Here is a 72,089-nt window from a genome sequence, read left to right on the forward strand (position 1 = left end):
TTCTCAATCTGTAAAATGGAGCTAATGATAGTGACCTCCTTTGTAAAGGGCTTTGAGAAGTACCAATGAAAAGTGCTATATAAGTGCTAGGTCTTATTATTATCATTATTTCTACTACTTATGGAGTATAATGCTAGGTTATCAGCGTAGCAGACTTTTACCCTGCATGTGTTAAAACGCAAAACACTCTTCAAAATCTCTTCCCTTATCCCTGCCTACTCTCATGATTGTATTGCAAGGCTTGTGATACTTGATGTTTTTCTTTAAGCCCTTGCTGCTGGAGTCATGTGTATACACCACCAGAATCTCAGCTTCCCCTCCCCTGCCTCCAAAAGTAAGTTCCGATCACTCATAGTTATGGGCAATGTGACCCATAAAGGTGCAAAAGCCAGAAGGCAATAGGACACGCCAAACCTAGTGTTTGGTTGGGGTTTGTTTATAATTTGCATGATTTTTAAACCAGTCATGACTTCTAGGGGACTGACCATTGATTTTTGAATGCTAGGGGTTGGGAATAATGCATTCCTGCCCTGGTCTGTCGTTATTTTATTGCCCAATTGTATTTGCAAACTAGGTTCTTCAAAGAATGGACTTATTGACAAGTCTGGAGCATTATCTTTCAGTCATTTATGATGTATATATTTTGTTCATCCATGTCTGACAAACAAGAATGGTATTTTGTTCCTACCCTTGTAACACAGAGGGGCACACGAGTAGATCCAGATCCAGAATTCTCATTACAACGATTGCATTATGTTGAATATTTTTCACTCTTTGGAATACCTCCTGCAAGGGACTTTCTTATCTAATGATCAATGGATTTTTAAATAAACTGGGTTATATGAGCCTTTTAACTTCTGTCTGATGTATAATGAGTTGTTTGTTTTTTATCCCACTTGTTTGTTTTTGTTTTTTTGCCATTAGAAATGCGAGGAATGTGGTCTGGGCTTGCTGGAGCACCCCTTGGATATCTCAAAGCAGCACTAATGCTGATTCTCTTACCTTTGCTGGAGAGGTGAAGGAGCTGAATCTTTAGCAAAGACTTTATCTCCAAAACGTTAGGCATTGAAGTTCAGGCTGTCTTTTTTCAGCATTAAAAATAAAATAACATCAAAGGGGGTAGGAGGTTGCAAGCTATTTTTCCCTACCTTAATGGAATGGAGATATCTCTAGATTTATTCACCAGTGGAAGTGGATGTTTATTTTAATAGTGTCTTATTTTAGCATGAAAACAAGTAAATCCTTCTGAATAAAAGGCACCTCTGGGTTTATTGCCACAGCAGCTACAAAATTACAGTGCATCCACATAGACAACATGAATACCTCATTAAACAATTAAGCAATAAGGCACAACAAAGACTGTTGTTTCCATGGTTTAGTCTGTAATTGTAGGCTAGAGGATTAGGAAAGAGGAGGTGCAAGAACAGTGCTAGAGATTCCTAGGCTGAGATTATCCTCTAATAGTCTTGGCAGCTGGCAATAAGGTATTGCTGCCATGGAATTTTCTTCTGTTTTATTTGTTAATAAACAAAACAAAGACAAAAAACCCAGAAGTTGTGAGTGGGACATTTGAATGGATTCACACAAATAAAATGGAAAGTGATATCCTGCCTCCACTGGCGGGAAAGGCAAATCAACCATTGATTTCAGTAAGGCCAGGATTTCACCCTTGATTTCTTTAGGCTTATGAATTTAGGGCCTGATCCAACTTCTACTGAAATCAATAGGATTCTTCCAGCTGACTTTCAGTGGGAGTTGAAATGGACCCTGGGTGTCATTTTGAGAAGTCTGGGGACTGCAGCCCTCTATTTGTCCACTGAACTGCTATAGAGCTGCCGTGCAAGCTATCCTCAAACAGCACCTAAAAGGATTCCATCTACGTGCACATCAGCCTTCGCAGCCCATTCACGTCTTCCGAGATTGCCAGTGACAGTCAAAATCACTGCCTGTTGTGATTTTTGTGACAGAGATTCCTGTCCACTGGGATCAGGATTGAGTCTCCCAACCCAAATCTATTTCACACAGACCACCAAACAACCATCAGATGACAACGACTTTCAGTCCCTATTGGTCAGAGAAGGAGTTGAACCAGGAGCCTAGAAATAAAAAAAGACAAGCTTATTTATGTGTATTTATTTTACTTCATCTAATAGAAAACACCATAGGCCATTTATTGTTCTTTCATTCCTTCCCTTGTGAGATTAATACAAAGATTTATCTGTGAAATTCTTATTGGGAAGAAAGCCACATACATTTAAAAAGTGCCGAAATAAATCATTAGATTGTGAGCTTCTTGGGGTAGGGACGGGGGTGCTGGAACAATTTGTATAGTAGGGGTGCTGAGAGCCATTGAACCGAACTGTAAACTCTGTCTATAATGGAAACCACTTCAAGTAAGGGATGTGGCAGCACTCCCAGCACCCATAGTTCCAGCACCTATGGGCAGAGACTTTTTGTTCTGTGTTTGTACCGCACCTGGCACAAGGGGGTCCTGGTCCATGTCCTGGGAGCTATTGTAACACAAATAAATAATAAAAGACAGAGAGAGAAAATGATAATACAAACCTCAGAAAACATAGCTATTGAATGGTAAAAACCAGGGAACAGCTAACTCTGTATTTGAATGACATTTAGTGCCTTGAGGCACCAACTAAGATTGGGCCCCATTGTGCCAGATGGTGTACAGTTAGTAAGCACCATTCCCTTTACAAAGATATTACAATCTGACTAGGCAAACTATGGGGAAAAGAAAAGCATCATTCCCATTTTACAGCTGGAGAACTGATGCACAGAGAGGCTAAATCCAGATCCTCAAAAGCATTCAGGCTCCTAACTCCCATTGAAATCAGTTAAATTCATGCACCTAAATACCTTTAAGTATCTGTCCCTAAGTGACTTGCCCAAGGTTACCCAGGCAGTCTGTGGCAGAGTTGGACACTGAATCCAGATCTTCTGAGCATCAGTCCACTGTCTTAGACTCAAGACCATCCTTCCTCTCTAAATAATTAACAGATGGCTATTTCTTTGGCTTCTCCTCTCCACAAGTATCTCTTTGCGCTTCCATGGGCTACTGTAATCAGAAATTGTTTAATCAGTCACATGTGCAGTTACATTGTCATGAAATGTTGAACAGCTTCGTCATACTTCTTGTGTATTACACCTCATGATGATACGCAGCAGCAAGAGTGACTGTCTTAATACACTGTGTTGGTACAGTGTTAAGCACACGAGGGCCCCAGTTTTATCTGGGACTTCCAAGTGCTACTGTAATAGAAATGATAAATCACAGTAATAGTCACAGTAATCTTAACAATGAGTCAATAGTCATAGTAATAAAATGTAACTCAGGCTTTACTCCTGCTACATTTGTCCATGTTATAATTATCTCGTCCTCCCACAGCATCTGCCCTATCTGTCTGTTTTTCCCATCTGTTGCATCCTGTGTGACATGTAAATTGTGAGGTCTCTGGGGTAGGGACAGGCTTCGTTATTTGTCTGTACAGCGCCTACTACAATGGAGATCCAGTCTCTGATCAGGCTCCCTAGAGGCTACCACAATAAAAGGGAGTAATAATAAATAACTATCCTTCATTTTATTAGTTCTTTCCGATTGCTCGATACCACCCACTCAACCAGAGCAGACCAGCCCAAATATGGAGAAAAAAGTCCCCAAAAATGAAAGCTAGTAGTTCGGGAAGTTTAAAATAGCGTGGGATGGAATGTTGGAGCATTTGACCCTAAATTTCCCAATTCACTATTTGTAGACTCAGGCATTTGTAACAGTAAAAGCAGACTAAGAACACTGCATGGGATGGAGGTGGATTTTTGGTCTGTCAGATACATGACCTCTCTCACAATGTGGGCTCACAGATGCAAGCCCAACCCTGCAGTCCTGGTACAGGCAAAACTCATATAGGAGATGCAGGATTGGGATCCAAACAGATATGATTGTTCTGACGCTATCATCAGGTATGTTTTGTTGTTATGCTTCTTACTGGACAGAAATCAAGTGAGCATAAACACACATGAAATCCTGCAATGGCTTGTTGAGCAATGACCAGAAAAGTCAATACCACATGCTTATCAGTAAGCAGTGGCGCAGGAAGGAGGTGTATGCTTCACATTTTTTTTCAAACAGGTGTAACAAGTTAGTGGAGTGCTGCGTGAAGGAGCTCTCTACTGCATATAATGTACAGGTGGTAGGCTGGAACTATACACCATGAATTTCACCACCTTCAGTATTGAATGTAGGACACATCCCCTGGCAAGTGCTTTCCCAGAACACCGTCCGCCCCTTGGATATAACAATTAAGCTAACAGATTATGTGGCAAAATGAGGAAAGAAGAAAAAAGTGAAAGATTAAATACAAATAATTAAAAAACATCATTCAAGATGACCCATGGTGGGGAGAGAGAACACATAGATAGAACCAGTTTTTCTGTATGGCTTGCTAGGTTTTTTGTATAAGGCATCAACACCATCAAGTGCATGGTATAAATCATTCAATACAAAGACCCTGTATATACCTAGGGGACTGACAAAGGTCTGGAAAGCAGCTGGCTTCGCTCACAGTGATCACCCACTAAAAGGGAAAAGCTAGGAATAAAAGCACTGACTCTTAGTGGCTGCTGCATGGAGTGAGCAGTTAATATTTGCTTACTAGTAAGTAATGATACTTTACAGTTATCTAATGTCTTTCATCAATGGATCTCAAAACATTTTACAAATACTGTATTATGGCCCCGATTCAGGAAAACATTTAAGCACAGGCTAAATTATAAGTGCTTTCCTGCATCAGGACCTAAAAGCACCGTGTGAGGTGGGCATCATTCCCATTTTCTATAACAAGAGACAGAGGCACCTCTGTCCTGTAACAATGAATAATTCACTAGTAGTTAATCATTTTAAGTAATGGAATAATGATTTCACATTTAATCATAATTGTTTAATAATTGGCACGTGGGATTGCCTAGGACCCTGTACAGTAGTAAGTTGCTGGCAGCCAGAGCTAGAAATAGAGTATGGAAGTCCAGAATCCCAACGTCTTGCTTGCTCTTCCCACTAAAACTGCTCATGCTACTATATAAAATTCTAAACACGTGATGCGGTGGGGTGCTCGTTTTTATAGCCAGAAATGTGGGCGACTCTCCCCCTCACATGACTCTCCAAACACTGGTGATATAAATTGCATAGCACCCCCCCAATCATATGTTTTAGGTATCCCATTTATTTGATATGAGATTAGCCCATTTTTCCCAAGTCTCTTTCGGCTTCTTTGTGAAGCACTACAGAGAATAATTGTGTCATGGCTATGGGTGGAGAGTACTGATTTCCACAGGCACAGTTTAGATAATGGTTTGAAATCTCTACTGTGTGGTCTGGAAAATAAAGGCATTAATGTGATGACTGGCATGACCACAAATGTGGTTAGGGTGACCAGATGTCCTGATTTTATAGGGGCACTCCCGATATTTGGGGATTTTTCTTATATAGGTGCCTATTACCCTCCACACTTTGTCCTGATTTTTCATACTTGCTGTCTGGTCACCCTAAATGTGGTATAAATAAATACTTCCGAGATAGTTGGATTATCACAATACTTGTGTTAATTTTATATGGGTGGGGTTGCCAGTTTTGGTTGGACGTGTTCCTGGAGGTTTCATCACATGACATAATCTTTAATTAAAGATTCATCTTTAATTCCTGGAGACTACAGGACAATCCTAGAGGGATGGTAACCCCTATATATGGGGCTTTATAATAGATCCTGTTTCTGTTCTACCCAGTTTATGATCTTATATCACACCCATAACCATGATATTTGAACAAAAGTGCTATTGCTATTTTTGAAATGCTTGTTACACTGCTTGTACGCACGGTGACAGGAGGTGGAGCAGTAACATGCATGCACATGCGTGTGGACGCAGACACAAGCAGCTTGGATGAATCACAGTTGGTTTTGCAGCACCCCCACACCTCTAGCTCTAGCACCCGAGACCCACTGAAGTTTGTAAGAGTTCTACGATTATAAACTCTTACTGAGATTGCACGTACTTACTCTACATATGTGCCATGCCTAGCACAACAGAGTTTCGGTTAGAGCTGCGTGAATAACTCTTCACTGACCAAACTGAGGGAAAAAATGTTTTGGGTCGACCCAAGGAAAAAATTCTTTGCAATCTTAACAAGTTGAAAAAAATGAGTTTGAGTCAATCAGAAACATTTCATTTTGTCTGAGTCATTTTAACCTTTTTCAAAAAATAAAGCTGAGGTAAAATTCGAACGGAAAAGTTGTTTTGAATAAAAAAACAAAACTTTTTGTTCTGAAAATATATTTTTTAAACATTTAGATTTTTTTTGTTCTCCCCCCTCCCCAACCCCAATGGACTCAACTCTGCAAATTCCAACACAAATTCACATGTTTTGATTGACCCAATTCTGCATTTTTTGGCAGAAAAAAGTTTCAACCTAAAAATCTCATTGAGTTCTAGTCCTGATCTCTAAGGGCTAAAATCATATGTTGTAAATAATAATGACTCCACATTCTGTACTAGAAATCAGGGCTAAGTTAAGAACTGCAGCAAACCATTTCAAAAAGGCAAGATGGGGCAAACACCAGCATTTAACATTGGAAAAAAACTCTCAGCTGTGTTTCAGTAACATTATCTTCAACCAGATAATTGTATTTGTTGTTGAGATGGAGGCACTGTTTAATAAAACGCACAATGGAGATAATGCGTGAGAGACAGAACAGCTTTCTTTTCCTCATTCAGGCATGAGCCCTAGAAGAGAAAGATTTGGAAACAGAGTCAAGACTCCCAGCTCTGACAGTAGTTTTCCTAGCTCTGACATTGTGGTGGTGTTTTTTTCCTTAAAATTTTCCACCAGTACAGTTCTTCAAGAGGTAGAAGAACAGCACGATGTCTAGAGTAGGCTATGGCAGTGTTGCCACCTCATGTGATTTTGCAGCAAGTCTCTTGCTAGTTGGTGTCCTTAAGGCCCCAGCTGCTGGACTCATGTGATTATGTGAGACTCTCAGCTGTCTTTAAAAAAAAAGAAATTTCCTGATTGCAGACAAAAGCTTGAAGAGGTGATCTCTATGGGTTTAAAAACCAGGAGAATAAAAAGAACCTCAAATGTATTAATTGTTTTAACACTATCAAGAGTTTTAACCCAATTTCATGATTTTTTTGAGGTCTGACTCATGATTTTGATTGGCAATATTGCTAATGTGCTGGCTTTTTAACTAGCCTCTCATCTAGCCCTAGGGAGCCAGGCATCTAACTACCTTTGAGGATCTGGGCCTTAGCAGCTCTGGGCTCACATTTTCGCCATCTACATAATAAAGATACTTACCTCCCTTGGTCACAGCGTTGTTGTAAGGGTTCTTGCATTTTTTACACCAATGAGGGTGGGGCTGTCCCCCAGAGTAAATTTAGGCACATGCTTTAAGTGTTTGCTGGGTCGTGCCCTTGCTTTGTGAAGTGTATTGAGTCCCTGGGTTGGAAGGTGCCATGCAGTGTTTTTGATCTGCGCATGATCCTTGCTTTAAAAACTTAACCCAATAAGTCCAAGATGAGCCATGAGAGCTGGCAAACTCTCACTCTGCTGCATGACGAACTATTACACACATCCCTTCCTCCCCACCCCGGTTTATGTCTTTGTTTGGGATGTTTTAACAGGTTTACAAATATCTGCCAGCTCAGTATCAGAAACAAAACCAGCTGTGCAACAGAGAGCTTGTGTTTAAAGAGACATTACACCACAAGCCAGTCATGGGCGCTCTCTGCTTGCCAGGGTGTTGCTGTATTGCAGAGTGAGCATTGTTGCAATACCGATTCTATTCTTCACCTCAGTGGCTCTCAACCAAGGGTACGCATACCCCTGGGGGTACTCAGAGGTCTTCCAGGGAGCACATCAACTCATCTAGTGATTTGCCTAGTTTTACAACAGGCTACTAAAACACCACTAGGGAAGTCAGTACAAAGTAAAATTTCGTACAGACAAGGACTAGTTTATACTGCTCTACATACTATGCACTGAAATGTAAGTATGATCTTTCTATTCCAAATGATTTATATTATAATGATATGGTTAAAATGAGAAAGTCAACAACTGTTCAGTGCTGTGACACTTATATTTGTATGTCCGCTTGTGTAACAAGTCGTTTTTAAGTGAGGTGAAAGGTGGGGGTAGGCAAGACAGATCAGGTGCCTCAAAGGGGTAAACTAGTCTGGAAAGGCGGAAGGAAAAGCTTGGTCACTGCAATACCTGGGGAGCGAGGGGAAAGGGGGAGGACTCCACCCCAGCTGGCCAGCCCCGGGCAGAGAACTGCCCCTTTAAACACCAGCTGGGCGGAGGGGGGCGTGGGCCGGGCTAGTGCGCATGAGCTCAGTGGCTGGCTGCTGGGTTAGGCGTCCCTGTCCCTGTCCGAGGGGGAATCACTGCAGCCGGGAGAGCTCCCCAGCCAGCGCGGGGCGCCTGCACCTGCTCGGCTCCCGGCGCTGGCGGACGGAGCGGGCTAGACCGGGTCGGGCCGGCCAGGTGAGTCAGGGCGGGCGGCCGCTGGCCGGGGCAGGAGCGTGGCCGGGCTGCGGGGAGGGACAGGCTCTCTTGTGTCCGAGCGGGACTGGGGGGCTGGCAGGTCCCAGCTGGGTGCTCGGCGCTGTCTGTAGCTAGCAAGACGGGATGGTGAGCGGCTTTGCTCCGGAAATCCCGCAGGGCTGTGCGGATAAAGGTCCTCGTGTGCCCATCAGCCTCTCCGTGTCCCTGCCTCGTCACACCTCCGATCTCATCCCGAATCTCAGCAGAAAACCTCCCTGCCCTGAATCTGCTTCCTCTTCCCCCACCGCCTCCTTGCTTAGGCGTTAAGGTGTCGCTGACCCAGGTGCTTTGGGAGCCCGTGGAGGTAACAGGTGGTACCAAGTGGCTTCGTTGTACCCAACACTGACTAACGCCCCGGCCAGGGGGCTATGGGTCTCCTCCCGTGTGTAAAACTGCAGAGAATAGGCTATGTTAGATTGACCCACTACCCTGTATGGGGGAGCTCCTGTAGTTCTCCCCTGCTTTGGACTTTCAGCGCGGAGAGCTTTGCCTTTGCTCCACTCCAGGCAGGTTTCATAGGAAACCAGCCCAAGATTATTTAAGCACCACCTCTTAGGCTGTGGCTATCCAAAGCCAAGCGCCTGGCTACCCTTTGCAAACACGTTTTTTTTCCTTCTGTCTAGTAGGAGGCTCCGTTTATGATGCTGTTTGTTTGTTTATCCCTGATGGGCTGGGGTGGGGGGGATTAAGAAATGTAGCTACTGAGGTGCCGCTACCAGAGGCAGGAGGACCAGCTCATGTGCTCTGTATTCTGCTTGCGTAATGATGTTTATAGAGCCCTTTTGTATCCGAAAATCCTCGGAGTGCTTCCCTGTCTCTCAAAGGCTGGGTCTAACAGCTTGCATGCTTATTTGATTAATAATATTTTTTGGTATTGAAAAATTTCCCACCCAGGAGTGGCAGCATCACTGCAAGTGTTAGTATAGACAAGGCTGTAATAAGTGGCGGTTGGGGTTTTAAATACCCTGTCTTCTGAACTTGCTCAAAACAGGTCTATGTGATTCAGTGCAATAGCATTAGCCATAGAGGTGGAGGGATGAGTGAGCCTAATGCAACAAGGCGAAGATACAAATGAAGTGGGTGCTTGCGTGCATAAGGGAAATGATGCGGGAAAGTTAAGTGGCATTCATGTATTCATCCCATTGTTCTAAAGCTGTGTTAATATCAGGAAGATGAAAAGCCATTTATTTGTGGTTAGGTTTGTTGTAGAAACCACAACTGCTGGTTTATAACAAATATTTAAGAAGTCCATTGCAAACATGCAATTATCTTATATTATTTTTCATCTGTATCGCACCTAGAGGCCAGAACTGAGATCAGAGCCTCGCTGTGCTAGGTGCTGGACATGTATTTAGACTGTAAGCTGTTAGTATATGAGACAGCTGGAAAATGGAAACTGAGGCAGAGAAAGGTGAAGAGACTTGCTCAAGATCAAATTCTTTTTATTTTTGGGGGGTTGTTTCCCTCTCAGTTGCAAAGCAATAGCAGTTAGGTATCAAAAATGCATAGCAGCTTTTTTTGTACAAGGAATGGAAACTGAAGGGAAGACTTTTTTTTTCTTCTTTTTCTCTTCCTCAACCCCACTTAAGAAAGAATAAGTCTTGGTTTTAACAGCTTGTGTATTTTCTGGCTAGTCTATTAAAAGGCATTATTTTAAGGCTCTTGTACAGATCCCTGGCTAATGCAGCTCTGCAGATGGGTGCTACTTTATAGATGCAGCAATTTCTATATAGAATAGTCACTTCACAAATCTTCTTGTTATGTAAAATGGAACGTTAGTAGTCAAAACGCTTGTGAAAATGTCTTTATTGCACACAGATGACTCTGAAACCAATACTAGGTTTAGATCACTGTTCAGTAATAGAATAGAGATTTCTAGATAAAAGAAGAAAGTGTCTGATTTGTATTCTTCACAACTAAGCATACAGGGACAACAATTCTAAATTAGGGTTGAGGTGCTGTACTGACTAGCATTATAAGTAACATTTGAAATTTGAGTGGGAGAGGGGGATTCTTTGTATCTCTGAATAGTCGGTTTCACTGTTGTCCCTGTATGGTCAGTGTGTTTTTTTTTTCCCTTCTTGCTTGTGGGAGTGCTGTGGAGAAAATATTAACCAGGAACTGGGTGGGTGTAGTTATCTGAAACCTTTTTTTAAGTGGACTATTTCAAGCTGACAGTGTCCATCTGATGAGGAGGAGCATGTGAATAAATGTCAATTCAAGGGAGCCTTAAGAAGCCAGCTGCAGCACCACATTCTGCCAGAACTATTCTGTTAACAGAATGCATTTGACAATTTGGAATTCTTGTTTACCACTGGCTTCAGCCATCCCTTCACAGGTAGGTTGTATTTTGCTTAGAAAATCACTACAGTTAAGATTTTTGTCATGGAAATTTTTAGTAAAAGTCAGATGGGTCACGGACAATAAACAAAAATTCACTGAAGCCCATGAGCTATCTGACTTTTTAGTAAAAATAATGGTGGGGAAAGGACTGATAGGGGATAACTGAAGCCTGGGGGCAGGGGAGTGGGAGAGAGGGATGTTGAGAGCCCAAGCCCTGCTGCATGGAAGGAGGGGAGCCAGCACCGGCTGTCCTCAGGCAGTCGGGGCTCTGGGGTCTCCCTGCCTTCTCTGGGGGCTCAGGGCTCTGGAGACGGCAGCTGCGAGGGTCCCCTGCCACCTATAGTGGCAGAGAGCTCCTGCTCTACCACCCTGGGAATGAAGCAGAAAATGTCACTGAGGTCTCTGTAAGTCATGGAATCTGTAACTTCTGTGATATCTTCTCCTTAATAATCCCTGATCCTTACAGCAGAAAAGCTCATAAAACAGGAACAAATCCTTAACACAGCCTGTTGCCTCAGCCAGATCATCCTTTGCATGTCTCCTGCCATTTACTGTAGCTCTTTCTGAGGCAAAGCACTCTGACTTTGCACTGCACATCTCTTCCTACACCCTCCCTACTAAGTTGCAACATTCACAAGAGATCGTAAACTCCGTTGCTAGACTGTGATATAGTGATGCTGTAGTGGGCTGCATGGATGTTGGGGATAAAAATTCTCATGCCTTCCTAAGTATGGCAGAAAACTATTTGTCTGTGATCTGTACAGCAGTGGGATCAAACTTATGGAACCCTGTGTGATTTTTACACTTGTAACAAGAAAGAAGCCAGCTAATTTAAAGAAAAACTTGTACCTTGAATTGTCTGTATTCTGTGCAGTTCCAAAGCATAAATGACTCTCTACTAAGCACCAAGTTATCAAGAGGAGAAATGCAAACTAATTTACTTTTAAAGTCCTCTAAAATTCCCCTCCTGGAAGTTTGCATAAGAATGTTTAAAATCTTGGGAGACATCAGTTCTGTGGCATATTTAATACCTAATATAAAATAGGTCTAGACAGCCATTGGTGTTGTATCTAGCTCTTCCTTAAGTAGTCGCAGGCCATCAGATCTCAACCATAGCTGGGTGGTGAGAGCCTTATCCTTATCCTCCCATAAGAAGTTAATCTAAAGAAAAGTAACTACTTGTCACTGGCTGAGGTTTTATTTTTAGGTGGGGTGGGGAGGGGTTTTATTTCTGCAAACACATGGGAGCTAACAGCACTATTTAGAAATCTTTCTCTGGTTGTTTAACCTGGTATGTTGCATCTAGGCCTTTCCCGATTGTTTTATTTGTCTTAGGGTAGATAAAGTTGCTTTCTTATGGCATGATGTGGCTAAAACGTATTGATTCTGTAAGTTACAGCTGCAGTTATTCACAAGTGGTAAGGCAAAGACTCCAACCAACTCGCTTCTCAACATTGTTTTGATCAATTCTCTTGAACCTGTGCCTAATCTTAGAAGATGCAGAGCACCCTGGACTTCCGCTGAAGTGAGGATTAAGTCTGTAACCAGATTTTTACTGCGTTGTGAACAACTCGCTTACCTGAGGGTCTTGGGGCGATAGTTCCAAAACACTAATCGCATGGAATGCAGTAAAGGTTTCTCATCTTGGCGGTGGTTCGGTTACCTTGCCTTAAAACTAGGTAGTTTAACAATCTCCTATTGTTAGATGAATATTTTCAGAAGTGTGTTCTTTCAACAACAAAAGAAAATAGCCTGCTCTTGAAAATCCAGAAAGACTGGTTAAGAAATGAAGACTACATTGAGCTCACTCTTCTATTTATTTATTTATTTATTTTTAAAACATCCTGAAACTGAGAGATTAATTTGGTCAAGGATGTAACCTTGACCATCAATATTAAACAAAGCAAGACAAAGTATTGTACACATTGAAGTTAACTATTGTTTGGAGAGGTATGTTAGAGGCAAGCACAAATTAACAGTTCCTTTTTTTTTTTTTTAATTAGGCTCCTTTCTCTATTTAAGTTAGGCTCTGCTTTCAGCAAAGCCCTAGAACACATGCTTGAATTCCCTGTGAAGTCAATTGGATTCAAGCACATGCATTAAGTGCTTTGCTGAACTGTTGCTTCACTTGCCTGGCTGTTTTAGGGCCTTATGTACACAGGATTAATTATTGTAGCATTGTCAACCCCTGTGACTTTTTTTAATCACAGATCTCATGATGCTTGATGTTTCTAAAGCCCAGCATGGAAATTAGTGTGATTATGTGAGAATCTCAGCTTTCATTTACAAAAATAAGAAGTTTCCAGCACTCATTGCAGAAAAAACTTAAAAATGTGACCTGAATGCATCTTAATGGCTCAGAAACAAAAAACTTAATGTATTTTATTTTAAAATGTCATTAATTTGGGGGGCCTGGTTCTTGATTGGAATACTTGGGGTTAGTACTGCTGTTATGTGTATTGGAGTAACACCCAGAGTTTTCAGTCAGGATCAGAAGAGCTCCATTATTCTAGGTTCTTGGACTAAGGGGTCACACGCTTTATTGCTTCTGTACACCAAGCTCATTGCACACACCAAAGGATCCTTGCATCTCTCCACCCACACCCCCCGCAAGCTTCCTGTGTGCCACCTTCCCATCACCCTGTATTTCTGGGATTCCCCAAAACTCCCTCTGCCAGAGACTCTGTGTGGGACACACACACACCCCTCAGTCTCCCACTGCCAGAGGTTCTCTGTGCATCTCATTCCTCCTTACTCCCTTTCCCTCCATGCCAGGGGCTGTCTGTCTCCCTTTCTCCACTTTCCTCCACACCAGATGCTGTGTGCATACCCCCTTCCGCTTCCATCCGTTCTTCCTTCAGCCCCCCCATCATTATGTCTCTTGAATGGCTTCTCTCCCAGACAGACAAGAGATCAACATGTTGTTCTCTATTGGGAGAAAGAACATAAATGAGGTAAAGATATTATGCTGAAAGGCATTAATGGATGCCATCAACCAGTTGTTTGATCTATAGACAATTGAAGGGATGATTGAAGCTGTGACTGTGCTAACTGGATGACAGGGGCTCTGTCTCCCATTTTCCCTTGTTTTATTATTTGGTGGGGGAAATCAGTGTTCTGGTCATTGATGCCTAGGATGTTCCCTGTGATTTGATATATAATTTTTTTTAAGTGTCTCGGATGCAGTGTTCAAAAGTCATCATGCTAAATGCGGACAGAAATGACGTCGAGTTAAGTGAAACTGGCCTACAGTTAAAGTTAGGTTGACCCAACTACATTGCTCAGGAGTCTGAAAAATCCATACCTCTGAGCAGTGTCATTAAATTGACCTAATCTCTGGTGTAAACAGTGCTAGGTCAATAGAAGAATTCTTCCTACCTAGCGCTTCTTGGATAGGTAGATTATCTACTCTGGTGGGAGATGGAAAGCGCATGGTTTCTGCCCTGGGAGATCTTGCAGTCTAAAGCTGTGTCTACGCCACAGAGCCTATACCAGCATAGCCATCTAATGTAGATGCAATGTGTGCCAACAGAAGGAGTTTTTTTTGTTTTTGTTTTTTTTCTGCGGGTGCATGAACACAATCTCCCCAAATGTTAGCTACACTGACAGAAACACTTTTGTCTGCACAGCTGCATCTGTGCTGGGGGGGGTGTCAGCATGGCTATGTCATTAGGCGGCATGGTTTTGTTTTTTTGCTTTGTTTTGTTTTTTTATACCAATGACTGACACAGCTAGGCTGGTATTAGTTTTCACTGTATGCCAACTCTAAGCTTATATCCTAACAGCTGTGTTTTTAGAACAGGTAAAACACTGTTTTGGCCAAATACACTGCTCACCTGGTTTGTGTGGGTGGGATCATGCCATGATAGAAAGCTTTTTATTAAAAATGCTCATGCACTACCAATTCTGTCTGAGTATTTAGGAAGCAGCATTCCCCATAGTATGTGGGTTGGAGCGTTACTTGGTTATAATCTGATTGGACCCTGTCTAAGGGGCTGACCAAAATTAGGTTAAGCACCCTTTCCCAGTGCAGATGGAAAAATGTATTTGTAGACCAGCCCTAACAATGAGGTTGTGGCAAACTGGGGCATGAATCTACCTTGCGCTAGCCAGCTACAGTCTGTCCATTTGGACCTTGCTGAACTGCATTAATGGTTTATTAAAACACTTTGAGAGAGTCCCATTTCAAAGAGGACAAGATCATTTAAGCAGCAGATGAGTGCAAGGTAGACACACATCCCAGCTTGCTTCTCTATGTGAACAATGAGACCATGGCCCTTAGATATTTGCATTAACGCACTTTTAACTAGCATGAAGTTAAACACTATTTTGCACATAGTCTGCCCATAGTCATGCTTTTAAAACTTACCTGGTTGAGGTAACCTGTGTTTAAATACAACTTATCCCTGTCTCCACTTGGTGCCAAGTTGTATAAAACATGTTACTTGAACTGAGTTAGCTTTTTCTTAGTGTAGACACATCCTACCATGTTCAAAACACACACCTAACACAGTTTAAAATTATAGCATAGGTAGGGCAAGTTTTAGTTTTCCATTGGTTTAGCTGGTCATGATGAACCCTGGGGAAGAAGGGGCAGCTAAACTGAAGTGATTCTAGAACTTGCCCTGTCTCTGCTAGGATTAAAACACGTCAATTATTGTGTGGTGTTAGCATAGATGCTGGAAGTGGGGGTGGTGCTGGAACTGGGGGTGCTGCTACACCCCCTGTTTTGACATGGATTCCATCATGTCCAGGGTTTACAGTTTGGTTCAATGGTTCCCAGCACCTTCATTATAAAAATTGTTTCAGCACCCCAGTTGGCGTTACATCTCTTTCCTAATGTAGAGAAGGCCTAAATTAACACTTCCTTATCATCCTACATGTCCCCAATGTAGACATGGCGATAACTTTTATTCTGCCCAGATGCTATTGCTGTTTTCTCTCTACCTTTATCCAGGATGCCTGTCTCCTTGTTCATATTATCACCAGAGTAGGAGAGTATGTTCTTCTAAAGTTCAAGGATTTAATCTCTTGTGCAGATACCAAAGGAGCTAAAGAAGGCAACCACAGTTGGTATGCATCTTCCATCCCTGTGCATAGACCCAGCCACATCATCAAAGCAAACATGCACTTTTTTGATTTAAACATGGCTGTGACTGAACCAGGTCATAAAATGATTTGGTTTTGTCGTGCTGCCTGGCCAAACCTTGTCTAGACTTCTGAGAGTAGGTTTGTTTTGATAGCCTTCAACCGCAACCTACCCTAAGGGGCTGATCCAAAGCCCATTGAAGCAAATGGGAGTCTTTTTTTCATTAATTTCACTGGGCTGCAGATCAGGCCTTCAGGCCATAACCCTGCACGCACTTATTCGTGTACATATAGAAGTACCACCATTGAGCTCAATGGCGTGTGGTGTGGACACATACAGGTCAGGGACTTCACTGTCATTCTTCACAAGATAGTTTTACTGGAAATACATTGTGGGGTTTTTGGTGTATTCCAATTCTACTTTTAAAATGATTTGTATATGGTGCTTTTTTTCCCTCAAAAGAATAGGAACAGAGTTTGGGCTTAGAACTCTGCAGGGTCTAGAATATTATCCTGACTTGGTGGGAAGTTTAATGTTGATGCAAAGAGCTTACAGCTTCTTTATTTCAAAAACATTATATTTATATATAATACAGGGAGGGGAACAGTTCAGCAACATTTGTTTTTTAAAATTTTAATAATTTTCCAAGAATCGTGACCATATTTTCTTCAATATCATGCTGGTCATGTAAGTGGAATGGTGCTCTCTACATTTGGATGCTTTCCATTTTGGAAGGATCAATCTTGCCTATTAAGCTCTCAAACAAAATTGCTTTTGTGGTTTGCTACCTAGTACATCACTTAGCTCCCCTAGTATAAAAATTCTGTATCTTGTGGTTGCTAAACATGAAACAAAGTACAATAATAATCTGAGTCCACAGGCTCTAAAAATTTGACTTCCTGGAATGAAAGACAACTCCTTAATCTACAGCAATTTTCTATAGTCTCTCTGAGTCTATGCATTTTGGGAAGATTAAAACTGAACTCAGGCTAAAATTATCAGTGGCAGTTACAATATATTGATGAAATCCCCATCTACTGACTGAACATGGTTAGTTGCAGTTAAATATAAGAATTGTGCGGCTTTCAAATAATTCTAAAGTGAAATTTAGAGCACTGTTGGGGAGACTTGGAGTTTGCTCTTAGGAAAACTGTCAGTGTTTTCAGATGTACTTTGCTGCTGCCTGGCCTGAAGTGCAATATTTGGGCCACTGAGTGATGGGAACAGTCTACCACGATTGATTCAAGTATGGGCATTGCATTTAAACACCTGCAATGTGCATAATGAGTGTCTTGGGTAGACAGGAAATAAATCCTATTGTGAAAAGCTTCCATTTTTAATGCATTTTGAAGGTCAAGAAGAGCAGCTTCCTATTAACCTGCTGTTTCATCTCCCCTTAGGATTTATTTTATTTTGAGCCTGTCTGGTTACCTTGACAATCCTATTGGACCATACCATGGGGGGGGGGGTGTGTGTTTTGAAGCTCATTAGGTTAGAATAGTGGTGGCTAAAATCATAAAATCTCTATCTCGTGCTGGTGATGGGGGAGTACCAAGACACAGAGGGCTGACCTACACTAGAGGGGGGGGAATCGATCTAAGATACTTCGACTTCAGCTACACTATTCACGTAGCTGAAGTTGCGTATCTTTGATTGATTTACCTCAGGTCCTCGCGGCGCGGGATCGACGTCCGCGGCTCCCCGTGTCGACTGCGCTACCACCGTTCGCTCCGATGGAGTTCCGGAGTTGACGGGAGCGCGTTCAGGGATTGTTCTATCGTGTCTAGATGATCAGATATGATAGATCGAGCCCCGAAAAATCAATCGCTACCTGCCATATTGGCGGGTAGTCTGGACATACCTTGAGACTTATGCATTATTCAAGTCCAAGAAGGGAATTTGTCTGTAAATCATACTACTTGTATCACAGAAATGCTTGGAGGACGCAGTTGAGATCAGTCCTCATGGTACTAGGCACTGTACAAATACACAGCAGGAGACAATCCCTGCCTTGACAAGCACAAATTCTAAATAGACAGACACATGCAGTGGAGGCCAGGTTGGGCGAGAGGCAGTGTTATCCTTCTTTTACAGATGGGGATATGAGGCCCAGAGAGACTAAATGACTTGTCCAAGATCACACACAGTCTGTGGTAGAGCTGAGTGTTGAACCTAGGTCTCCTGAGTCCCAGTCATGTGCCTCCACAATACCTGCCTGCACTGCCCTCTATCCTAGGCCAAAGCTATGTAGCACCAAACTTATCAATAAATTGCCATTTTGGATTATTACTTTGCTAAAAACCTCTGTCTGAATTACATTTTCTGCTCTGTTAGGAATCTTTTCTAATTCCCTGGTTAGGCTCCCTGTGTGAGTGGGCCATAATTCTGTTAAACGTAGCCTAAAAGATCAAATCTAAGAAACTTTAAAAAACAAACAAACAAACCTCCTGCCCTGTCCATATCAGCAGTTGAATATATTCATCTGATAAACCAGGCTCACAAGTTTTCCTTAATGAGCAAAATCTGTAGGATAGACAGGGCTTACAAGAGAGAAGAATAATGGCTACCATAACACATGTTGGGTAGAAGGGTGAAGACGACTTCTTCTCCAAGGAACGACGACTAAGCTCAATGAAGCCTTTCTGAGACTGAAATGTAGGATGAATAACGTGGAGTTGTTGGAAGTGAAGCTGCTCACTACTGTTGTTAGAGTTCTTATTAGCATTGGATCTGGGTGTTCTTTTTCAGGTGCAAAGAATACCCCACTGAGGGCTCAGTCTGGGACCCCCTGGAGGTTTTGCAGTTGACTTCAGTGGGAGCAGGACAGGGCTCTTGGGTCAAATAGATCCTCCTCCTCCTCCTCCTGGTTAGGTTAGGTTTGTTTAAACTTTTGGAGGCTGTCTTTGTCGAGATGCCCTGGTGATGTGAGCCAGGTAAATTCCTAGATAGACAATGGGCTTGGTGACCTTTTGTCACCAATGGGGCACCATTGTGAAAATTGGGGGGCAGGGGTGAGAAGTTCAGCAAGAAGCTTTAAGGTTAGGATACCAAAAAAACCTGGGGCTCACTGAAAGACAGTGTTAATGGATGGAACAAATGGGGTGAATGGACTGAAGCACCACAGAACTCCTACATGAACGTTACAGGGAGATGTTCAAAGGCACAAATGGAAGGTAAGCATCCCACTTCCATGGAGTTGTGGTAAGAGTTGGGCATTTGTGCCTTTGACAACATCCCTTACTTGTAAGCAGTGTGTCTTGAAAGCCGAAGGATTAAATCTTTGTCCTGTTGAAGAAAATGAGAGTTCCCCAATGGACTTCAGGAGAGCCAGGCTTTTAACTCATTGTGTTACCTTTTACCAAATGCTGCTGCCATGTGAACAGTCTAGCGCTACGTCCCAGTGCTTACTCTGAAGATGGAGCTGAGGAATCCAGGAATGGATCCTGTGCCATTATTTCCTTCATGCTGCTTGTTGGAATTTCACATCCTCCTGCCATTGCATATCTCTGGTGCCTGCAGAGGCAGAAATGAGAACACTGGCAACTGCAGCAGTGTTAAAAACGTGCCTGCCTCATAACCTTTGGTCATAGTTTTCATAGTATACATGTATGAAACAGTAATTCTGGGCATGTACTTACTCTTGCAGTTACAGCAACACCTAGGTAAGTCTAGTAAGAGGTGGGCACAAGAAGAGGGCCAAGTAGGAAGTGTTCACTCCTATGGATAGATGGCTTTAAAAAAAAAAAGTCTCCAAAATAAATCATAACTGTTAGATTTATTGTTGCTTGTAAGAGCAGCTCTTTCCTATTCTAGCCTGGTTCAGTGAGGTGGAAATTCACTGCTCTGTTTACTTTGGATTGTACTCCTAGGATTTGCTGGATTACAGTTTCGGTACATTGTGTAGGAGTCTCTCCATAAGACAAATATTGGAGTGATGGCATAGCTAAGACAACATTCATACATACCTTTAGTATATCATTGCATTCTGCCAGGATGAAGTGATCAGGAGAATGGAATTGTTACAGAATATTGATAGATGCTGTTGTACTGATGTGACATGCCAATCAGCTGGTTGAGGCAAAAAAAGTTTGTGGTTTCTGAGAGCCAGAGTGGGGTGGGGGGTGAGAGGAGAAATTATCCAGTTGAACTGGAAATGCAAACAGGGCTTCCCACCTCTCACTTGTTTTGCCCCTAAGGAGTCAAACTGAGACTGTAAGTTCTCCGGGTCAGGGACTGTCTCATTCTATGTTTGTACTGAGTCCAGCACAGTAGGACACCATTCTCAACGGTCCCAAACGTGATAGTTGGTGGCACCAAACACCAGCCCATGATCCGAGTGTACTGAGGAATTGTTACCACTCTACAGAATATTTAAATATTGCTTGTGACTGAAAAAGTTCTGGTGGAAAAAGACAGTGCATCCAAAAAGGGTGTGGTTACTTCTCAGTACATCATCATGCTATTAGATATGTTTGAGAGGAGATGGGTAGGTAGGGTGGGGAAGTGTCTCATGCTGTTAGTGAGTGCTGTCTCTAGAGGATGCTCTATCTTCAAGTTAATGTTTGGGACTGAAGAAAATATTGAGGCAGAGGGGTAAAGTTCCTTCAAAGCATTATAACTCGTTCTAATGCTTATCAGCCAGATACTGCAGAACTGAAACCTGTGATCGTTTTGAAAGCTCTTGTGCGCCAGTAAATTCTTGTGTATGGGGGTTTTTATTCCAGTAAGCCTGGGTTTGCCAAAGGAATAAACATCCTTCTGCATGACAGTGAATGAAATTAAGTTAGAACCAGAGGTGCTTTAAGGTTTAAAGTGCAATTTCACTTTGAAATGTGACTATAAAAATGGTACCTGCTTACTCCACAGATGGGTTCATTGAATGTAATCAAGATTGGATCTGTTCACATAAGTGACAAATGAGTCAGCCCTGCAGAGCTTAGAGATGGAACTGGATTTCTTTCCTCTTATGCATCTTAATAAAATGTTCCCATCAAGCCCGTTGGCAGTTAAGGGGTTGCACAGAGGTCTCTGAAGGTGTAATAGTTTGGCATGCAGAATCTTATGACCAGTAGTGATGTGTGATAATACTAATAGAAAACCCAGCCTGATTGTCAGATCCCAGACTGAGTTATGTATGGTAGTTATGTAATGTCCACACTGATAAACAGAGCCCATCTGATCCGGAAGTCGCTGAGATGGACCTGTAGCCCCTCCATTCCATGTATTTTAAAGTTGCCTTTTTAGATTAGAAATGCCCTGGTCTCCTGAAAAGCGATTAAAAGACTTTTTCCTGAGTATAGACTTTGAGATCTTCACTGCTTACCCTCTCTGCCCTTCAAATAGTTTAGGTTTGATTTTTAATCTAACACCACAATTCTCTTCTACTTTCAGAGATGAACATGGTGAGCAGCCCCACATAAGGCATTGACCACTTTCTGTGCTGCCTGACCAACTTGCTTTGGAACGATCTTTCTTTGGAGTGGGATGCCTAGACATTTGATGTTGGACTTTTCAGAAATGGCATCTGAAATCTCACCAAAGTGCGGATTTGAGAGCTTTGAAAGAAGTGGGAGCTTGGAGAGTCGAAGCAGCCACTCTAGGTGCAGAAATTTTACCTTGGTAAGTGCTTAATTTAGCTAAGTGACCTAACCTACCTTCGCTTTCTTTGCATCATGTTTTTGAATTTAACAAAAAAAAATGTTAAGCTCAATTGACTGAGTCCTGTGTTACTGACTTTTGATTATAGCGCTGCATAAATTTTAAGGCCGAAAGTAACCATTTTGCTCCTTTAGTCGGCCTTTCTGCCTATGACGCAGGCCATAGCTTGGTGGAATACCTTATTTTATTTCATTCACAAAGCTGGAATAATCAAGACTACGTTGATAGATCAGATCACATTGTAAACTTCCCTGTTCTGTTCACACACATCTTACTGCCACAGATTTGGAATCACAATTGACTCTTCCAGACACAGACAAGTCCTTTGAACAAAAGAAATGGGAGATGTTTACCCTCTTCCTAAAGCAGGGCAGCTTTGAGAATAACCATCAGTAAGGTACTTAGTGCTTGATTGTAGACATCTCCTATGTTCTGTTGCCTATTAGATTAGGCACTTAGTTGCCACTAGCTGCATAAAGGCTCTACTACTCACTCAGACTTAATATAATTTGGTGTGTAATGAATACATCACCATAAACATAGCTGTCTTCACATAGCATGTGTGTGGACATTAAAATGGCGCATGAGTAATCGCTGAGTGTGAGAGACATGAGACGGGTGTCCTCCAATTAGAATGACTCAGACTGTTAACTATTCAAGCATTGTTGCAGGAGGGGTCAGGGAAGGGATGGGGTCCTTTCACACTTGAGTCAATGAGTCATTCATGGGTGGCAGGTATAATAGGCCTGAGGAGGCTAAGCCTTCCTTAAGCCAAGCCCTAGCCCCACCCATGCTGCACCCTCTTCCTCCATGCTGGTGCCCAAGTCGGCAGGAGCTCAGTTCTGCCCCCAGCCGGAGCGGATGCTGAGGCCAGCTGGCTGGTGGCCTGTTGCTGGGGGGGGCGGGGCGGCCTGGTGCTAGGGTGTAGGGGAGGAGAGGTGTGCTGGGCGCTGGGTGCGGCCTGGCGGTTGGGGAGGAGAGGTGTGCTGGGCACTTGGGGCTCCAGCAGATGGGGGGTGGGGGCAGCAGCAGGGCCTTGGTTACAAAGAGTGAGGCCATGTGGTTAGTCTCCCTGAAGGGAGGTCTTGCGTGCCAGCGATGCAGTCACTGCCACTGAGAAGGCAATGACCCAGGCAATGTCTGCATCTCAAAAGCACTGAGCATCCACAACAGCAGGTCTCAGGCTGGGCCCCCAAAATCAGTGGCAGCTCTTGGGAAATGAAACACAACAGGTGTTCATATCGTCACCGGTCTACTCTTCAGTGTCAAGAAGTGACATGGGCCACGTCTTGAACAAACTTCTAAGTGGGCGTCAGCATGCGATATGCTTACATGATAGGGATAGAATCCTCTGCTGTCATGGTGTTTCCTGTATGTAACAAGAGGAGGGGTTTTTTGTACCCAACCCAGCAGGGATAACAAGCTGGGTATTGATGGAGGACTTCCACCAGTGTCATGCACCTCTCAGCTGGCCAAGCTCAGGAAGACATTAGTGCCTTTTCTGTAGCTCGTGCTGTGTAGTTTTGTGTGGCTGTTTTATCCATGTCACATTAGAATTAATCTTTCCTACTGCACAAGTCTCTTAAATGACATCAATAGCAGATAAAGCAGCTAGCAACTTAGGAAAAGTTGCAGCTTCCTGCAGCTCCCATTGTCCGGGAACGGCAAACCACAGCCACTGGGAGCTGTGGGCGGCTGTGCAAATGTAAACAAACTGTCGGGTGGCCTGCCAGCAAATTATCATGATGGGCCGCAGGCTGCTCACCACTGCTGTAAGTGATGCTCTTCCTCCCAGGCAATGCCGATTCCTTTTGTGGCCTTTAAGCAGGGCCGGCTTTAGGAAGTGTGGGGCCCAATTCGAACATTTTTGGCGGGGCCCTGGCAGGGATGACTTTAAAAAAAAAAAAAGCCTTTCATTTCTTAGCAACCAGTTCCCTATAAAAAGTTCTGATTTAAGGGATGTGCCAGTGTAATTTTTTTTTTTTTTTTTTTTTGGTACCAATAGAGTTACCATATGTCTGTATTTTCCCAGGAGGAATTTAAAAAATTTAGCCTGACGTGTCTGGGAAAATACAGCTGTATGTTAACCCTACCTAAAGGTTCTTCTTTTTTAAAAAAGATGGGCCTGAACTAGAAATGAGCTCCGTTTTTTACATGTGTGGGTCCCCGCCACTTCCTGGGGGTGTGCTAGGGTGACCAGATGTCCTGATTTTTTTATAGAGAGAGTCCCGATTTTTGGGTCTCTTTCTTATATAGGATCCTATTACACACACACACACACACACACACCCCCCCCCGCCAACACACACCCCTGTCCCGATTTTTCACTCTTGCTGTCTGGTCACCCTAGGGTGTGCACATGTGAGTCCCAGCTGCTCCCTGCCCCCCTCCATTGAAGCAGGTGTGCAGGGTTACTGCCCTGGGAACTGCAAGGCACCAGTGGACATGGGGCTGGCTGGAGGTAGGATCTGGCTGCAGGCAGGGCAAGGGGTGCAGGGCTGGCTGGAGACGGGGTGTGTGGGGTGGGCAGGCTGGCTTCAGGCAGGGCCGCAGTGGGGTGCGGCAGGGGTTGGCAGGGCTGGAGACAGGAGTGCGGGACTGGCTGGCTTCAGGCAGCGGGTTTTGGCAGGGGTTGGCTGGAGACAGGGCAGGGGGGTACAGGGCTCATGCGGGAAGGGCAGGGGGTGCGGCAAGGGCTGGCTGGAGACAGGGCAGGGGATGCAGACAGGTGGTGCAGCCCACTCTGTATGGTGAGTGCCCCCTCCTCCTCCTCCCTCCCCCACTGGGGTGGCGGCAGCAGCAGCCGCCCGGGGCTCCCCTTCTTCCACCACTCCGGCCCTGTAAATAGCTGAGGGAGCCCTGGGGGAAGCGGCAGGGCTTCCTTGGCTATTTAAAGGACCAGAGTGGCAGAGGCAGCTGGAGCCCTCCCGCTACCCCAGGGCTCTGGGGGCTATTTAAAGGGTCCAGAGCTCCCCTGCTTCTACTGCCCCGGCCCTTTAAATAGCCGCGGGAGCCCTGGGGAAGTGGCAAGGCTCCAGTGGCTATTTAAAGGGCTGGGGCAGTAGAAGCAACAGGAGCCCCGGACTTTTTAAATAGCCCCCAGATCCCCACAGCCCTACCCCAGGGCTCCAGCAGTGGGGCTCTGGTGGCAATTTAAAGGGCTAGGGGCTCCAGCCCCTGCTGGGAGCCCCAGGCCCTTTAAATTGCCCCCTGGGGAAGCTGGACCACCCTGGTACAGTGCACCGGCTCTTGCCCGTATGCAGTACTGGGGCTTGGGCACCAGGCCCTCTGAAGGGTGGGGCCCGATTCAGGGGAATTGGTTGAACTGGCCTAAAGCTGGCCCTGCCTTAAAGAAGTTTAAGTGACTGGCATGTCTTTCCTTCCTCATTGACAAAGTGAGGAAGCAAAGACAAATAGTACTGACCTTATGTGTGGTGGTGGTAAAGATGTAGAGGTTTTTTTTGGGGGGGGGGGGGGAGGGAAAAGAGAAGTACTGACAGCATGCTAGACTTCCTTTATGGTCCATATTCACACATGATCAAAACATTTCATCACTACATCTTAACATCTCTCTACAATTATCAGTCACCCATACCTGTTTTCAGCTGGCATCGCAATCTTTAGATACTACAAGGCAGACAGATCATTAAGTTCTTAGAAACCTTTTAACTTATCTTTTGTCTGCCGGACTTCAGAGGATAAGAAGTGAAAGTTTCGCTTGAGATTGCCCCCTCTCCCCCCCAGCTGGTTACAAGGAAAGGGCCCTCCATATCTCTAGGTATCTAAACTCCATCCAGCTGGCAAGTGCAACCTTTGGATGCAAGATCTCTGTGGAACTCAAACACAAGAAAACAATAGCATGTGCAAACAGTTGAACTAACTCTAGCATATGCTGGCTGCTTGGAGCCAGTCTGGCTGACGTGATAGTTTAAACACAACCGCAAACTGCCTCCACCAGCGCTGCAACTGTGAAACTGTACAACTGCTAGCATTTGGGGGAGAGACTTAAATTCTCCGTCTATACAAGGCCCATGTGTAAGAACCAATTCTTGCCAGCAGTCTATTGTCATTTTAGCATATTAAGTAGAGGAAGGCTTGGAAATGTGGTGCAGCTGTCTACATGTTAATACTTTGATCTAATCCATTTAAATACAATGCATTCTTTAAAGCACAGCATACTCTTTTATGTTGACTAGAAAAAGCTATTTTTAATGGTACCTGTATCCATGCTGTGTGTTTGGAGTGGAATTTGCCTAACCAATAATGGACACTTAAGGGTTAGCATCACTAACCAAAATGTAAGTTTAATTGAAAAGTGATCTCGGCCGTGTCCATTTATTTTAGAACTGTAAAAAGTCACATTCAGGGAAGGAAGTTTTGCACACAGGTCTGAACATGAAAAGTGACATTCTGCCAGCATGTAAACATATCTCCTTGTCTGAGCAAAGGCTGACATTCAGATCAGCTAAAACATTCTCAGCGGAGTGAAAGATGAGTGCGCCTTCTCCATGCATGGAATCACTTGCATGACTCTAAAAAGGTGGGGAAACTAAAATACTCCGTTCTTCTCAATCTCAATTCCTAATCCCATGCTTTAAATGGGACTTCACTTGGGGCAAGGACTCCTGTTCTTGGTCAGCTCTTTTTACACAGCTGATGAAACAAGTGCAGTTAAATCCAGACTGAGCAGTTTAAGGGGATAAAATAGGCCCTGGACTATTTTTCAAGCATCAGTTTATGCATCAGCAGTTTAAGACAAAAAGCAAAGGTTTTGTGAGCTTTTTCAGTACTTTAATTCTCTAATTGTATTCATAGGAGGCAGGTGGAGCCCCAAGTACCCTCCATGTTGAGCCAAAAGAACCCTGGACCAGCCAAAGCCCCAAGCCCTTCCCATGTCCTGCCCAGAGGAGCCCCAGGCTGGCCTCAGCCATGCTGTGCCTCCCCAGATCCCAAGCTGCCCCGGGTAAAAACCTCGTGTCCCAAAGACGTTTTTGATATGCCCCATGAAGGTTTCGAGGTGGCTGAGGAGAGCGGTATTTGTTACTCAGCTTCCTGGATTCAGGAGTCCAGGGACGTTACTAACGAACCTGGTAAGCTTCTTAGCACATACCACCTCCTCAGCCACCCTGGAACCTTCATGGGGCATCATAAAGCAAAAACTCCCTTCCTTCTCCACCCCGCAAACCCTGCAGTGGGGTCCAGAGTAGCGTGGGGGGACGGGGACAGAGCCTCTCTTGGCCTATTATACCTGCTGCCCATTATTGTACTGTTTCTAAATCCAGCTGCGAGTAACTGTAGTCATGTCTAGGTGGGAATAGCGCATCAGACCCAACTGAGAGTGCCAAATCAGGACCAGTTGTTCAAACAGGGCAGTCACAGCCCAAGGCTGGGGTTTTTCCACCTCTTAAGGCAAACCAAACCAGCCAGACAAAATGACTTCGGTTTCACCCCACTGGCTAACCGCAAGTCACACAAGCAATTTCCTTAGACACTCCAGTCTCCCAGTATCACCACCAGTGCCACACGTCCTGGGGATGAATGGTTATGAAAACCAACACCCCAGTAAAAGAAAAAGGTTCTCTCGATCCCAAAGGACCAGCCTCAGACCCAGTCAATATGTTATTAGAGAATATTTAAATAAGGATTACAGAGTTTGGCATTCAGTCATTAGTCATCGGGGGCAACATACAGAGTATGGGGGACGCGGTATTTGGTTATGGGTTAGCATATAGTGCATACAGTCTGTAATGTCCCCAATGCGGGGTGTACAGTGGGTGGGTCAAAGTATAGTAGGGAGCAGTGAGGTACATCGCTCATCTAATGGGTTACACTAGTCATTATTAGAGCAAGCAGGCCGGGTAATGGGGACAGGGTGACCTCACAAGGTGGAATCCAGATCGTGGGTTCAGGACTCAGGGAGTAGTTTAGTAGGGGAGTTTATCACATCAGGTCTTACCCACAAATCATGCTGTTAGCCAATCCTTTAGAATCTAAAGGTTATTCATAAAAGGAAAAAGATAGAGATGAGATAGAACTGGTTAAATGGAATCAATTACATACAGTAATGGCAAAGTTCTTGTTCAGGTTGTAGCAGTAATGATTTTGAACCTCCAGTTCATTCAAAGTCTCTGGAACAATCCCCCGCCGGGATGGGTCATTCAGTCCTTTGTGTGCAGAGCTTCAGTTTCTAGCAAAACGTCCCCAAGAGGTAAGAAGCAGGACTGAAGACAAGATGGAGATGAGGCCTCCGCCTTATATAGGCTTTTCCAGGTGTAAGAACACTCCTTTGTTCTTACTGTGGAAAGTTACAGCAAAATGGAGTCTGCAGTCACATCAGCCAGTTTCTGCACACTCTGTTGAGTCACAGGGTGTAACTGCCTTCTCTCGATGGGTCCATTGTGTAGCTGATGGTCCTTAATGGGCCATCAAGCAGGCTAAGCTGAGCTGACACCAACTTGTCTGGGATCTTTCCCAGTAACACAACATAAGTTTGAAATACAGACAGTATACAGCCAATATTTATAACTTCAACTACAAAAATGATAGACATACAGACAGCATAATCATAACCAGTAACCCATAACCTGGTCTTAGACACCTTATATGACCCCCTTTACATAAGATCTGGTGCCACTACAGAACCTTGGTTGCAAACCATGTTCTATATGGTCCCAGTTTATATCAATAACGTCACCCCGCCCCCACCGCAAACCCTGCAGTGGGGTCCAGAGTAGCATGGGGGGAGGGGGACAGAGCCTCTCCTGGCCTATTATACCCGCTGCCCATTATTGTACTGTTTCTAAATCCAGCTGCGAGTAACTGTAGTCATGTCTAGGTGGGAATAGCGTATCAGTGCAGTAGTGTCACTTACTGAAACCATACAGTGCGTGCTCAAGCATGTCTCGGGTGAGTTGTGCTGGCACTGAATTATGGTATTGAGATTGTCCTAGTGTGTCAAATGCAAGTGAGAGCTACTGAGAGGTGTTCCTTCCTATGCTGATTACCCTGTGTGCTGTTAAATGCCTACTGCTCTTGGGCACTGTGTGTGGCCTTCATACATAAACAAATGCAATGGACCGTATTGTGTCCTGTTAGTTTGGTTCTAGGTTGGGTTAGACTCTTCCAGTTATGCCTGTGTTAGCTGCTATTTTTGGAAATAGGTTTTGACCAAATGCTCACGTTGCTCACCCTCCTGGCACTCAGGGCCTGGGCTCCGTGCCGCCCGCCCACCCAGTGCTCCAGTGCTGGGGGCTCAGCTGCCTGCATGCCTAGCGCTCCAGGCCTGGAGTAGGGGCTGCACTGCCTGCTCACTCACCTGCTGTTCTGGGGCTTGGATTGGGGGCCACGCTGCCCACCCAGCGCTCCAGGGATGGAGCGGGGGGACATTCAGGCAGCCTGGGCCTGGTGGAGGGCAGGGCCCTCTGGGCTCTGGCCGGGGCGGGCCAACCCGGGGCTATCCTCCCCAATCTCATGGTTCACCCACCGCCCATGGCAGACGTGCTACCTAAGTAATGACCAGTGCACTGTGGGATGGCAGCAGGACAAGGACTATTTGCACTGTTGTGCTTTTTCCCCCTGTGGTAGCTGTTGGCACTGCCATCACACAGACTAATGTGGTGGAGGCTTCCTTGCTCGGAACAAACCAGCTCTAATCAGGAATGCACGGCTGCCTCTGGCACTGGGTAGTGAGCAGCTGCATTCCTCCCCATTCCTATTCTTGCATCAGATTGGCATGTATGGTATTGCTTTGAACAATCTCAGGCCTTCCCTCTGCACAAGTACCCACTTAACCTTATCTGCACCCGAGCTCCTCTAACTTCTCCATTAAACCAAGGAGGTTACACAGCAGTAAGGTTTTAGAAATTAAGGGTGTTAGTCAGGAATTGCAGATTTGAGTCTACTACAACTATTCCCTTGTTCATATGAATTTACAGTGGGCTGATCCCAACAAAACCCCATTAACTCTTAACTCCACCCTGCTGAATGTAGGGAGTATGTTACACAAGATTAAGTGAAAATATAGTGTCATTACAAGACCAGTCTATTGAGATGATCCTCAATCACTGAATTTTTCCAGTGTTTCTGTTTATAAAATACCTGTCTATGGCCCTATATGTAGAATGAGAATCTCTTCACACAATCATACATGCAAGTAACTAATTCTACTAAGAGTTAATGCTAAGCAATAAAAATGAAAATAAGAGGTGCTTCAGAACAAGAATGATTAAAGCCTCTATATTAAAGGGCCAGTAGATCACACCTTTACTACCCAGTTTAAAACACAGGGGTTGCACAAGTCACTGTGGGCCTTCTTTGACCTCCAAAACCCTTAGTTACTGACACCAGAAAAGACCAAACATTGAGTCTTTCAGATCCAATACGGTGATTGCAGGGATGGCTTTCAACATTGTTACTTAAGTGTACTTAAATTTTGAACAGAAATCGAACACAAATACAGAATTTTACACACGCACGCAATCCATTAATAGCACTAAACTTTACTTTCTTAAACTTACAATGTAGCAAATTCCAGATTTAATAAAATCCTTGATATGCAATACCGGATCCATGGCTGTAATATATTATCCAGTCCCTAATATTAAACTAACTTTTCTAGAAGAGAATTTGCTCGCTGGAACACAAACTTTTTCCTTTACAAAAAATATTCCAGTAGTGCGTACACTGCTCATGCCAGACAGGGCAAATGTGCATTAAGTTCTAATATATTAGATGCCAACTGAACATACCCAGCTTTTTTCGCTTATAGTCCAGATTTCTTCCCTCACAGGCAACAGCTTTAAGACTCTAAATATTTCAGTTTTCAAAGTTCAGCTGTTCTTTGACAGTAGCTTTTTCTTAGAGCAAGAAAACCCACTTCCTCCCACCATCCCCCTCTGCTTTCCAGTATCACAAGATGTTGCAGGGATTCTACTTAAACTTTCCAAAAACAAATTATTTTTCAGGCAGCAAGAGAACCTGGAAAATAAGCCCCAAAAAAGGTAACTGTTTCCACATATGGACTATGTGAAAATAGCGTTAAAATGGAAACAGGTTTTGTAACCTTAGTTCTAGTTGGCATGCCAGCACCTACTGTAATAAAATTCCTCCCCTTTTTCTGAAGCTTTCAGTATAATTTGAAGAATGCAGAAGAGCATTTTGTAAGACAGCCGTGCTCTTAGAGCAGTGATCGCTTGTAATTCCTCAAATTACACCATGGAAGTACAAAGACAGCTAATGTAAGCAATAACCACTCTCAAGCTGTCACTGCTCTGAGAGCATTGTTGTTCCACAGTAGACATACACATATTATCACCGTAGTATCTGAGCAGCTTGAACACCAATGGATTTATTCTCATGATACCTCTGCGGCAGGGAAATATCCCCATTTTACAGATAGGGAAACTTGAGGCATAGTGTGCCTATGGCAGGGCTGGAATCTGGACTTTAAGGGTCTCCTGAACCCCATCTCAGTACCCTGACCAAAAGACCATTGTTCCTCCGTAGCTGCTTTCTCATCACTCCCATAAGAGACTGACTACTTGGGTGACCATTGCAGAGGGAAGAAACTAATGGCTGTGAACATAGGCTTGTCCCTGACGATACTGGGGGAGGCACAATGTGAAGGGAGGGCCATGTGACTGCTCCACCTGTTGCCTCTGGGTGGCACCTTCTAGCCCCATCTCCCTGGGCCAGGGCAGCCAGTCCTGCTGGGAGGCTGGGGCCACAGGACCGGGAGCATGTGCCGCTGGGCTAGCTTGCCTCGGCCCGACTCACAGCATCAGTGTCTCTGGAGTTCCCACGCACTCGTGGACACCGCAGCAGGGGGAGAGGCATGGGCAAGGCTCCTGCCTCCAGCTGAACAGAGGGACCTTGCTCCCAGCGCCTTCCCCAGTGATGCTCCCACCCTGGGCCTGGCCCAGGGCTGCTGCTGGGCCCCTCTGTCCTCCTCCTGCTGCACCTCTCTCCCCCTCCCCCAGCACTTCCAGCTCCCTGGGCCTGTGTAGCCGGGCCGGGGTGGAGCTGCTTCTCACACTGGCTCACTGTGCTTAGTACCACTCACTGAGAGCCGGTAGCTAGGTTGACAGAAGAACTGTCTACAGTGGGGATTAGATTAGTTTAACCAGGTCACTCAGGGTGTGGAATTTTCATACCCCTGAGCTATGTAGTTGAGTTGTCTTAACATTTTAGTGTGGACCTGGCCTCTGTCAAAAACAAACCTATGTTCATATGCTAAGGCCTCAATCCTGCATTGCAGAGTGAACATACTGCACAGTGAGGGCTATTTCTCTGTTCAGTTACCCCCCACCACCACCACGAGGTATTTCAGCTCAGATTTGAGGAGAGAGGATTTTGTTATTAAATGGGAGACTTTTTTTTCTATTTTATTTTAAACTGTAGCTGAAAAATTTTGCTTAAACTTTAAAACCCAATCCTGCCATAAAGCAGAAATCACCCTCTGAAAACTTGAGCCCAAGAAATCAGTGCTTTAGACAAGCAACTAAAAATGGGGCTAGGATGGAAACACTTAACTACAGTGTGATGCTGGCAGGCCACGTGCCAACTCTTGCCAAGGTTGTGGGCAGGGCCTGTGCAACCATTTAGGCAACCTAGGCGGTCACCTAGGGTGCTGGGATTTGGGGGGCACCATTTTCTTCAGCAGTGACCACGGCGGCCGGATCTTTGGCTGCCCTGGTCACCGTCAGCATTTAGACGGAGGGAGCTGGGTCAGGGGAGCACGGGGAGGGCCGCTTGCAGCAAGTAAGGAGGGGGCGGCATGCAGAGGAACTCCCTGCCCCAGCTCACCCCTGCCCTGCCTCGCCTCCTCCCCAAGCACGCCCTGGCTGCTTCACTTCTTCCGCTTCCCAGGCTTGCGGCACCTAAGCTGATTGGCGCCGCAAGCCTGGGAGGCGGGAGAAGTGAAGCAGCCACAGTGTGCTCGGGGAGGAGGTGGGAGAAGTGAAGCAGCGATGGGGTGCTTGTGTGCGGAGCAGGGGTGAGCTGGGATGGGGGGTGCCTCAAGGCAGAAGGTGGGGAACTGCTGCAGGGGGGGGGGGCACCTCAGGGCGGGGATGCGGGGGGAGGGTGCACAAGGTGGAAGTTTTGCCTAGGGCGCAAAACATCCTTGCACCGGCCCTGGTTGTGGGCATTAGCAAAGAACTGACAAACTCATTGCTGGAGACCAGATCAGTTCACTTGTGTTAGAGTTGCTCAATAGGAATTAGTCTTAAGAATGTGTTTAGACTCTAATTCATGCAGCAATTTACAAACAGTCTACAATCTTATTCATGATTGTATTCCATGCTATAAGGAAATATGTAAGTTTTTTGCTTTATAACTTGTTGAAAATGTCTGCTCTGAACTTATGAACTCAGATAGGAAGTGTATGGGGTTGGGTTTTTGCACCTTCCATCCAGAAGAAATAGCAAAATCAGATGGGCCATCAAGGAACATCACAATACAAAGGATTGGTTAATGGCCCTGTCACACCTTGGAAATGCTGTGTGCAAAGAAGCTCATTCTTTATGGACTTGAAAGCTGAATGAAGGCAATAAAACAAAGACATAGGAAAATTTGTCCTTCTCTTTGCTGTTTGAACTGTCACAGGGCCAGAGACCCCAAACTAAAGCCAGAGATCCCCAGGGGTCATCTCCTTGGTCTGCCTTGAAAGATACTTTTGAATTGACAGATTACTACAAGTCTGTCACTCTTAGGAGTTAGCAAACATACAGTGAGTTGCATGCTTTAACCTGTAAAGATTTATTAACTATGAAAAATAAATGTTTTCTTTAGATAGCTTATTATAGGTTTGGCTACAGGTATTATCTTTGGTGTAAGATCTAGCATAGGTGCCAACTTCCCCTCTTTCCTGTGGGTGCTTGACCCCCTTGTCCCCATTCCAACCCCTTCCCCCAAAGTCTCTGCCTCCTCCCCTGAGCACGCCAGGTTCCTGCTCCTCCCACTCCCTCCGAGAGCTTGCTAATGTTGCCAAACAGCTGTTTGGTAGTGGCTGGGCAGGAAATGCTGGGAGGTGGGTGGAGGAGTGGGGAATGGTGCACTCAGGGTAGGAGGTTGGGTGGGGGGAGCTTGGCTGCCAGTGGGTGCAGAGCACTCACTAATTTTTCCCCATGGATGCTCCAGCCTTGGAGCGCCCATGGAGTTGGCACCTATGAGATCTAGGGTACCACTTGATCTGGAGTAAGTGACTGGTGTCTTGGAACTAGAAGCGGCCTGAATATGGCATACATTTCTTGGTGTAAGTTACCATTTATAACTAAGTCCAGCTTGCCTGGGTGGCAAAATAGACTGGAGAGTATAAGGGGACTGTCTGTGACACCCTGGTAAGACTGTTGTAGTGATCCAGGAGTTCATGTTTGTTACTGGCTTAGTGAAATCTAATTATAGAACATACTGCCAGTTTGGTGCTTGCCCTCTTTTTGAGCACCCGGAGGTAGGTACTCACGGTTGTGAGCCACTCCAGACAGCATGACACACAGCAGTTGCTGTCACTAGATCAATTCACCCTGTCTGTCAGGAGTGAACGTCAGGTTACACAATTAATGTGTGGTGTATGGGTGCCAGAACCACAGTGCTTTGTTCATACCCATCTGACAACCTTTACTCTGCCACCAATACATCTGGCTCTCGGGGAGTGCATCAACATCACACATTTCTTGTGTTAGCAGAAATGACCCAAGACATCTCTTCTATTTATTAGAAAACTTCCAGAGATTGTAGCTCAACCAATACCAACCAGACTGGTTTACAAGTGGGAGTTTTGCTCTGAAGACCCAAAGATGTTCTTCAAAGCTGAAATGTAAAGCGCGGGGCAGGGGGGGGAGTTCCATTGGCTGCTTGGGATTATAAAGCTAATTGTGAGCCCTAAAGCATTTACCTTCACACCCACATGGTGGTTATTTAAATTGCTGAGTGCTTAAGTCTGACTCCCAGTCACCTAGTGCTTTTCATCTATAGTGTTCTGCGAAGGTAGGTCAGCAGCATTGTCCCCATTTTAATGACTGGAGCACAGAGGCAAAAGCTTTGCCTGCACCACGATCTTAACCACTGATATATCTGCACCAGTGCACACTTGTGTCAAACACTTCTTCACCCCAGCACAGCTTACTCTGGTTTGACACGAGTTACATTGCCTTGGTGTGAACTGCTTTTCCTCTAGGGTTTTGCACTAGTAGAGCTACAGATGTCCGGCTTGTCAGGCCAGGCAACAAGCTAAAAGCAGAGATGGAAAAAGAAATTGTATCTTGACTCTCTGCCTGGTTCCCTGTTTGCAGCCAGCAGCTGTTAGTCGAGAGCTGTGAATCAGAAGACTAACCTGATCCCAATAACGCTTCTATGAGCAGCAATGCTTGAACCCTTCTCACACTCCTACCTCATGGGGAAGCACTCTCTTTTCCACAAGTAGAAGGATGACGAATAGTGACTACTAAGGAGTGTTTGAGATAATAGGCACAGGAAAGACATTTCTCAACAGCTTTGCAGACTGTGTGTGCAAAGCACCTGTTCTAGTAGCAATGAGAGGCAAGTGGCTGTTGGCTTCGTTTTCTAGATTACACATCTCTCACGCAGTGTGCAACCATGAGAATGACTAAGTGACTTCTTGAATCATCCAGGCTATTTTCCCCACTCATGCAGGATTATTCCCTACTGGACAAAACCTGCTTTGCTGGTCCCTCTACTGTCAGGAAGCATTTCCTGATATTTATTCTAAATTTCCCTATTTCTTTAAAAAAAAAAAAAATATATCTATCTATCTATCTATCTATATATCTATATCCCCTTCATCCCTGTTATTAACAATTTGTAGACAGTTGGTTTATCAAGGGTGTGTCTCTGCACATCGCTGTACCCCAATCTTCTTGTTTTCCCCCAACCCAATACAGTGACAAAAATGACTATTTTGGAAGCCCAATATGACATGAAAAAGGGGCAGGTACTTAGCTCTTCTGAAAATTAGGCACTTTAGTCTGTCTTGCATCAGACACTCAAGCACTGAACATTTGTGAAGACACAAGCCTATACTCTGTAGTATCCATTCTCAACCAGAGCAAGTGAGATTTATTTTTTTAATATGCTCTGCTAAAATAGGGTATAACAACAGTGGCTATGTCATCCTTTGTTTTTAATAATTTTGAAGTTCTGTCAAAAAAGCAAAAACTTTCCAGTCAAGACTTATGCTCTATCAACCCATACCACCTAAATATACTCATGGTGTTTGTTATAGCTATTTAGACTTTTTTTTTCCCCCTTTAGTATGTCAGTTTATTCAGGTTGGAAGTTTCTGATAAGATAGTAATCGTTAGGATCGTGCTCATTTTCTTTAAAACAGGTGCTGCATTTGTGTTCTATTATTCACAGTTAGCCAGTCTTTGCAAAATCCTAGACAATTAACATTATTTGTTGTCTTCACTTTAAGACTCTTTTCTCTAACTGCAGGATGATGAAAGTCTCCAATACCTAACCCATGAGGAGAAGGATGTTCTCCTGTTTTTTGAAGAAACTATTGATTCTTTAGAAGACGACTTGGAAGAACAGGTCCTACGTGACAGCAGTATCCACTGTCACTCCCCAAGATCAACGGATGAAAATGCTTCCAGCCATTCGGAATCTGAAGAGATCATTGACTTGGTGCAATCAGCCCCTGAGAACAGTGATCACAAGCGTACTCCGAACAGAGAAGTAGCACCAGGTAAAGTGTGACAGCTTCTAGTGTATGTACATTGAAGCAAATCTGTTACTCAGGATACAGAAGTTCTAAGACATACCTCTTGTTCTGAATTTGTTGAATCATACTTTTTAAAAGCAGATTTTTCACCATGGCCCTCCCTGTTGTAGGGGAAGTTTGGTGTGCCAGTACCAACCAAGGTGACTCATGGAGTGCAACATGCAGGGTCCCGTGCCCCCTAGATTGCTTGGTCACATGGTGCAGCCTGGCCTTCCTTCCTGGGAGGTAGCTGAGCCAGCAGGAGAGACAGAGGCAGGAGAATCAGCTGGAAGCTGCAGGGCAGGGCCTCTGCTTTCCAGGAGGAGGGAGTGGCACACTATATTCCAAGGGGCGGGGGGGGGGGGGGGGCTCGAGCTGTTCTGGGGTTGTGTCCCCCTACCCCTACCCTCCGCAGGCACAGGTTGTATCCGAGTACCACCCATGTGGCTTAGTAGCTCCACATTATTAGTTTCCTTAATTTAGTTGTTCGGGTGCTGAATTATGACTATCATTCCTCTCTTGTGGCGCGCCCCCCCAAAAAAACACCAGGGCACTAACAAAATAAAAATGTAATGAAGCTGCTTCAATGAGCAATAGGAGTGAAATGCATGTATACATGCATGTATGAAATGCATGTATACATGAACAAATGTATACTTGTTCATGCACCTGTTCCTTTATTCACCTCTAGCCCACACTTCAGTGGACAGCCATCTTGTAAATCGATGGTAGTGGAGCCACCGTGAGGGCTTAGAGGAACGTGGTGGGGTTTGGTCAGTGAAGCCACATGGGTGGGTGGTGCCCATGGAGCGTGGCCTCCTGATCCCTACACACAGCCAGTTTCTCCAGACTTCCTGCAGAAGAGGAAGACTTGCCCATTAGCAAATGCGCTACTTGGGTTTTAAACATGTTTCTTTCCCCACTGGTCACAGTAACCAAGAAAGGGCACAAACGCAAGAAATAAAGGAGAAGGCTGCTGATATGGGAATAATGGATTAGCAGAAGGAAGGATTGTATCAAACCCATCAGAGACAGTGTCTAAGCAGAGGCGTTAGTTTGTTGCCGGAGGAGACATTAAGAAGTTGGAATTTGAGTAGCTTATTCAAGTGAAAAGTTGGGGGCAAGGGGCGTTGTGGTGGGAGAGGCCAATGCTAGTGAAAGGAAGCCTTTGTGTTCTACTCTGTGCCGGGACCTAATGAGATTCCATTTGTTTAAGTGTCAGAGGCTGCCAGGAGAACAGATGGTCCTAAGCCAGAGGGCAATGAGCTCCCTGAGAAGATTCCACCTCCCGATGTTCCCCCAAGCTACCCTTCAGCTCCTCCATTGATGAGCGATGAGAAAGTTCTTGCTCCATGCCCTGTGCAGCACCCCAAGCTTCATCATGCCATCCCTACTCCACTTATCTTGGCTCAGAAAATGTCCAAGAAGCAAGATGAGACAAGGACATGCTCTCCCACTTCCCCCAAGGAGGGGATGCCTGTGGAGAGGAGAAAAGCCTCAGTGCAAAACGGAGACTGTTTCCCAGCCCTTAAGCACCCTCCGCTGCCTGCACCCAAGTCCTACCGGTTTCCAAGTAATATCAACATAACCAGTGCAGGTGGGAAGGAATTCAACCAAACTATCTCTAAGGCAGCAGTCAATGTGCAGGTGCGCAAGGCCCAGGTACTGGCTAACATGAATGGAGCAGCCTTTGGGACAGCTGAAATAGAAGAGAAGTGGCAGAAGAATGAGGTCTTGGTTCGCAGCAGAAGCTCCTCCTTAAGAGATCTAACTTCTGAGCAAACCCGATACGATGCTCTGACGAAACTAGGCCTGGCAAAGGGAAGGCCAAGTCTAGTCCAAAAATATCATGCCCCAAACACACAGAAGATACAGGACTTGCAGGAAGAACAGGGAGAGACTGTTCCTAATGGGCATCAAAATATCCACGCAACCTTAAAATGCGATCCCAGCCCTTTCCTTCCTATGGGCAAGACCGTGAAGATCAAACTAGACACAGCTCTCACCAGGGACAAGGTTGCTCGACAGAATGTTGCCAAAAGCTTTTATGACCATGGGCAGCCTGACTTAAATCTGGAGATGAGAAAGAGGTCAGGCTCCCTGCCTAGACCTTCAGGATTTCGACCCCAGGGGATAACAGTACAGTTTTCCGGCCGAGGTTCAACGGAAGAAGCCAGGAAAGAGGCTCTTCGGAAACTGGGGCTGCTGAAAGAGACGATGTGAAAATCTGACAGGACCATCCTGACACCTGGGGGCAAGCGAATGGATTGGCTTTGTGTTTGGAGCAGTCAAACAGGAACAGGTTTAAAAGGAAACTGGGAGAACAAGGGGCAGTTCTCTGCTGCTGCAACCCCAGTAGGTACTAAATATTGTACATTTGCAGGGACTTGCTGTCTTCATACCAAGAGTGGCACCCCAGAGAGTCTGCAGTAGGTTCACCACTACATCCCACCAAATTACCCATCTGATGTTCAGTGACTTGTGCAGACTTTATCTTTCTGAAGCCCTGGCTGTAGCAGAGGGCATTGCATTAATGAAGTGTTCTGTGCAGTATTTTTTTTATTGTATGTAGATGACAAATCAAATGGAGGATTTTCCTTATGTTGTGCCATTCTGAAGCCAAAAAAGAATTCCCTGTATGATATAACTGAAGTCTTCGACCTAGCTCTCAAAATTCCATGACTTTTCTTTATGATATTTTTATTACCCAGCTCTACCCTCATCGATACATAACAGGTGTTGGAATCTTCCTTCTCACTCTGCCCAAAATCTCAGCTCAAGCTCCGTACAGAGGGTGGTTTCCCATTTGGCCTTCTCTTGGACATAGGAGCCCAGGCTTGGAGTGGGTAACTGAACTGTTCTGCCACTTAATTTGAATGTCACCTCTCCTCCTAAGCAGTTGCTTCTTGAGCATGTAGTGATCTACTGGGTGTACAGTGAAAGGCACGAGCTAGCTCTCAAGGATGCATGCAGTGTGTTCATAGTGTTCCTCTGACAACCAAAGAGTAACTTGACAATCAGGAAGCTAAACCTTTATATACCAGAAATGATGACCAGAGAAGCCATAGGAACAAGTTAACTTTGTACTCAGAGCCTTCCGTTTAATGTCTTATTTTAAACAAGAGTTCAGTGGAGGAAACCTCATTGTTCTGAAACAGTAGTTCTGCTCCACTGAGGAGCTGTGACTCAGTACTGTTGTTTTTATTAACTGACCACTTTTTTTTTTTTTTTCCTGAGTCTTTCCTGTGCTCATCCTTAGTGTGTTGAGATCCCTAATAATTCCCAATTCGGAGAGAGACCTTTCTTAGCAAAAATCAGCCTATTCTGTTAATGCATCACCAAAGTTATAATCAGAATCCTTGTACATTAAACAGAATTAAAGGCACTTGTATTTACCAACACATGGAGACTTCCAAAACTCTGTCCAGTTGCCACTTTCCTGTGCCCAGCAGACAGAGTTTAAAGGCAGGTGAAAAGATTGATTTTTAAATGTTAGAAGGGATTTATGTCCCATATGGCAAAGTTACTCTTCCTAAACAAAATACCAGTAACTCATTTTCTCCTTCCATACGTATCCCAAAATACTTTAAGAATAGAAGCTAGTTTGGAATCTAATAACAAAATATCTGTCTCTATTTACTCATCTTTATTTTTGTACATTTGTAAGAGGCCCAAAACTTTTAATTTCTCCTAAAGGGGAAGATAAACCCATTCTCCCGCTCACACATACTTTTATGTAGCCTGTAGCATTTTTTTCCTGTGTGTGTTGTGTTGTTTTGTTTTTTTTAAATGGCTGAGTTATAAATCTTGGAAAATAAGAGGAGTGGTTACAACAGAGACTAACACACCCTCTATTATAAAAGTTCTGACAACTGTGATAAATGTTTCTGTATTTCCTTGATAGAAAGTGTTGCCTAAAACTTTAAGTAGAATTTATAAATGAAGCTTTTGTGAAGGAAAATCTTTTCAGAATCGTTTACCTGCCTCATAAGTTATAAAATCCTTTTTTTAAAAATTAGTATTTAATCAGTTTTTATAATTGTATTTGTTGTGGAATCTGGCTAGTGTTATTATTTAAATAAGGGATTATTTCTTTAGACTTTTTTAATACTTTGATGTGAAAGATCATGTTCCCTGTTGTAACAGATGTATGTAAGTAATTTTGAAATAATCAAGCAAAGCTAAGGCATGTGGTTAGTTCAATACATGACTAGATCCACTGAAGCAAACGACTAGTTACGTGCTGAAAGTTCAGCATGTATTTAAGTGCTTTGCAGGATCTGAGAATCTGGTCCCAATTCAAGATGGTATTTAAGCATGTGCTTGGGACTTAAGTGCTTAAGTGCTGTCCTGAATATGAGCCTAAGTGAGGGTAATGCATTAAACCTATAATCTTAACCATTTTTTATTTCAAATACTTATTTTTCTACAAGCAAATCAAATTTTAAGTGTTCCACAGTGTTTATGCATCAAACTTCTGAATCCTAGTAAAGAAACACTACAAATGCCAAATCTGTATAAACTATCTTCACATTTCTCTCAACAGTAACAAGTATTGATCTTGTGCTTAAATTTTTTTTACAGGTGAGATCACCCTCTTAACAATTTAAAAAAGCATTTTGTTTTATCCAAGTATTTCTGAGTGAAGCTGAATTTCAGTAGATTAGTAAAATCATAACATTTAAAAGTGAATAAGGTTTTCAATATCTTGAAGGTATGAGATCCCAAAATCTTGTTACCTTGTCCTTTCATTCTTCAGTTAGGGTTGAATCCTCAGCTGGTATGAATTAGCATAATTCTAAAAATACACGAGCTGAGGGTGTGTGGGCCAGTGTATTTATTTTGGTATGCTGACATACCCATTACCCATGGATAAAACCTCTCCAGTGTGCCTAAAACTGTAGAAAGTAAAGCCATGTACTATGTGAAGTTATTATAGCTGCTAATGAAATAACTTGTATGTTAATGCAAACTATGTTGTGTATCATGTTACTGTGTATGTAAATGTTGGGGTTTTATTTTAAGGTGGTAGTTTGTCTTACATAAATATATGTTCTGAAAACCATAATGAATCAGCAGATTAAACTAACCAGGATAAAACCCAATGACCAGTAGTGGATGGAAAGTGGATTTTTTTTTTTTTTTTTTCTTTCAAACTCTTCATCTAGCAGTACCTGACTCCTTTCTTTCTAAGGCCACATCTATACGACGTGCCATTTCGGCGAGCTAAAATCGAAAGCTCGGGGTTCGATATATCGCGTCTCGTCTAGATGGGGATATATCGAACCCAGAGCGCGCTTACATCGATTCCGGAACTCCACCAAAACAAACGGAGTTCCGGATTCGACATGGCGAGCCGCGCACATCGATCCCGCGCGGTGAAGACGGGTGAGTAACTCGATTTTAGATATTCGATTTCAGCTACGCTATTCTCGTAGCTGAAATTGCGTATCTAAAATCGATTTTCACGCGTCGTGTAGATGGGGCCTAAGATGAAATGACTGAGGCCATGTCTATCCTACAGAGGCTACAATGCCACAGCTCCAGCACTGCAGCTTTGCCACCTGTGCTGGAGGTGCATCCTAAAGCAATGGAAGGGGATTTCTTTGTCACTGAAGCTAATCCATCTCTCCATGTGGTGGTAGTTAGGTTGACAGAGGAATTCTTCTGTTGACTTAGCTGTAACTACCACAGGGGTAAGGAGCTAGGTTGATCTAAATTTTAAGTGCAGTGGGGGACACGTGGAGGGGCCTCCAGGATCATGTGCCCCCCTGACCCCCAGATTTGCTGCTTGGCTTGTACTGAGCATGGGGCTGAAGCCAGCTGCCCTCACTATGCCACCCCACAATCAGCAGGCACGGGTCATGTCCTTAAACTGCTGACATGAATTAAGCCTTCCCTGTCTCATCCCAATTCTAGTACTCAGAGATCCACAAATGTTAAGAAAACAGTGCTGTGCATTCAAAATCTAGCACTCATTTCATAAGGAGATATTTGCATCCTTGCCTTTGGGGTAATATCCTTTGGGTTGGACCAGCACCCTTTGTGTATTGTAATGAGCAAGCAGAAGTCCTCGCCTGTTCCCCACCACTCTATTGTAATAACTTCCTAAAGAGGGGTGTTCAGTTTATTTCCTGTCTAAACTCGCAACGTCTCCATTCTGCAGGGTTGTGCTGCCTGTATTGTAGGAAGCAAGCATTACCCTGGAGGCGTACACCTAGAAGAGGGCATCTTCATTTTTCTCCCCATGCAGGGCAGAGTTCCTGTACAGAAGATTTGTCCAGTAATATGCTCAGCGTTCTTCCTAGTTGCAGGTTGTTGAGTGTTTGGTTTTTTTTTTTTAACTGCTTCTCTTCCCTTTCACTTGGATACTTGTATCTCGATTAAATGCAGGAATGAGAATTTTCTGACAGGAAAACCTTAAAGTTGTATGTCCAGCCCAGGTTCGTGTCTCTGTGGTTGAATAAAAGGGTTAAACTCAACTTCTTTAAAAAATTAGATTCTATTTGTGTTGTAGTTGAAAGCTGAAGCTTTTGATTTTAAACTGCTTTTCAGATTGATGCCATCACCAAGAATGTCAAATATGGGTGCTTAAAGTGAGTCCCCCAACTCTGTGTTTAGATGCCTAAACCAGTTGTTTCATTTGCACACGTGCCATGTATTGGCCACTCACAGAGGGTGACCGGACAGCAAGTGTGAAAAATCAGGACAGGAAGTGGGGGGTTAATAGAAGCCTATATAAGGAAAAGCCCTAAGTATCAGGACTGTCCCTATAAAATCATGACATCTGGTCACCCTACACTCACATCAAAGCTCGTGGGAGCTGCTGGTTTACAGTACAACTGAAAATCAGGCCACTAACTTGGGTGCTTCAGTCTATGCAGAGTGGCTGATGCATTTATTTTGGCCTTGACATTTTAATTTTATGGTTATAGGGACCTATTGAAAATTGCAGGCTGTGCACCAAGTGTCTGTCTTAAAGGGGCTAATCCAGCGGCACAGCTGCAGCTGTGCTGCTGTACTGAGGCCCTCACTGCAGCGACAGAAAGTGTTCTTCTGGCACTGCAGTAAATCCACCTCTCCAAGAGGCAGTAGGGTGGTAGAAGAGTTCTTCTGTCAACTGTGCAATCTCTACAGTGGTGCTTAGTTTGACTTACCTGTCTCTCAGGATGTGAGGCTTTTCAAACCCCTGAGCAAGGGAGCTAGGTTGACTAAGTTTTAAGATGTAAACCTGGCCTCCCTTATGCTTTACGGCCTGGTCTGCACACAGGTTTTGTACAAGTATAACTATTTTGGTTAGGGGTGGTTCTTCTCCCCCCTCCCTCCCCCCCTTAAAGCTACACTGGTACAACCCCTAGAGTGGAGGCAATTATACTAGTATAAAGATGCTCATAGCAGCTTCTTCCGGAATGGGAATAGCTATACTGCTATAAGCTTCCTTACAGTGGTACAACTTCAGCTATGTCACCATACGAAAGTCCCCCTTTACGCTCCAGCAGCATAATGGGGGGTTTATAGCTGCCATAAGTTTAATTCAGGCGATGTCTAGGAGCGGTGCCAGGGTTTTTGGCGCCCTAGGCGCAGGGCCAGCTCGCCGGTCCCGCAGCTCCGGTGGACCTGCCGCAGGCGTGCCTGCGGATGCTCCACCGGAGCTGTGGGACCAGCGCACCCTCCACAGGAAATATTTTAAATCAGAACTTTATTTTTGTGTTGAGTACTAGCCTGTCTCAGTCTTAGAGTAAGAGAACTACCTCCCTTTCCCAGCACAGTTGTACTGTATCTAATTCACTATGGTCACAGAGTTCTGTGGGCACTGAAAGTTGAGAGAGATTCCTACCTTAATTTTCAACTGAGTGTGTTGTTATAGCCTGCCATTTCAGATGAAATTTACTGTTATGAGCTGGATGAAATCATGTTGGGGTTACGGTAAAACCTTGCTCAAATTGAGAGGCAAATATGTCCTTCATTTGAGAGTTAAATAGATGCACCTGCATGCTCAGGTGCATGCACACCTAGAGTCTAGTAGAAGTAGAGTCTGCCCAGAAACTAGGACCAAGTGGGCAGGGGCTTTCCCTAGGCATTGTGGGGTGTTGTGTAAAAAAAAAAAAAAAAAACACACCCTGCATAAGTGGAAGAGACAAGAAAGCCAAGCAGTAGCCTCTGCGCACAGTGTGACCCTGGGAAAGCTAGAGCGAGAGACTTGGGCAGTTCGCAGTTTAAACTGCTTATTTTGTTCTTGGTTCCTCGTGTGTTCAAATGAGCAGCACTTTACAAGGTTGCCAACCCTCCAGGGTTGTCTTAGCATCTCTAGGAATTAAAGCTTAATCTTCAATTGTCATGTGATGAATCCTCCAGGAATACATCTAACCCAAATCAGTGACCCTACTACCAAGCTGGCATCCAAGTTATGCTGCATATCCCATTCCACCTATTTCTACTTCCAGCTGAAACATCCCTCAAGCCCTGAAATTTGAGTAGTTGCTTGGGTCAAAAAGGACAACAATACTGAGTATGTGCCATAAAAAAATCAAATCACATCAGCAGTTGTGCTACTCTTGTTATCCTATGTAAACTCTTCCCTCCTGCACCTTCCCAAAAGAGAGAGCTTAAAGAAAGAAATTAATTATCTTAACTGTGTTGCTAGGAAGAAGCAATTAGGCCCTGAGGAAAAAAATGACTTTTCATTTGAAGTAGAAAAATTCAATGGCATGATAGATACTGAGAAAAACAAACACAGTAACAATGGGTGGGATTAACTTCCTCCCTCATCTCCAGCAGACAAACAGTAAGGAAATTATGAGCTGGGCATTCAGCTGTTGCAACTAGCAGAGCCCTATTGCACTCCAGTGGACTTATGGTGCTTTATAATAACTGCCTAGGGTAACTTTTGAGCTCTACAATCTTTATAACAGTATGATCTAAAGGCTCTTCCTCACTGCACTGAGGTGGGCTTTCACCCCAGTCATCATTTCAAACACACCCTAGCACAGTAAGGAAATGCAAAGAGAGAGCAGTGCATTATAGCCCTAATAAGGATTGCAGCAGTGCCATGTACTTATGCTCCTACGCTGTCCCACTTGGCTTATGTTGAATTCATAGTGTAAGCAACTCCAGACAAGGGCCTGCATTTTTTGTGGGGAGAGGGGTGGGGTACCATAAAGAGTCATGTACAGTGATGATATGGGATAATGGCACTACCCTGCACCCCTGTGGCCAATGGGAGTTAAACTATTGCCTTGAATGAAACGTGGCTTAGACCCTCAATTAATGGAGGCAGTGAAGGATGGGGAACAGCACAGGTGGTTATCAGACCCATTTTACCAAGCAGGGGCAAAGAGTTATATGAGCCTGTGAGGCCCATGCTCCAGCAATATTCAGGGTACGGGGGCCCAGCTCCACCAATGTTTGGGGCTGGGTCTCTCCCCGGCCCGCCTGCTGCCTCACATGCCTCCCCCTGGAGCATCTCTGCCTAGGCCCAGGGCAGCGTCTGACTGCCCTGCCACTCCACACTGCTCTCCCTCGTTGCTAGCCACAAAAGCGAGTGGCTGAGAGAGGCGTTTGGGTGGTGGGTCAGAGGAGTGAGTGAGTGACTGCAGCAGCTCAGGGGGCCCCAGGTGGCTGCTCAACCTGATCTGGGCTCTTTCTTTTGCTAGTTTCCCTTCCTTGTGGCTGTAGCCGGGGCATGCGCACACACACATGCGCACACACACACCCTTCACCTTCCTCCTCTGCCTCCCCACCCCCTACCACTGAGCCAGCTTCTTTCCCCTTCTGTCTCCCTGGGTGCAGTGTCATCTCCTGCAGGCCATGGGGCAGCAGGCCTTCTCGCTGCACATGATCAGCTTCTTTCAGGGCTTCCCCTGAGGTGTAGCGTGCCCGCCCCCCCCCCTTCCCCGCCAATAATCTCTCTGGGGGAAAGTTTGTTCAGTGGTGGTTTTTTTTCCCTTTGAATGCTTGTCACTCTTGTGTTTTAATGAAGATTTCTTGCTCTGGGGTGTGTAAACCGCTCCCCCTCCCCGGACCTGAGAGGGGCCCTAGGAGCATGTGCAGTGACAGGGGGGAGAGGGCTGGGGGGGGGGCATCCTCTCTTATACTGGCAAATTGCCTTACCCCAAACTCCTCATGCCCTGCCCCACCCCAAGCCCCAACACCTCTAGCCAGAGCCTCTTTTTCTTTCCCCACCCCCACCCCACCCCCATCCCACCATTCTCCCGACCCAAGCCCCTCATCCTCCCCCCCCACACCCTATACCCCTGCAGTTCCCAACCTTCTGCCCTAGCCTCGAGCCCCCTCCCATTCCTCATCCCTGCCCCACCCCAGAGCCTAGGGCAGGTGGAGGATCTGGGGCTCCCCATATGGCCCAGTCTCTCTGAGTGGCTTTTACCACATCTCAGCTCCAGCTTCCTGCCTGGCTGGGGGGGCAGGGCCCCAGGGTGGGGGGGGGGTGAAGAGGAGCAGGGCTACAGTTCCAGCACCAGTGGCCCCTCCACTTCTATCCAGGTTCCAGTGAATGTATGCAAATAAGTTTGTAATGGCTCAAGCAGGAGCATTCACATTAATATTATGCAGTTAATGTAGAACATGTATGGAACAAAACCTTTCAACAGTGCGACTGTGACACTACTTTGCAGCCTGCATTGTATAATGTACTGACAAAGTGTATGACTCAGTTTCACACACACTAAGTGTATTGTTTGACCACACTGGGGCTTAATCAGCATCCTTTGAAAAGTTTTATTCCCACCATACGCCATAAATAGTATCAAGATAGATTTGATTATGAGCAAGAGAACAGCCAAATACAGAAATCATGTATACCATGAAAGAACGTGGTAGGCAGGAAACTGCTCTATCACTAATTTTATTCTCGCTCATTCTGCTCCTGCAATGAGTTCCCTACAGGGTGCATCTCCAACTGGGCCCCATTAATTTTAATGGGCTCTGCCCCTCAGGGTGTTGATCTGCACAGAACTCATTACTGGATCAGGTACTCTAAACACCATGAATGCTTATAGTGCTGTACACAAATGGCCTTAGGTATGGCCCCAGCCTCAGGCAAGCCTGGTCAAAACAGCAGGAATAAGTTTTAATGTTCTTAACTGTCTATACGATTGTTGTAGACGCATCAAGTCCCTCAGTTCTGATGACCAAGAAAGCCAGATACACTGGGGTCTTCCTATCTTAACAACACATACAGCTTCTTTCTACACTGAGAATTGCCCTCACTCACCCTCTAGGAGGAATGAAATGCAGAAGATATTTTCAACACAACAACTGTCTGATGCTCTCTGATGCTAGAAGCACAAACAGCACGACTGTAATTTGCAGCCTCCTAGATGAACTGGAAACGTTTCATAACTGAATTCACCCAGGTGGAAATTGCAAAACACATTCATTGGCTGTCTCGTTAAAGTCATCGTTATTGTTGGCAGAAAAAGAACAAGGCTGTCATGGAAAGTACGCTACCCTGAATCAAACAGAGTAGCAAGTGTCAGAAGCACTAAAGAACTGCTTTGAGTTATTGCTCATGCCCTGTCCTGGAGACATGTACAAAACAAAGCCTTTAGTTTCAGAATCTTCAAGTATATTTCATGCTGCAACAATACCCGTGGCTTGCTAACACCTTTTGTTTGGAATGACGTCTAGTCTAGCCCCATACGTGTGGTTTGGTGCTGTACGTAATGGCTTATAAAAGAAGGGATAGGATGGTAGGGGATGTGAAATTGTGGGATGAGTTCAGCAGAGGGTCAAAACTGATGTAACTTAACATTTTCTGCCCAACCCAAATGTGCATGTTACAATACCTTAGACTCACTTCCTCTTACCAATGTGTATCTCACAGCCTCACCTTACTCATTAACTCTGAATTTGGTCCATGTTGTCCAAGCTTGGATTCTAGTCCTAGCTGCAGCTGCATTAGTGCCAGCCATTAATATAGGCTCGGTTTACACTGGTACAGCACTATTGGCACCAGTCCAGCTTACTCTGTTTGAAACTGCATAGAACATGATGCACAGATATAAATCTTGTCTGTGCTAGGAGGCTGCAATGGTGCAACTACACTGGTGACTAAACATCCAGTGTAGACAAGGCCTTATAGTGGTAAGGAGTCTAAGGCTAGGTCTACACTACAGAGCCTATGTTGGCATAGCCCCTTAGTGTAGATGCAGCATACGCCAACAAAAAGAGGTGGTATTCTGCCAGTGCAGTAATACACCCTCTCCATGTGATGGTAGCTCTGCCAAAAGAAGCTCTCTTTCTACAGCTGGGGAGTTTGTTGACATAGCTATATCACTAGGAAGTGTGGGTTTCTTCACACCACTGACTGACATAGCAATTAGTCTAAGGCCACGTCTAGACTACGCGCCATATCGGCGCGTTAAAATCGATTGCTCGGGGATCGATATATCGCGTCTAATCTAGACGGGATATATCGATCCCTGAGCACGCTTATATCGATTCCGGAACTCCACCAACCCCAACGGAGTTCCAGAATCGACATGGCGAGCCGCGGACATCGATCCCGCGCGGTGAGGACGGGTGAGTAAATCGATTTTAGATATTCGACTTCAGCTACGTTATTCACGTAGCTGAAATTGCGTATCTAAAATCGATTTTACCCCGTAGTGTAGACCAGCCCTAAGTGTAGACCAGGCCTAAGTTGATGAGTCTAACAGGAGAAAGGACTACAGCAAGGACGTGTACATTAAAGGTGCCCCTGCCATAATGTCCACCTTCTTAGTATTTAACTTATACCCGTTTAAACATTAGACAGACTTACTAAGGGCTTGTTGAGCTAGTGTTTGTATAATTTCATACTGGTATAGCTTATTCCTCCACTCTGCAGGGTGTGCTCATTTAACTATTCTGGTTAAAAAAAGTCTGAGTGCAAGAGTCTAATTTACATTTCCTCATACATCCCCTGTGAATTTGGCCCTTTGTTGACACATTTTTAAAGCATTTCCTACACTACGATTAGTCAGAGGTTCAGGGGTGTTTTCATCACAGAACTGGCTCCCAACAGGAATATTTTCTCCCTCTTTCCCTGGTATAAGGCAGCGCTCTGAGGGATTCAGACCCAGGCCCTGTCAAACAGAACGCCACTTCATCTTTCATATGCATGCCCTCTTGGAATTTGTAAAGCATTTCTCAGAACTGGGCTCTCCCTTCCGTGCTCAGGGTGACCCCTCCCGAAGCAGGACATGCCTTCCTTAGGCAGCAGCTGGCATGCCCCAGGGGAACACTCACTGAATTGTCAGATGTGTGCTTACCTCTAGGGAACTGGAAGGAAAGGTTATTTTTGGTAATAGGATTAGCAGTTACGCCCGTCTTCGGACTTTCCATCAGGTCACAGCTACCACCTCCCACTTACTACCTATAAAATAAAGAGCAGGAAAAAGGAGCCTGTAGTGGTTGAGGATTAAACAGATGCTCTGAGTAGTAAGAGCCTGGTTGGTAGTCTAGACTGAGCAGCCACCTTCACTTTCCCAGCCCTGGTATGTGCTATGCCTTTATCTCGGAGGGTAACCGTAGATTTTTGAAATAGCCACATAAACTATTAGATATTTTTTAAATTACATGACAACAGCGCAGTAATTTGTATTTGTAGGGGCTGTACAGTATGAGTGTGACCCTCAGAAAGGAGTTAAGTGCCAAAATCAGTAGCAGTATGTGCATGGAAGGTGGGTATCGTAGGCCAGGGGAGGCTAAGCCTCCCCTAACCTAGGATGTGGCCTCCCACTCTCCTCTGAAACCAGCGGGCGCTCTGCTCCATCCGGCAGCCAGAGGCTGGGGCTGCCCAGGGTGGCTCGGGTTGGCTGGCGGCCCTGTGCTCGGGCTGGTGCTTGTGCCAGCCAGTGCGCAGCTGCAGTGGGGCAGCTGATGCAGGCGGGCCAGGGCTCCTCTGGCCACAGGGAGGCTTGGACAGAAGTGGCAAAGCTGGGCCTGGGACTAGCCTCCCTGGAGGGGCAGTTCACCCGCCGCCCCATGAGTATGTGAAGGGAGCACTTACCTTGGCCCATAGGTTTTGTTTCAGCCCTTGCTGTGATGAAGGTCAAGTGGTGCTCATACCTTAACTTTTTGAGGTAACGAGAGGGGCTCACACAGACCCAGCAGCACTGGTCTACTGAGGAACTACACTTAGTGTCCGACCAATATATGGTTGCAGTGGTGTTGTAGCTATGCTAGGGTGACCCGATGTCCCAATTTTATAGGGACAGTCCTGATTTTTGGGTCTTTTTCTTATATAGGCGCCTATTACCCCCCCCCTCCCCCCCGTCCCGATTTTTCACATTTGCTGTCTGGTCACCTTAAGCTATGCTGGCCCCAGGATATTAGAGAGACAAGGTAGTATTTTTTAGTGGACCCACTTCTGTTGGTGCTAGAGACACACTTTACACGCTTACACAGAGCTCCTCTCCAACTCTGTAAGCTTGAAAGCTTGTCTCTTCTACCTGCAGAAGTGGGTCCAATAAAATATATTACCTCACCCACCTGGTCTTGCTAGGATCAATATATGTTACAAAGGATATTTTTTAGTGGGGGTAAGTCCCATTTGAAAGTAAATTCTGAATCCATCTAGTACTAGGTAGATGCATGGCCCACATCAGAAGAGTAAGATCCCCACTAAAAGCGTATTCGATTTGTGAAGATTGGCCTCTGTGGAGCTGATCAATCAGCAAGTGCTGGTGTCTACCCAGGCAGGCAGCAAGCAGCACCAAGACACCAAATGCTGTTATCGAACATCACAATTTAGCTGGAATATTGACACGCTAGAAGCTTGTTAAGCCACAGTTCATTTTGGCGGTACCCTCCCCACTGATTCCTTCCAGGCTCTTACCTTGTGATTACCACACATAATACAGTGCTCCCATTGTTCCTAAGGAGGCCCCAATTTAGCAACTCCGCCACCATATGATCTGTAGGTACCACAAGCACTTGCGTATGCCCTCCAGGTGCTAACATGCTCTGCTGCCCTTCAAATGGCTTGACCCACCCCCGGAAGGAATGACACTGAAGTGAAGTACACACCAACAGCATAGGATGCATGAAATAAGAGGGCATTATTTTTCTTAGTTTGTCTCATCCTCTCATTTTAGAGACATCAACTTCTTGCAAGAACCCAGTGGGGCTATAACAGCAGGTCAGGGTAGCGAATCTAACTGAATGATGGTTTTTCTCTAAGTACAGTGACAGCATGGGCTAATAGCCACAGTCCTAGCCCTGCTCTCAGCTCTGCCACTCAATTCCTGTGCAACCTTGGGCAAGTCACTTAACCACACCATGCCTCAGTTTCCCCATCTGTAAAATGGAAATAGTTTGTTACCTGCCTAAGGCTATGGGCAGCTGAAGTTATGTTCTAAAGTACTTTGAGAACCTCATAAAGTAGACGCTTTTGTAAGTTTTATTTATCTAAGATGCTTATATGGCCCTCCATTACTTAGTATCTCAGCAGCTCACAATCTTTAATGCATTTATATTCAACAACCCTAGTAGGCCTGACAGTGCTGTTATCCTCATTTTACAGATAGGGAATTGAGGCATATGGCGACCTAAGGCCGAAAGTGACTTGCCAAAGGCCCATTGGAAGTCTGTGAAAGAGAGCACCGAACCGTGGTCTCCCAAGTCCCTTAACACTGGATTATCCTTCCTCTCTAATATTTAACTCTCTCTAACCTTTATTATTTACTGCCTGCATAGGAGGAAACAGCAGCCTGAAAATTTGGGCTCTGAGGTGTTTACCCTGACTGAGCAATGCAGCTAAACCATCTGATGTTTCTGAAAAGGAATGACACAGAGGGGAACAGGAGTATTTCATAGAAACTGTCACAGCAAGAGGGAAATTATTAGGAAATAGTTGTCAGCACATTTCTATTTCCAATACACAAGTTTACTGCCAGGGCAGGGAGGAGGGGAAGGAAGAGAACTGGATCATCAACATGGTCCTTAGGCTTTCTGAGAAATTTAATTACATCTGGATATTTCCTGTCTTCCTAAATGGGTTTAAACCTGATTAGGTTTAATTTTTCATTTATGATAGGAGAGATTTTCTAGTAAGACAGAGCTTGGAATATGTTCTGTGGAGTGAAGAGTATGTGCTGATACTGTATATCCTAGGAATAAATTCATGGGCTTTGCAAACTTCAGACATCATGAGAGAGAGGAGAAAATGCCCCGTGCTGTAAGCATCATGTTAGAGGTGATACGGGTAACTGATTCCGCTGTTTTTTTATATGCCAATTATGCACAAGAGGTGTTTTTATTTTTAATTCAGTTAAAACCAAATGCTAATGATTATCACTGATAGGCCAAGGCACTTGTCACACACCTGTGCCCCGTAGCATGGGAGAGTCTGTAGGCATAAAAGCCAAGTCATGGATTCATATGAATGAACTTTCTGATGGAAAAGAGAGGCTGCTGCAGGAGATACTAGTAACCAAAATATGATTGCAACACCCTGGCTGACTGAATTTCCAGAGGGGATTTAATAATCCAGTCTGACCAATTTAGCTGCAAGTCATTCCATTTGGAAAAAGCTTTCCCAGCAGAATGTTACAAAAGGCGGGAAAAAAAAATCTCTCTCTCTCCCCCCACAAAGCAGAGTTTCCCATAACAGAAAAAAGAGAAAAGCTGAAAACTCCATAAAGAGCACCTTGGCCAATGTGATTAACCAGGATTTCTGTTCTATCAGTTCTCTCTAGGATTCAGTTCAGATCAATAGCCATTTAGAGGCTCCTGCGATACGAGCTGTATATAATTATGACAGTCAGATTAATTTAATAGTAGTGCCAAATACATTGTCTGAAGGAGCTGGACAAATGCTTTATTAGTTGGTGTACAAAGTTTTTTCCACAGATTCCTTTCTGCCCTTTAGCCAACCTTTATTATATTAAATGTGATGTGATATATTACAACAACATACTTACGAAGCTTTGGGATATAGACACATGAGATACAAACAGCTTTGCATTCAAAACAGTTGTCATCTTGCACATCATAGAATGCCAAGGTTGGAAGGGACTGGTCATCTTGTTCAACCCCATGCTCAAAGCAGGACCAATCCCCAGGCAGATTTTTTGCCCCAGATCCCTAAATGGCCCCCTCAAGGGTTGAACTCACAACCCTAGGTTTAGCAAGCTGATGCTCAAACCACTGAGTTATCCCCCCCAGAGGTGGTTGTATTTCATGGTGGGTAATGTGATCCTTTTTGATCCTCTGCATACCTCACAAGTATGTTATGAAGCTGTATAAGTGTTGCCTGCAAAGAGCTCCTAGGATAAATGGTGGCATATAGTGACCACCTTATATATCATGGGTGAAATCATGACCCATTGAAGTCAATAGTAGTTTTGGGATTGACTTCACTGGGGTCAGGATTTCAGCCCAGAAAGAAAAAGAACGATCAGTCTATCTAAATCATTTCCATGCATACGCAGGAAAGAATGCAAAATAGTATAAAGACACTTCAATTTTTTTCTACATTGGTTCTTATAAAAGACAAGTGTGGTTTTGCAGCTCAATACCAACGATCCACCCAGCGTTTCATGAGCTGCAACAAAACACAAGTCTGAGTACAGGAAATGGATTTTGTTCCTCAAAGATTTGCAAGGCCCAGTGGAATATTCCTGTGTCATTTTACACATTGCTGTTCAGATAGGGTAATTTAGTTACAAGCTCATGAAAGCATAAAACACAATGAATGTAGCCGCAAACACATTTTTCATTCACAGATGTCACCGACTAAGCCATTTAGCTGCCTGACCCCTGCTGAACCTTTTCAGGGAGGTCGAGGTAGAATACACCTGTCGTACTGCTGAATGCACCAGGTGCCTGGTATGTCCTGAGATGTCAGTGGAATGTTATTAGAAGTCCGGCAGCAGAGGGGAGGAACCAGCAGTCACAGAATGCTTAATTTCAAAGGGAAAGAAGAGCCCTGCTGATGGACCAAGCCTGCAGAGTTATTTTCACCTGGCTTTGTTGCTGAGTCATAGTCAGACACTGGTGCAATTATGTGATAACTCGCACGGCCACATTTTTGTTGTTCTTTTTTTTATTTTTTCCCCTTGGAACTGAAACAAGGCCAACTCATAGTGACTAGAATGAATGCTTGAAGTGACTAATTGGTGATTACATAACCCAAAGGGGAGGCCCATGTGAACAGAGCAGAATGCCAGCCTGGAATGTGAGTCTATGGAAAGCTCTCCCAGAGAATTCTGGGAAACCAAAGCTAGTTGTCAACTATATTGACTTTCCCTTTTACCTGGTGGAGATGGGGGTGCTAAGACACTGCAAAATCAGAAGTGATTAGAGATGATGTTTTGGTGTCTTTTTGCCTGTGCTGAAGTGAAATCAAAGGGCACTGCAGGTCCTCAGCACCTCTGAAAGTTAGGCCTGAAGTGTCCCAAGTTGGGCACCCAAAAGTGAATCATCTGCTACTAGGCCAATCTGTAACATTTGGGCTGACTGCTCCATCTGCACAGAGCCTCACAGATGTCAGTGGGACTGCGTGGGAGCAATCGTCTGCCCACTCTACACATTACGGAATTGAGGCCAGGGTGGACCCCTGAAAATTTTGGTCTCAGGGCTTCTTTACATAGAGAAATCTACTGGCATAATTATACCGATGTAATTACACCATTATAGTTCTATTGGTATAATTATAGTGTGTAATTATACTGGTATAATTATGCCAATAATTTCCCCTTCTAGACGAGTCCTTAGGCCCTGTCCACATTAGGGAAATCCACTCCAGAGATGTGCAAGCTCCTAATATAGGCTTTGTCCACATGCAGAAGTCTGACCACTTTAATTATTCCACTATAACAAAGCAGTTCAACCCCTATCCTGGATGCACTTATATCACTATGAAGGTGCAGTTATACCAATATACAGGTAAAGCTGTTCCCATACGGGAAGGGGAATAAGCAATACCAGTATAACTCCATCCACACTAGGGGTTGTACCGCTATAACTAGTCCCATCATAATCATGCCTCTAACCGAAATAGTTGCACCAGAACAAAACTGTGTCTAGATTAGACCTTAGACCCGCTATGGTGGTACAAGGTAGGACATACACCGGTGCAGCTTATGAATTTCCTTAACATATATATTACTTAATATTTATAAAGTGCAATAAGGTGGAAGGCTGTAGAAATAGGCCTTCATAATACACTTGGAATGCTGCTTGCCAGATAAGTGACAACAGCTGCATTCCAAAGCAATTAGCACATTGGACCCTGATTAGAAAGAATGAAACTTCAAGATAAAGAGGAGTGAAAGTCCATTAACAAGCTGAAGCGATTCTGGATTGTCACTTGCCTATATACCCAAAGGGATCCAGTGGCAATAGAGTTAGAACATGCAATATTCTGTGTGTAATGCATAATATGGACAGGAACTGACTGGGTCATGTAAATCTTGGACAAAGTCTACTAAAGCCAAGTGTACATTAGGGCCCAGCCTACACTACAAAGCTTTGCCAGCATTGCTATGTTGGCTTGGAGTGTTAAAAAAAATTGGCCCCTCCAACCCAGCCGGACATGGATCTGTAGTATGGACAAGCTTTTGGGATAAAGGGATAAAGCTTTCCGTGACCAAAATGAGCAATGCCAGCAAAAGCATTGGGCTTTTGCCGATATAAAAATGTTGCAAAAATGCAATCGTATCCCTAAGAACTCTTACTAGACAGGCAAACGTTTATAGTATAGAGCTGGCCTAAATCTCAAGAAAACTATTTTCAGCATCATTACAGAAAGTTTTCATTCGCTATCATCAGCAACAGGGCACCTCAGTTTCTTCATGGGTAAAACTGAAAATAACACCCTCCTCACAGGAAAGTTGGCCAGGGTGAAATTAATGAATATGTAGAAAGTTCCTCAGGTATAAAGTACAAAGCAATATTTTAAAGAAATGTTTGTGGTTTGAGTAAAGATTCCACAAGTAAGTGGGAAGGGAGGCTATATTTTACTGCCCCCACCCTTAGGGTATGTCTACACTGCAAAGTAGGCCCATGCTTGAGCCCAGGCTCAAGGTTAACCCCCTCTCTTGTGTCTACATTGCAGTTGCATTAACCCAGGGTCTCAGGACCCTGCAGGGCTGGAGGGTCCGAGCTCGAGTCAAGCTGGGACCCAGGGTCCAAGCCCTATTGCTTTTCAGCGTAGCCACAGCCCCACTTGACTCAGGTCCTGAAAGTCATTCAGAAGTATCCCACAATTCCATGGGACAACTTCCTTAGTACTCTCTATCGCAACAATCTACAATCCACTCTATTAACAACAGAAGCCCCCCACCCCAGCAAACAGCAGCAGCTCAGGTCAGCGTTAACCCATTCTCTTCTGATCTGCAAGCACATTATCAGAGAGCCTCCTGGGTTTGCAATGGAGAGCAAACCTGTAATGTGCAGGGTAGGCAGTACATTTTCCCCACATTGCACCATGGTCTTTGGACTAGAGCAACCACATTTCAGTGGTGGGGGTGGTGCTAGGGGCTTTGGATATGGTTACTTGGACTCAGGTCTGCGCACTGCAGGGTGGATGCCAGAGCCCTAAGTTCGAGCACAGGTTAGAAAAGTCTTAAGGTCACAAGGTTTAAATACAGTATAGACACCCAAGTCCTGGGATCCCTAACACAGGTCAGCTGGCTGACTCATGTCCCATTAATCATAGGCGCTGACTCTGTGGGTGCTCTAGGGCTGGAGCACCCACAGAAAAAATTTGGTGGGTACTCAGCACCAACTGGCATCTCCCCGCTCTGCCCCTCTGCTCCAGCTTACCTCCCCTCCGCCTCCTCCATGAGCACTGCCACATCCTGCTTCTCCCCTCTCCCTCCCAGCAGGGCAGGGAGGGAGGGGGGGGGGAACATGGTATGCTGAGGGAAGAGGCGGGGCTGGGGCAGGGATTTGGGGAAGGGATCCAATGGGGAGGGGGCGGAGTTAGAGCAGGGACTTTGGGGATGGGGTTGGAATGCAGGTGGGACCAGGTGCAGGGGAAAGGGTGGAGTCGAGGCAGGGCCGAGGGGGGGGGGGGAAGGTACAGGGGGTGCAGGCACCCACCAGCGCTGGAGAAAGTTGGCACCTATGCCACTAACCCATGGCTTGCAGTGCAGTGCAGTGCAGACATACCTTTAGGAAGGTAACACTGGAACACATTCTTCCAGCTTGTCACTTGAGAAAGGGTTTAAGAGTTAGTCTACATTAGAAAAGGTTTGCCAGTGTCGTGTAGATGCAGCTTCTCCAAGCAAAAATGTTCTTTCTTATGGCAGTGCCTTAAACAAAATAAGCTAGAAAAAGCACGTTTGCCTGTATAACTGTGTCTCACTATGACTTTTGCTGGTATAAAAATGTCAAAAAATCACCCTTCGAAGGCTATGTCTACACTGGCAATTGAACTACAAAATGTTTGTCTTTCAGAGGTGTTAACCCCCTATCGTCCCCAAAAGACAAAAGTTTTGCCAATCACAAGCGCCAATGTGAACAGCACTTTGTCGGCAGGAGCGCTCTCCCCCCGACAACACAAATGCTGCTTGTTGGAGGTGGAAGTTTTTTGTCAGCAGGTGAGCCAACAAACAGCAGCTACACTGCGCGGCTTTAAGCAGCACTGCTGTGGCAACACAGCCCTGTCACTAAAAGCTGTGTACTGTACAGCCTAAAAGACTATTGAAGGCTGTCACGGAGATAGCGCTGCATTCATTCACTCGAAATAGTACCATCACCAAGGCTAAAAATATAATTGTTCAAAACAAAATCTTAAATTCTGTACAAATTGAGATGGACACATGAAAAATGCGGTGATGGTTATAACCAGGTCAGTCCGACAGCTGCTTCTGATGGTAGATCGCACAGTGATAAACAACATCTGAGCTGTGTTGACTCTACAGCATCCACTGGTGGTGAGTTAGGGCTACAAAATCTGTTAGTGATGTAAATGCAGCATTGAGATGGCCCTATGAGACTGAGATATTAAGAGAAATGATGTGGGAAGACTTATTAAGTCTGCCAAATGTTTTGACCCATTCTGTAGAGGGAAGATTTCAAGCTGAAGGGCAGGCAATCCATTACCTTTCTCCAGTACTGTACTGAAAAATATAGACAACTCAGGGACATGACAGAAGTCATGTAACAGAGCTAAGTATTTAATAAAGAGTAACACCATTCTTTTTTGTCCTATAAGATTTTTTTTTTCCCATTCATTGCTCCTTGACTCATTTAAGGGAGGGAAAAGAAGGAAGGTTTTCAATTAAACATTATTATTCAATCACAGCTGAATAATAAATGTCTTTTTTAAGTCATCACCTTTTCCCCTATAGTATGGGCTTGGTATTTTTAAAGTTTGCAATTCAAACAATATGAGTAAATGTTTTGACATGAATGCAGTTGTTTGATATCTTCGCAAATAGCTTCCTATTTATAGGTTCAGAACTACCCAAGTCTGGTTAGAAATGTAGATTTAGTGTCAAGTTCTGGGAGGTGACAGTCAAGTGTCATCTCAGATGAGTGTTTCTTGAAGGGTGGCAGAACTATCTGAACAATTTAAGGATGCCAGCTGTTCAAAGGAAAATGCAAGATATGTAAAGAATATTCCTCATCAAGGAGAAGTTTTGGTTTCACATTGTTTTCATTATTCATTCAGTTACTCAGTTCAATATTTCAAAGGGTGTGGAGGGAATTTTAATAAAGTGATATCACTTGCTATGGACAGTATGCAGTAAGTATATCCATCAACCAAGCTTTTTATTTAGCTCTGTCTTCAAAACTGATGGAAGTACAGTGACTGTGTAAGGAATTACCAGATATACATGATGGCTGTTCAGTGACCCATGTATAAGGAATTTTGCAGTCCCAGGGGACATATGTCCTCATCACTAACACCACTACAGTTACAACTAATGTCCGCTCCTTGTTGGCAACTTCAGAGGTGCTCAGAATAGAATGGGTGTGGAGTATTAATCACTCACCCTTGGAAATGACGCCTCCCCTCCAGCTCACAGCTGAGGTCCATGGATTGGGCAGCCTGGGGAAGCTTGTATTACCACTGCCCCTGCAGTGGAAATAAACCAAAGACTTTATTCCCTAGAGCTGTCAGTTCAGCACCTTTCAGCAGCACTAATTTTACTTACAAAGCCAAGCATGTTCCTATTTTAATTAAACGGAATGTTACCGCAATGAACCAGTGGAGCCTGAAATGGCAGCTCCTCACTAACTTCTGACTGTGTTGCTATGAGAGTAAAGTTATCACTGTTTTAAAGGGAAATTATATTAAAGGTTAAATCGCAAAAAGGGGCGGGGGCTGCACCTTTGTGATGCATTAAAACATCCTTACAACTTTTCTTTTTCTTTTGACTATATTAGAAGTACCAGATTTGGATTTCTTCCTCCTGAAGGATCGGAAAGCTAATGAAATGACGACATTGTAAAAGACTGAACACCCTAGAGAGACAGGGATGTGTACTCAAGTGAGAAATGTGACAGGAATACAATATTCCAGCATAAGAGCGTTTACCGATCAGTACTTGTACCTCAAAGTGTTTCCTTGTCTCCATATAGTCAAACTACTGGGTTGAAGCCCCCTGGCACCACCTGCTTCTGGAAAGCTGGACCTATGGGTAATGTGCTCCAGCTGCCTTAGCTAAAAGCACTAGATGCCCTGCTTGAAGTACAAGCAAGTTTTGTAGGTGAGCTGTACTCCACAGAATCGTAGAAAGGCAGGGCTGGAAGAGACCTTAAGAAGTCAACTAGTCCATCCCCCCATGCTTAGGCAGGACCAAGTAACCCTAGAGCATCCCAGGTGTTTAATCTGTTCTTAAACTTTCAATGACAACAACTCCACAACGTTCCTTGGAAGCCTTTCCAGAGCTTAACCACCCTTAGAATTAGATTGGTTTTCCTAATATTTAACCTAAATCTGCTTTTCCAGAAACTAAGTCACTTCCTTAGTTACCACCTTTAAAAATGGTTTTTACCACTGGACATACATTTGGAATGTGGCTTGTTACAAAACTTCCAGTTTTGTAGAGATCAAGCAGAAATTCCTTATTCAAATTGTATTATAACTGTAACTTACCATCAAGTGGCACTGTCAAAGCTGGAAGTTGTACAACTCTGTTGCCCATGGAGATCCTTAGCAAGGATGTTTGGTAATTAGTCAAGGTTCACCTAATCATTGAAGACTATTATATGTGCACAGTGGGTCTGAATTTAAGTTGCACAGGCAACCTTTTGCGGGCTTGACTTTTCAACTTTAGTGTTCTTAAAAACATAAGTTTTTAAAAAACAAACAAAAATGTCATGTTGACCCCAGTTGTGTACTGCCCCTCCCTGAGTCATGAGCAGGTTTACACAAGAATGGCCATACTGGGTCATACGAGTGGTCCATCTAGCCCAGCATCCTGTCTTTCGACAGTGGCCAATGCGAGGTGCTTCAGAGGGAATGAACAGAACAGGTAATTATCAACTGATCCATCCCCTGGCAAACAGAGGGTAGGGACACCATCCCTGTGCATCCTGGCTAATAGCCATTGATGGACCTATCCTCCATGAACTTACCTAGTTCTTTTTGAACCCTGTTATAATCTTGGCCTTCAAAAACATCCTTTGTGAGTTGTGTGAAAACACTTCCTTTGTTTTAAACCTGCTGCCTATTAATTTCATTTCATGACCCCTAGTTCTTGTTTTATGAGTAAGTAACAGTTCCTTATTTACTTTCACCACACCAATCATGATTTTATAGACCTCTGTCATATCCCTCCCTTAGTCGTCTCTTTTTCAAGCTGAAAAGTCCATCTTATTAATCTCTCCTCATTTGGAAGCTGTTCTAGAACCATTAACATTTTTGTTGCTCTTTTCTGTATCTTTTCCAATTCCAATACATTTTTTTTGACATGAGACAACCATATCTGCACACAATATTCAAGATGTGAGTGTACCATGGATTTATATAAAAGCAATATGATATTTTCTGTCTTATCTATCCCTTTCCTAATGATTTCCAACATTGTTAGCTTTTCTGACTGCCTCTGCACATTGAGTGGATGCTTTCAGAGAACTATCCATGATTCCAAGATCTCTTTCTTGAGTGGTAACCGCTAATTGAGACCCCATCATTTTATATGTATAGTTGGGATTGTTTTCCCATGTACATTACTTTGCATTTATCAACACTGAATTTCATCTGCCATTTTGTTGTCCAGTCACCCCGTTTTGTGATATCCCTTCGTAACTCTTCGCAGTCTGCTTTGGACTTAACTATCCTGAGTAGTTTTGTATTATCTGCCAATTTTGTCATCTTACTGTTTACACCTTTTTCTAGATCATTTGTGAATAGGGCCCTAGCAAATTCACGGCCATGAAAAAAACAGGGTGGACTGTGAAATCTGGCCTTTACCCTATACTATATGGATTTCACGGGGGAGACCAGCATTTCTCAAATTGGGCATCCTGACCCAAAAAGGGGTCCAGAAGTTGGTGGTGGGAAAAATCACAGTATTGCCATCCTTATTTCTGTGCTGCCTTCAGAACTGGGTGACTGGAGAGCAGTGGCTGCTGGCCAGGCACCCAGCTCTGAAAGCAGCACCCCACTAGCGCAAAAATAAGGGTGGCAATACCACAACCCCCTTATAACCTTGTGATCCCCACAACTCCTTTTTGGGTCAGGATCCCTACAGTTACACCAGCTTGAAATTTCAGTTTTAAGTATCTGAAATGACATTATGATTTTAAAAATCCTATGACTGTGAAATTGACCAAAATCGCCCGTGAATTTGGCAGGGCCCTATTTATGAATATGTTGAACAATACTGGTCCCAGTATAGACCCCTGGAGAACACCAATATTTACTTCTCTCCATTTTGAAAATTGACCATTTACTCCTATCTTTTGTTTCCTATCTTTTAAGCAGTTACTAATCCATAAGAGGACCTTCCCTCTTATCCCATGACAGTTTACCCAGAGCGTCTGTGTTGCCAGTCACTGGGGAGTTTCTCCTGGTAAGACACAGACAGGACTCCCTCCTGCTGTAAGCAGGAGATGATAGTTTACCCTAGACACCTTGGGTAACCCCGAAAAGTGTCACATTTCTTTATAGAACCTGGGATTACTCGTGATTACAGACCCTTCTGCCCATTCACCACAGCCTGTCCCTATCTTCTGCTCTTACCCTCTCTCCCCAGCTCTTACCTATGTTCAACTGCCCACCAGGCCCATTAGCCTTCATTTCTGCCCATCCTGCCAGCTTTTACCCATTCTCAGTTCCTGGTTCTGCTTCCACCCTTTTTGCCTTTAATACCCCCCCAGCTCCTCCCCACTTAATTCTTCCCCCTGCTCATCCTTGGCTTCTATCCATATTTCCTCCACTCTGCTTCTATCTGTCCCTCCCCACAACACTTGCCCTTTGCCCTTCTTCCCATGCTGTCTTCTGCCCCTGCCCCCTCCCTGCTCCTTATCCAAACCCTTTCCCTCAAGTCCTTTCTCTCCCTCCTCATTCATTGCTGCTCTGCATTCGAATCGAGCTGCCTCATTGTTGCCTGGGCACCAGTATGGGGAGTGCTGAGAGAAAAGAAGAGACAGTACAGCAGTCCCAGACAGCTGGGTGGAGCAATGGCATAGAAAGTCCTGCTCCTCTACTGCAGCAGTGAGATGGAGCATGCTCATTACAGATGGAATTTTCAAAATTTAGCTGTCAAACTCTAACAAGACTCTACGGAACATGTGCAAACAGATGTTTCAAAGGTTTATAACCTGTCCAGATATGGATGATCTTTTTTCTTCAGGGAAATAGCAAAAGGCATGTCCCTGATACTTGAACAACTCCAAATCCATGCCAAATCTAAAATCCTCGTTTCAAAATTCTTAAAGTATTTTCCCCAACCTTATTCTCAGAAATGTCTTAACTGTTTTTTCCGTAACTTATCAAAAATATTTGGCCTGAGGCAGATATCTGAAACGGAAAATTCCAGCCTGAATGATGGAAGTTTCACAAAATTATAAGCAACTGAAAACAAGGGTCTCATCCTGGGAAGTGACAAGCAAATTTAGCACTTGACCACCTGTAGTTTCTTCATTTTAGCCTTTCTTCATACCTTAACACTACCAAGTCTAACATGTGTCTGACGAAGTGGGTATTCACCCACGAAAGTTTATGCTCCAATCATCTGTTAGTCTTTAAGGTGCCACAGGACTCTGTTGCTTGTTAAACTCTAACTTTTTTGCCCTTCTCCTGACTAATTTTTGAGTATCTTTTGGAAAGTAAGATGTTAATATTTTACCAACTTGATATATAATTGTAATCAATACTCTGGGGACAGCATTCAGTCAATAGAAGAATCTGAAAAATGATTAATCTGTCCACATAAAGACATTGTGAAAAATGCGAAATACATCTACCTCTCTCTAGTACAAATAGATTAGGAGTGAGGAGAGAACCTAGACAGCAGCCAGAGGGAACTCAGGCTCTCTCGAAGACTGTACAGTACTATCTGTGTCTGATCTAGTCTGTCAGCTTGTTGAGGCAAGGACCATCTCATGTTTGTACAATGCAATATACTCCTTATGACACTCAAATAAGTGAAATAATGGCCAAAAATATCCTCAAGGGCATATAGTACATAATATATTAATATGATTTCAAATAATCATTTACTTCAAAATGAACTTAACGAGAGAGACAGACTCTAATTCTAAATTACAACACTTTATTGCAGCATTGGCAAAGGTCAGATTCCTGAAGCTGGTGAAGATCGGGCGGCATTTCTGTATGAAATGTTACAATTTTACAAGTCTTTTTATTCTACATGCAAAAACCAAACCAGTGGTAGAAAGAATTTTAAAAGAGCTAGAAAAAAAGATTGAATCAAGTAGTAGCATACAGATGTGCTCTTTAACTGAATGTGCTACACCTATCTGAAAGCGAACAAAAACCACAACTATACTAATAAATAACAGATTGTCAGAAACGGACCAAGAAACCTCTTTTCTACCTAGAAAAAAAATAAAATAAAAATTCTATTTCCAGACTTTTTTTTCCTCTCTCTTTTAGACACAAAGGCCTGTCAACCCGTGAAGGTCAACGAAACATTTGGATCTGCTCCTTGATGTCCTTCTGTCATGCTGACTGGCACATTTTGGTTTTCAATGATACTTACAATGGGCTCAACTATATCCCTGTTCTTAGGCTGGTGTCAGGCTGTTCTATGTAATTTGGGTAAACACTGTGTCAATGAACTTCACATTTTGTCTTTAACCTTAACAGACAATTTTATCTCCTTGCCTCTGTTTGATTTTCCCCCTCCCGCCTATTCCTTTTAGAAAAAGTTTACTGTTAAAACAAAAGATTGCCCTCTGTGGAGTATCTGATGTTTGGTAATTGATCATAATTTTGTCATCCTACATGTCAGGGTTTGCGATAAGATATTACTGCTTCCTCTTCACTTTTCTACTGTAGACTTGAAGCCCCCAAAAGAATATTCTTTTGCCACAGAATGCTCAATTCAGAGATAATGTAACTCCCACTGGGTTTAGAACTATCTTTGTTTTTCTTCACATCGAGCCATCAAAACCCTTTCCATTCCAGTGTAATCCATCTTATTTTTAATTGCTCTTTGTTGTAACTGAACTGCTCACTGGTCAAGTTAACCATCTCATTTATTTACTTCCATTCTCATGAGAAGATTAACCCTCACACGGTTCCTGTAACAAAATGCTTTTTTTGTAGGCCATGACTTGGAAGCTTCCACTTGTTCTGTTTTCGGTGGAGGCTGGTGTTTCTTCCCCACGGCTCCAGCCTGTCCCAGGTTTCGATTCTGAACTCTCTAGACTGACATGCTGAGATGTGTCCACGGCTCTCATTTAATTGCTGGAGGACTCCACTATCCACAACATCAGAGATACAGGACCTAATGAAATGACACTTGCTGCTGGATCAACGTCTCCTAAAAGGGGGAGAAAGAAAGGAAATACATTAACTTTGAAGGACCAAACCATGCAGTTGTGCAGGACTTAAAGTTGGCCACTGAGTCCTTCATATCTGGATCTGCCTTATGGCCATTCCTACCCCTTGCAGTTTATATACTTTAAATTCCATCTTTTCACTTTATGAATACTTTTACAAAAACTGTGTGTGTCAAAGGAGGACAAATATACCACCATGCAAACAAATCTCTGGAGACTGATCAGAGAAATTCTCCTTCCTGACCCATCTCCTCCAAAAATTGGGAAGCTAAGCTTCACTTCAAGCACAAAAACTCACTACTGTGAGACAAGGCTACTGAGTAAGCATGCACTATTGTAAAAATGTAAGTAGATTTTTACTTCACTTAAAACAGACTTTGCTTTCATGCATAACTTATTTCTTGCTGTACAAGATGTAACGTGGGTAAAGTTTAAAGAAAAACTAGAGCTGGGCTATCTAGAGTCAAATACTGAAATGTTCTGAAAAAACTTGTAGTGACACATTAAAATCTTAGGTTATACCTAATATGTGAAGCAATTCTATCAGGGTAAAATAGTTCTATCTGGGTAAAAGAATGTAAACATAAATGAAAGATTATACCAGTATCGTGAGACGTGATATAAAGGGACCAAGGTTACACATAGTATGTTTGCATATTTCTGTTTATGCTGTTAAATGTATACAACAAAATATACAGGATATGCAATGGGGCTAAGTTAACACTACCACTGGAATCTTTACTGTTGTATTTTTTTTTTTTTTACTGTTATTTCAACTGTGTGACTTTAGTGTTACATTAATATAGATTTCTGTAGTGCTTTTTGCAAAATAAGTGGCACAGGCTATATCTTTGCAAAGGAAGACGCTTGAATGTTCTTATCTTTAATTAAATGAAATAATTATAGAATGCCACAGAATTTTGCAAAAACAGTTCGATCTGCACTTTTTTTTTTTAAACATAATTTCTTCGTGTCTACTATTGATGCAATTTTTGGGTTTGGACGCAGGAGTTCCGATGCAGTAACAATCTCCCTCATGCAAATTATCCCATTAACAGCTGCCCCTATATTTGTGATAGAAAAAGTAGAGGATACACAGTTCTCCCTATCTTTTGTATATGTCATGTCACAAAGCAGAGAGGCAAGAGTAAACTGCTAAAAATCTTAGAAGAAGCCCACTGAGCATGTTCAAAAATAATATTTCAGTTACTTGTAAAACTGTCTATTACTAAATGTGTTCCTCCCAAACCTTGTCAAGCTGCTAAACTCCCTTTATTAAGAAATATTTTCATGAAAAGTTACCAGTTAGAGTCTTGTGTGTTATAGGCATGACTAAAAAAAATTAGAATTTCTTAAAATGGGGAAAGACTATCCATCTACCTTAGCCCTTGACCAAAACACAAAAATCTGACCAACATTACCTTTAGACTACATCAAATATGGAAATGTTTTTAGACAAATTATGAGCTTCTGAAAGTAGGATACTAAAATTGAATCCTTTCTGCATTTTTTTTTTTGTTATCTGCAAAACTTACTTTGCATTTCTAAAGCACTTTACAAATATTAATGTTGACTGCATCCCACAAGATAAATAAGGACTATACAGGGCTCACTTCATCCACCACTGTAATGCAGCCATGTCTGGAGCAGAAGATTGCAACTATTTAAAAGTGCAAAGTACACTACAGTTTAGGTTAGTAAGTGAGGAACTCCATACACCAGGGGTCCCCAACATGGTGTCCGTGGGCGCCTTGGGGCCTTCCGGGGCGTTTATGTGTATCCGCATACTGGCCGGTGGATGAGCATACGCCGAAATGCCACCAACAAGCTCCGTCATCCAGAGGCATCGCCGCCGAAATGCCACCGATTTTCGGCAGTATTTCGGTGGCAATGCCTCTGTACGACGTTGTTGGCAGCATTTCGGTGGCGACGCCTATTGATGTTGCCGCTTGTTGGTGGAATTTCGGCAGATGCTTGTCTGCCGCCACGGTCCTCTGTGGCTCGTTGTCTGGCGCCCGCCAGATGAAAAAGGTTGGGGACCACTGCCATACACATTTGAAAAAGGGTGATTTAGATAGGTAACACAGAATGTAATGATCCAAATTGGAATGTGGGCAGGAATCCCAGGATAATATACCTACTCTCATGAAAAACACAGTCTTGTTGCATAAGTAGTAATCCCTGAGAGTAATTCCACCAAGGGGATCTGCTGACATCAAATTATAAGAGCAAAAACTCTTATGGTTGGTTAATGCACCAGATCATCAAGTTACAGATTTCCACTCAATCCCTTTGTCTCCTCCACCAACCCAAAACTCCATGCTCTTTTCATTCCTGAAGTAACCTCTTTCTTCTTGCGTGCCAAGTGCCCTCTTTCGGCCTCCTCCAAATACCTTCTCTCAAAACTCACTTTTCGGTGTGCTTTCCATGACTAATCTCAGCTTCGGCGCTGTCTGTTCCCTCTCTCGTGCCTGACCGTGTTAAACAAAGAAACAGGAACGACACGAAATAGACACACAATGAGCATCTGATTTCTTTTTAAACATAACTGTTTCATTAGCAGTTTTCCTTCTTACATCTTATGTTGCTCATAGTGGTGTTTTCTTGCTTTACCACCACCTCAGTTTGGATTGTATGACCTTCAGGGCAGGTACCTTGTCCTTAAAGAACCATTCACGCCAATGACAAGTAATCTGTATATGCATGTGAACACAGAGGTTGGAGTACTAGCTTAGGAATTTCAAGGCCTGGATTCAAGTCCCTGCTTTGCCACAGACTTCCTGTGAGACTTGAACAAGTCACTTAATGTCTCCGTGCCTTAGTTCACCATCTGTAAAATGTAAACAACAGCACTTCCTTACCTCACAGCGGTGCTGAGGGTAAATACATTAAAGCTTGTGAGGCCTTTGGATATTACAGTAGTGTGTGGCCATGTAAGTACCTCAGATAGATTTTTATATACAGGAATAATAGCTGATTATACATGGGATGGAGGAAATCTCAATGTGCTTGGAGTCAATCTAAACATATTAACAGGTATGAAGTTGCTGAAAGGCAATATTTCTCAAACACACCTTTTCTTCAGATTACACACTTGTTTTAGTCTATCCCTTTGGATGCCAGAAAAGGATAACACTAGACAAGAAACAAGAGCTATCAATCTCCACATACAGTAAGGGTGTTCCTTTGACATGTCAGTTAAATTTCAGAGTGCACATTATGGGTCTAATATAGGGTGGGGACTGCTCAGATCAGTTTTTGTAGGCTGAATAGACTTGGATGAATACATCACGCAAGCTTTATTCATTAAAAATATTGTTTTCATATTCACACAGTCCTAGACCCACCTGACTTACAGTATCCTAATAGAAATGGCTAAGAGCAAGAGTTGAAGTTACTTTAATAAACTATTTTACATGCTCATGCTTGCAAACAGTAAGATACCTTGAAGCAAAACCAAACCACAAAGCTGGCTATTAACCACTGTATTTGAACTGTAATATAAGGGAAGTATCCTAAAGTGTAGTACTTTTCAGACTGCCATGAAACTGCAATGCTCCGAGCAGGCTGTTGCAGATCAAAATTTAACATCCTTTATTTAAAAACATTTCATAAGACGAACAGGTAAAGCATATCAATACAAATTTGCTTTTCATTCCCCTTAACACTAACTGTAATGCTGCCTACCCATCTGCTTTACATGAGTGAGAACCACACATCTCCCCCACCTCTGGGAACCCAATGAGCGCTCACATGCTGGTATGAACAAATAGGAGACATATAGGAACGGGCCCTAGAGCTCTACACCCGCTTCTAATCACCCTGGTCTTGCTCAGTTCCTGTGCAGCCTCCTGAACACAAAGTCCTGCAGTATCCCAGAGACTGGGGTTTCTCATCCCTTGCAGGTGGCACTTACAGTATGTTTACACAGCGAAGAAAAACCCATGGCTGGCCCATGTCAGCCAACTCAGGTTTGCTGGACTTGCGCTGTGGGGCTGTTTCATTACCGTGCAGACTTCTGGGCTTGGGCTGGAGCCCAAGCTCTAGAACACGTATGCACCCACCCACCGACCCACATTTCTCTGTGAGGCAAGAGGGTCTCAGAACCTGGAAGCCCACCCAGCAATCAAACAGCTGCATACAGCATGGAGCTCTGCAAGCCTGAGTCGGCTGGCACGCGTCAGCCACGGGTGTCTAATTGCTTTGTGTACACACTTTTAGGAGGAGGGGGAACAATACCCTGCTCTGCTGGGATTCACCAGTACTACAGAAATTTGAGAGAGGAAGGGAGAAACGTTTGTGGGTGTGCGTAAAGGCAGATGCTTGTGGCACAGCAAGAGAAAAGAATTGGAGAGGACTGAGAAGAGGCCAAGACTGGAGGGAGTGGATGAAGATGGCTGAGGATTGTGGTGGAAAACAGGGTTATTTCAGAGTTTTGAAAACCAAGGCAGCAGTGTTTGAATCTGAAGTGGTTAGGATGCCTAGGAAAAAACAGGATGAGAGCAATAGATCATATTGCTTGAGGCAAGAATGTAATGTTGCTACAGCCTCTCAACTCCCCTTTTTAAAAGGGTAGGGAAAGCAAATAGGAGAAAGCTAATATGGGAGCCAGATAAGGATTTCAGAAGAGGCAGAATCAAAATAAGGATGGAGTCTGGCAAAGATCTGGGAATTGTGACATACCAACATATAGAGCTTGTCTAGTCTTGGAAAATTACTAGTCCTAGCACCTAGTGTAGACAAAGACAGACATGTTAAGTCAAATGTAGTCAACTTTAAAGTGGAGCTGTGATAAGAGAAGTTGGGATACAAGATAACCAAGATTTCTGGCCTTTAAAGTTGAAAGAAGAGAGAAATGTAAGAAGATGGGTCAAAAGGACAGTTGTATGGAGAGTTATACGTGCAGTACCCTTGCTCAATAGCAGAAACAGGAAACTATCATGTTAGCAGATCTAAATTTTCCTCTGTTAAGCTTGCCTTTATTTCTCAGCATTAATAAAACAGGCTTTATTATGAGATTTTAATGAATATTGGGGTAATAAAATCCCAACATCCTGTTATTGTCTTTATGCTTCATTTCTCATTTAAATTGGTTATAGAAAAAAATCAGACAGATGTAAAATAAGTGATCCCAAAACTGTCATGACAAATTGTTTCATTGAAATCCAATCTGATTAGGTTTGTCAACCAGCAGACAATCGTAAGAAGTGTCTTCTTACAGAGCATTAGGTATGCAACCCCATAAGTGAAGGAGTTTACACTACTGAGACTAATTGGTGAGGTTTATTCTTCTCGTAAACAAACCACCCCTTAGAAGCATGCTCTTTGATGTAGATCAGATAATTATTTCCTCTTTCCATGATAAACTTCTGAAAAAGCAATTAGTCTTTAAGCTATCGCTATTAAAAGGAGAGGTCTTTTAAAGCAAACTAGAGGTTAAAGATGGCATGAGAATCACTATTTCTGTGCTTAAATTTCTTCTTTGCATTCTCTGTTGCATTTATTAATAGATGATTTATATCTTTAAAACACAGGCCCAAATTTCATGTTGCTTGTGTATATTCCCCAGACCTGAAGAAGAGCTCTCTGTAAGTTCAAAAGCTTGTCTCCCTCACCAACAGAAGACAGTCCAACAAAAGATATTACCTCACCCACTGTGCTTCTAATATTCTGGGACCAAACCAGCTACAACAAAGTTGAATAATATAGAATCAAATCAGTTGAGCAATCTGAATATAGTTTAAACCATTCTGGCTTTCTGGCATTCTTAGATATATTTCCCAAAAGTATTAAATATATTTTTAAAAGGTATTTATTTGAAACAAGAATCTACACCAGAGATTTATACTAGAATAGCTTAGTAGTGGGGCTATCCTTCCTGAACAAAGACTAAAAAATTATGACGACTCCTGTGAAAGTATCAGATTGACAGTTTTAAGGACTGAAGTCCTAGCATTAAGCACAGAACCAGTGCAGAACAGGAAGTGGTAGTGCAAACTTTCCCCACTCTAGTCCACCAGTGTATCTCAACCTTGATCTGGAAGGACAATGTCGTTAGGGAGCTGATGGTAGATTGTCTTTATGCCCAGTAAGTCTTGGGTTTCTACTGAGACCCAACAAGAATTCCAAGATTGAGTAAGACCAGCAGGTCCTTAGACCTGACACTAAGCAAGCAGAAAATCTAAAACCAACAATAATAAAATTCCTTTGGTTTATGGTCCAAGATCTTGCAAGAATCTAATGACTAGAACTGGGGGTCGGGACCCCTCGGGGGTCATGAGGTTATTACATGGGGGGTCGTGTGCTGTCAGCCTCCACCCCAAATCCTGCTTTGCCTCCAGCATTTATAATTGTGTTAAATATATATAAACTGTTTTCAATTTTTAAGGTGGGGTCGCACTCAGAGGCTTGCTGTGTGAAAGGGGTCACCAGTGCAAAAGTTTGAGAGTCACTGGACTAGAATATGAGGTCAGGCAATCAGCAAACTTATTTGTACTCCTAGTTCACCACACAAATGGGAGACTCAGGGGAATTGCAAGGAACAGAGATCTTTTATAATATTTAATTCTACAGTTTATGGTGCCCAGAAATCCCAGCAATAAGTATAGCATGTATATCTAGACAAAAACACAGCATGCACATTAACTAGACACAAAGTAATGATTGCTTGAGATCTCAGACATCGTAGTAATATTACTTAAGAATGACTGAACTACTGACACGACTGACTAGATCCA

The 72,089-nt window shown here is 43.9% G+C and overlaps 2 protein-coding genes across 4 annotated transcripts in view; one reads left to right on the forward strand and one right to left on the reverse strand.

Moving 5' to 3' along the window:
* Positions 1 to 8,459: 8,459 nt before the first annotated feature.
* Positions 8,460 to 39,037, forward strand: PROSER2 (proline and serine rich 2). Its single transcript, XM_032798315.2, has 4 exons — positions 8,460 to 8,545; positions 21,429 to 21,656; positions 36,147 to 36,399; positions 37,631 to 39,037. Exons 2-4 carry the CDS (start codon positions 21,522 to 21,524, stop codon positions 38,635 to 38,637), a joined length of 1,395 nt encoding a protein of 464 aa, XP_032654206.1. The 5' UTR covers positions 8,460 to 8,545; positions 21,429 to 21,521; the 3' UTR covers positions 38,638 to 39,037.
* A 25,043-nt stretch (positions 39,038 to 64,080) lies between these two features.
* The window catches only part of UPF2 (UPF2 regulator of nonsense mediated mRNA decay), a 158,205-nt gene continuing 150,196 nt past the window's right edge, over positions 64,081 to 72,089 (reverse strand). For all 3 annotated transcript variants that reach the window (XM_032798299.2, XM_032798297.2, XM_032798298.2), the window contains one exon: positions 64,081 to 65,333. In XM_032798299.2, coding sequence (XP_032654190.1) covers positions 65,324 to 65,333 — 10 coding nt within the window. In that variant the 3' untranslated portion in view covers positions 64,081 to 65,323. The remainder of the gene's footprint in view (positions 65,334 to 72,089) is intronic.

Source organism: Chelonoidis abingdonii, chromosome 1 (genome assembly GCF_003597395.2).
Source record: "Chelonoidis abingdonii isolate Lonesome George chromosome 1, CheloAbing_2.0, whole genome shotgun sequence".
In the NCBI taxonomy this organism is placed as follows: domain Eukaryota; kingdom Metazoa; phylum Chordata; order Testudines; family Testudinidae; genus Chelonoidis; species Chelonoidis abingdonii.

What these genes read in the sequence shown, in the direction of transcription:
- PROSER2 (XM_032798315.2), top strand. Translation starts at nt 21,522, where the DNA reads ATGCCTAGACATTTGATGTTGGACTTTTCAGAAATGGCATCTGAAATC. An exon ending in GGTGCAGAAATTTTACCTTG is followed by an intron (nt 21,657 to 36,146) that starts GTAAGTGCTTAA and finishes CTCTAACTGCAG; the next exon opens with GATGATGAAAGTCTCCAATA. An exon ending in GAACAGAGAAGTAGCACCAG is followed by an intron (nt 36,400 to 37,630) that starts GTAAAGTGTGAC and finishes CATTTGTTTAAG; the next exon opens with TGTCAGAGGCTGCCAGGAGA.